Source organism: Phodopus roborovskii, unplaced genomic scaffold, assembly GCF_943737965.1.
Source record: "Phodopus roborovskii unplaced genomic scaffold, PHOROB, whole genome shotgun sequence".
Classification (NCBI taxonomy): Eukaryota; Metazoa; Chordata; class Mammalia; order Rodentia; family Cricetidae; genus Phodopus; species Phodopus roborovskii.
Window position 1 is genome coordinate 19147831 of NW_026125397.1, and position 72089 is coordinate 19219919.

At 43.6% G+C, this 72089-nt stretch overlaps 1 protein-coding gene across 2 annotated transcripts; it reads right to left on the bottom strand.

Annotated features, from left to right (window-relative positions):
• Positions 1-381: 381 nt before the first annotated feature.
• On the bottom strand, positions 382-45910 carry Dse (dermatan sulfate epimerase). Of its 2 annotated transcripts, XM_051175533.1 has the most exons (6): positions 45766-45910; positions 21889-22357; positions 11145-11398; positions 8921-9160; positions 4900-5107; positions 382-2970 (listed from the first exon to the last, which is right to left on the bottom strand). In XM_051175533.1, the coding sequence occupies exons 2-6, from the start codon at positions 22302-22304 to the stop codon at positions 1212-1214; spliced, it is 2877 nt and encodes a 958-aa protein (XP_051031490.1). In that variant the 5' UTR covers positions 22305-22357; positions 45766-45910; the 3' UTR covers positions 382-1211. The 2 variants fall into 2 exon arrangements, with proteins under 2 accessions (XP_051031490.1, XP_051031491.1); XM_051175534.1 differs by lacking the exon at positions 45766-45910 and having other exon boundaries at positions 21893-22040.
• Between the last annotated feature and the right edge of the window lie 26179 nt (positions 45911-72089).

Consider the following 72089-nt stretch of genomic DNA (forward strand, 5'->3'; position numbering starts at 1 on the left):
GGGAGAAATATAGCAGAACTCAGATATACTATATGTAAGATGATTTATACTTTTTGTTCAAGTGTAATGTTTTCTTCTGCTCAAGCAGAAGTCGTGGACTACCTACCCAGCATCCTATGATGTTATGAGCTCCTGGGGATTTGCCTGCACATAATTACAGAAACCTTGTTTACTCAGATTCGGTGTTAAATGCTCAAAATATGCTTAAACTGGAATAATGTAAACAGTGAAATTACGTTTTTCGAAAATCAAGTAAATTTAATGAGTGCATACCCAAACGAAGGACCTTTCTCGAGTGATTTTGGGAAACGTAAATGCACTTTGACGTAAATGCACTTTGAATTTAATGGAAAATCGGAAGAAGCACACCAGAGGGGGGGATCATAATTATGATTGGTTTATTTAGCAAAATAAATTCAAAAAAAAGCTTTCTAATAAAAACATAAGGATCACACCAAAACTTTAGCCCCATGTTCTTTGGTATTGAGATTCAAGATATAAAATAGTTTATTTTGAAAACTTTACTATTGGGTCTACAAACATTTTATATAGAAGGGAAAGATAATTAACTGTAATTATGTTATTTATCAAAAATCCAATGAGTATATAAAGCCACAAATCCCATACCTGAATTGACCAACATCATCAAAGAAACGTTCATTTGTAGATGTTTCCCATGGGAAAAAAAGAAAACCTTTCAGTTCCTTTATGTTATACCATTATTTTATCATGTTATTTGAACAGCTTCCAGGTCCTACAATAACAGTTCCCATCATTCATATTTTAAAAGCCAGTATTGCACGGAATTATGTGTTTCAGTATGTTTCATAATACAGTACCTGGAAGCTTCTAATGACATTAAGTTAATGGCAATAAAACCCAATTCTGTATAAATCAGTTTTGCTTATATTAAGAGAAATAAGACACAAAGAACAGGCGTTTTGTCTCTGACAATAGGAACTGGTCATTCGGCAAAGCCAAACATTCACGGAAATCCTAGGGGACAGCCAAGGCTATCTTTACACCTTACACACGTCCTTTGTGGGTCCAATGCGGAGTTCTCCACACCCCCGTTTTTCCATGTGAAAATGTCGACCCTTAAATTTGTCAAAATAAATCTGGGAGAGAAATTATAACAAATTGGGGAAAATTTTTTTTTTTTTTTTTTTTTTTTTGCATGCGCTCTCATAAAACGGCTCACAGCTTTAGTGTTAGCATTGTGATTGAGAACAGGAGGAATACAACCACAATAAGGCACAGCTATCTATTAGGAGGACTGCATAAAGACACCTTTGGCCGTGGAGGCTCTGAGCCCTCTGGAAATAAGTCAGTTGCATCGCCAGCATGACAAAGAAGATGGCAATGTTCAGAATCAAGAAGAGCCTGGTGTACGAGGCTGACAGCGATGGGACTCCGTTGCGCCTTGTCACCATACGTACCTGCCCAAAGCCACCGTTCACGGAACCCCCATTTTTATGTTTTTCATATGTGACATCAGCAAAATCCAAAAGGTCATTCATTTCTTCATCTTCGTCTACGGGCAGTTCTTTCTGTGCCAAAATCTGAGCTTTCTGTCGAACCTTCTTCTCATTGACTTCAATCTGTGCAAAAATATCCGGGACAGCATCCACAAACTTGTAACGCTTGCCTGCCCTCCTGCTTTTCTTCGACTTGCCTGGTTGCTGCCGCTGTTGTTGGGATATGGCAAAAATCCTGTCGATGGCTTCCTCTGTCTGTCTCTTGTCAGAGAACCTCAGCAGGCGCTCGGCAGTCTTCCTAAAGCCAGCTGTGTTCTGGACTCGAGACAGGATCTGCTTCTCGAGCAGCTGGAACACTGGCTTAAAATGCTGTAGATTGCGTTCCACGATAGCAGCATAATCTTTCACTTCGGGGACAGTAGTGCTCTTGATGGCTGAACTCTGGTCAAACAGAATTTTCTGATGATCTGCAATGACCTGTGCAAAGGCAGACTGCCCTGTGCTCTCACCTGTCCACAGGTAAGTGGCATAGGCATGTTCGTTGGTAGCTACGAAAACATCTAGCCGCTGAGGGTCTCCATGGATGCTAAAGCTCTGGACATCCACAGATGGCCCGATGAAGAGGTAAGCTGCCCTGGTGATGGGACTTCGCAGGTGCATGGTGACATTCACATAATTTGTCCCATTGTAGGGATAGCCCCGAGGATATGTCACTGAGGCAAAGGTTGCTTTTTCACTATAACCGGTATCATCCATCCAGTACATTTTATAGAGACCATCTCGCTGCCGGATGAAAGCTCCATGGACCCCATCTACCACTGTCTCCTCAAAAGGAATATCCACATTGTGGAAGAAACTTGCTGCTGTCTCTAGGGGGCTCTCCTCTCCCAGATGTATCTGGTCAACAAGGAGGAGAAGCTGTGGGTGTAGGAGGATCAGATTCCGCTGAATGTTCTTCAGGTTGAGCAGGGGGTTGTAAGCTCCTATGCCTTCTCCCCGGATGAAAACAACCCCATCTTTCTCCTCTGCTGCGACTACTCTCCCCTGACAGCTGGCTGCCAGGTCATGCTTGTATTTTGACCATTTTGATGAACAATCTTCTGTGACCTGACCCTCCCAGGGAGAGAAGCAACTCTTAGACACAGCTGGAGAAAACATGAGGACATTGTTGAAGAAGGTGTACTTTGGCCCGTAGAGGGCCTCGGTAATGAAAGGCACGCCATTGGGCGCGAAAGTGAAAGAGTTTTGGTCAGGATGTTCATGTCCTGCATTAAAATTCCTCCACCCCTTGATCCAATCTTTATATTTGTTCCTGTGGACTATGTCATATATTGCACGCCCCCCAAGTTTTCCCGACTTGAAGGAGAGGAACGATCTATTAATTTCTGCAGGCAGGGCACTTCCATAAGTCACAACACCCCAGTCTTCAAAATAATGCAGAGTTGGGGTGCCAAAATCCGGTGGTGGGACTGACTTCAAGCTGGCATCATACCTGAAAGGGTTAGAGTAAATGGTTTTCTGATGTCAGTAAATAGAACTCACTACAATCACCATGCCACTTGGTAATGTGGCTGCAAAAGGTAATCTACAGGTGTCACCCAGAGCAGAGCAGCATGTCAGGGGCACATCACAAACACGCACAGATCAGCATGGGCAAGGCTGTGTCCTGGGGGCTTCAAGGGGCAAGTGATCCCGGGCTGGTGTCACAAACAATTTCTGCCACTAACCTCTACTTGGATCTTCTTCACTTGGCAATTTCAGCGTTGCCACCCAGATTGCTGGGGCTCACAGATTTAAAATTTGCATCGAACTTCTGGTCAGTAGGCTCCTACTCCAGAGAACTCCCTCCATATTGGGCTGTGGATCCTAACATCTAGCCGGACCTGCACTGAAGAGCTACGCTACAGGAACTGATGTTCAATCTGCAGTCTGTGTCCCTGGCAGACTATTTTCCTCTAAAACTGTAAAGCAGGGTAGAACTTCACAGTGGAGACACAACCTACTGTGAATAGCATACACAGTATGCTATTGGTCAAATTTTAAGAGACCAATACTGGGAACCTTTAAAACTGTGGCTGCAGCTGAGCCCAGAACCAAATGTGTTGCTTTGTTTAACCTGAAGATGGGTCATACTTCTGAGATAAGAAATGCCTTATTTTTATTTATGTTTAATGTTCATTATTGGAATATGATGCCTAACACAAAATGTCATGGTGGTTAAGCACACAGATGATTATTTTCAATGAGCTAGGACAACGGCCTTGCTAAGATCACGTTATCTGATGCTCAAGGAAGAGGAGATGAACTCATTTCTAGCTCATTCATGCTTTTGTTCAGTGAACAGTCATCTGTGGTTGAGTTGGTCTTCATTTCTGGAGTCTCAGTGTCAGAAATCCTCTCTGTACTGAGGTCTAGTGCAATATTTGCATAGTGAAGATAACAAATATACATGAAGCTGAATGACCCTTTTCCCGGCTCTTGGTAGGTTTGATATTTTACAAAGGCAGATTTAAACTTTAGATGTAGCATTAATCTAACCCCTAAAGCTAGTGTTCTAGAACTCTCTTGGGTGCCTTTTTATGGGTAAGTGAAAATTCAGTCATGTAATTACTGCACACCCCTGAGAGGAGCAAAGGAATACTTTGCAATCATATCTTTAATTCACCTGTGAAAGGAGCTTCACATTGCCTATTAAATGACAGGTAGTTACTGCTTTAATATGTTATTTTTCTCCTCATTTAAATGTCAGAATAAAGTCAAGAAAATTCTACAAAAAGCTGATTTGGGGGCTAAATGCAAATTTCAATAGCTTTGAAAACCTCAACCATTAGCTGTCATCTTGATTTTAACTTATTTGAGGCCAAAATACTTGGCAACACTTAAAAAACAAATGAGGCCCAAGTTTCTTCAGGCTTAAAAGATTACAACAAAGAGAATTACATGGTCTTTTCATTATCAAAGCGAAACTGTCAAATACAGTGAACACTTTTGAACAGTTCTGAAGCCTAGGAATGGGCACGCCGTTATTAGAGAATTATAATACTAGATTTACCAAGACAAAATAAACTACTCTACTACTTGGCGGGGGGGGGGGGGTGATCATCAGATTAATCTGGTCAAAATTGTGAGTTTTCTCCTTCTACAATTAAAAAATGAACGACATGGGATCTAAGCAAAGCGGGTTCATCTATGAAACAGCCCAAGTTAAGACATCTCTAATGTAAGAAAACCAAGAATGCAAATGGTAGTTAGATCATCAACGTTAAGAACTGTTTCTAACAGAGGTTTAGACATTGATAAGGGTTGAATTAAAGGTATATCTACTTAGGTGAAGGGGTTTTTGTTGGTTTTATAGAAAAACATAGTGCGTAGCATGAACCCAGGCACCATTTCATTGGAAAGCCAGCTCAACATGTCTTACCAGAGAAATTCTGTGTGTAGAGTGCACCAGCGCTGCCCTTTGGACGGTGTGCCTGGACCTTCAACCACACGGTTCTTTCTGATTTGGTCAGCCAGCCAGTTTCCACTGCCATTACGCATGACAAATTTATCCAGGAACACTAACTGGCTTTCTGGACCATAGAACCAGTTGTAATTTGAATCTGCAATGGCCACAGTTCTTTGAAACCCTGTGGAAAGAAATTTGACAAGACTGAGTTTCAAACTGTATATTCCTATAAAGGTCCAACCAATGATCGTCAAGCTTGTTTTAAAATTACAGCCAATAATACACAAAAACGGTGATGTCTGTATCCTACGCTACACCAATTTACCATAATCACCCTGAAAGTCGTCTACTGTGTGCATGCTTGGATCTGTTTTGTAACAACCTGTTGTTGGTAACAGATGTGGTTCGCCTTTTACTATGTACACATTACCCTCTACCTCACTCTCCAATGTCCATGCTATGAATGATGAGGCTTGCATCGAGGTCCTCAAGCTGGGACTAGGCTTTTCTGCAGCTCAACTTGCATTCTAGGCCAAGGTCAGAAGGTAGGTGCTTCCATTTAATAGGCTTCCAATAAGGTAAAACTTACTTTGCCTATAAGGGTGAAGACAAAAACTGAATTCTCAGTAAAGCTTCTGTTGATACAAACTGCTGGAATTTAAAGGAGAAAACCAAAACAAAACAAAAAACAAAAAAAACAAAAAAACAAAAAAACAAAAAAAAAAAAAAAAAGCAAGGATCATGAAGACAGGCATCATTAATGGAATTACAGAAGAAAATCAAAAGCAAATCCAGACATCATCAGAGCAGAAAGGAAGAAAACCCTGTGCCAGACAAGAATAATCATTACTATATTATCAACCATAACAGAGGGAACGGAGTTGAAAATAGATTGAAGAATAAAATAAAAACAGAATCTCTTTTAAAATGCTACCATGAATGTATTTATAGCTAATAGTTTGAATTCCAATAGCCTTATAGGCAATCTTCTAACATAATTATATTACAAAATACGATATGTCAAAACTCATACTTCAAGTTCCTTAAAATCAGAGGACATCTTCCTCTTTAAATCTTACATTGCCCATTACAGTGCCTGGCTTGAAGGTAAGCTTGATGCACTGATAAACACAAATAGCTAAATCCTTTCTTTGTTTCTCTTTCTTCTTTTTGTTTTTTTCAAGACAGGGTTTCTCTGTGCAGCTTTGGAGTCTGTTCTGGAACTCGCTCTGTAGATCAGGCTGGCCTCAAACTCAACTCACAGAGGTCCACCTGCCTCTGCCTCATGAGTGCTGGGATTAAAGGCATGTGCCACCACCACCTGGCATAAGTCCCCTCTTAAATACATTCTTACTGCCTTGTCCAGCTTAGGAAATGACCACACATATGCTTACTACAGCCCCAAGCCCTGACGGGACTTGCTGTTAGATCTCAGCTCTAATTACAAACACCGGGGCCTCCTCTAGGTCCCCTACTCTAGTAGACAATTCTCAATTATCAAAAAAGAACCACAAAATAGACTTCTAAGTCTAAGAATACGCCATAGAGTTCTCAGGGTGCATCTAAACCAAACACTTATGATTATTAGCTGTGTGTATTAATCTTTGTGTGTGTGTGCACATGCAGTGTGAATGCCAATATGCACGTGACATGGTGTTTTCATGGATGTCAGAGGACAATCTCAGGTGCCAGGTTCTCACCATGTACCCTGTTTAAGGAGGGCCTCTTGCTGTTCACCACTGTGTATGCCAGGCTAGTTGGCCCACAACTTTCCAAAGCATTATCCTGCCTCTACCTCCTGTTTCCTCACGTCAACACTGACATCACAGTTTTGTACTACTGGCTCTGACTTCACATGGGTTCCAGGAATGCGATTCAAACTCAGGTCCTCACACATGCACAACAAGCATTTTACCCCGAGCCACCTCTTGGTGCATTAAAGGATGATCATTCTAATAAAGGGGAGCCTTCCATATGCACACACACAGAGCAAAAGAATTTAAAGATTGGGGTTTTATTTGTGAGGCTAGCCTTTAACAGCGGAACCATCTCTCTGGCCCTGGGTTCTTGGTCGCATTATAGGGTCACTGTGTTAGTTTTCTTTCCTGCTGTTGCGGTAAAGTTGCCTGACAAAAGGAACTTAATGGAGAAAGAGCTTATTTAGATCACACTTCCTGGTTTACCAACCCTATTGCTTGAAAAAGGTAGCAGGAGCTCAAAGTAGCTCGTCACATTGCATTCACAGTCCGGAGCAGAGCAGTGAGTACACGCATGCATACTAGCACTCAGGTAGCTTTCTCAATTCGTGTGGCTCAGAGTCCCCTTCCGAGGGGATGGTGTCACCCACAGGGAACAAGTAATGTAATCAAGACAAACTCCCATAGACATGGCCACACGCCGTCAACTTAGACAAGATCCCCACCATTGTATCAAGCTACAAACACAACTGTTAGGTTTCCATATGAAATGTCTACTGTAGGTTCACGTGTTTGAGCCCTCGGTCCCCAGCTGGCGTCAGTGTTGGGAACAGTTATGGAACCTTTAGGAGGCGGGGTCTTGCAGGAAGAGGTACAACCCTGGGGACAGACAGGTTTTGAGGCTTTATAGCCTGGCCCAGTTTCCCTCACTCTTTCTGGTTCCTGTAAGCAGACGCAATTCCATGAGCCAGCCCCCACCCCACCCCCACCCCGCTCATCCCCACCCCACCCCCTCACCCCGCTCATCCCCCACCCCACCCCCACCCCGCTCACCCCCACCCCTCCACCCCTCACCCCGCTCATCCCCCACCCCACCCCCACCCCGCTCATCCCCCACCCCACCCCCTCACCCCGCTCATCCCCCACCCCACCTCCCACCCCGCTCATCCCCCACCCCGCTCATCCCCCACCCCGCTCATCCCCCACCCCGCTCATCCCCCACCCCCTCCACCCCCTCACCCCGCTCACCCCCCACCCCTCCACCCCTCACCCCGCTCACCCCCCACCCCACCCCCTCACCCCGCTCACCCCTCACCCCGCCACCCCTCACCCCGCTCATCCCCCACCCCACCCCCTCACCCCGCTCACCCCCCACCCCTCCACCCCCTCACCCCGCCTCATCCCCCACCCCACCCCCACCCCGCTCACCCCCCACCCCTCCACCCCCTCACCCCCCTCTCATCCTTTCCCTTCCTGCTGTCCCTCTGGGATGACCGTAAGCCACAAATCATTATTATTTATAATTTTTAATTATAAGCCAAACTCATCTTCTTTGTGTCAGGATTTTGGTTTTTGTTTGTTTGGTTGAGTTTTTTTGTTTCTTTTTGTTTCTGTCATGTAACAGAAAAGAAACTAGAAAGTTTTTGTTTTCTTTATTCTATGCCATTTACTTCAATAGAATATCTAATCAGATATGTACATCATGGTATTTTACTATAGTTTAACCTTTTTTTTTTTTTTTCTTTAGAGGATTAGGAATCAATTATAACCAGGGTCTTCTGTGTTTAGCAAGCATTCTACTACTGCACTATACTTTGGCTTAACAAAACACTCAAAGAAAATACTAAGCTTCAAATACAAAATGTGTATGTAATCTACTATTCATTTCAATTCTGTAGAGTTGGAATGAAAAAACTTAAGAGCCCAATCTATAATAGGCTTAAGCATGGATGTCAGAAAAAGACTTGAAGTACAATCTTTAATGTTTGTATCTCATTTAGGTTCATGAAAATGAGTTTATGGCTATTAAGTTTAAATATATAATGAAAGCACTGTGGATCAAATTATATTTGACCCATTATGTTCCAACCTTTATAATACTGAAACTGTCAATCTTCATGCTAGTTCCCAAATGTCTGACTTGCATGTAGTCATTAAATTTTTTCTTGGATGGGAAAAGAAACTTTCATCTCAGTAGACAAGCCCACCCTCCCTGCCCCACCCCGAGCTCCTTTCTTTGCCTATTTTAGCTCATAGTCACATTAAAAAATGGTGTAATGTTTCCCTGTTCTCCATACCTGGCAAGATGGTCCTATACATAAAGGCAAAGTGTTGCTTAAGCCAAGGATGGCCAAAGTGGTTGATGTCAAAATGCCTCTGAACGAGAAACATGTACTGGAACAGCGATCTAGTGGTGTAGCTGCCATATGCCACGCCTTCGTAGAGGGACCCATCCGTCACCTCTCGCAGCAAGACCAGAGACTTCTCCATGATGGTCAGAACTTGCTTGGTCCACAAGTAGGCCTCCTGAAGGTACCCTGAAGGATGGAAATAATAACTAGGGGATGGAACAGAACACGGATAAAAACATGGCCAAACAAAACTCATCCAAGCAGTTTCTACTATTACAAATCTCAATTTGTCAACATGATAAACTACATCTTGTTCTAGTTTGTAGTGAGTCCATGATATAGGCTAAGATGTTTTTTAATACAGGTCACTTACTGATTAAATAAGCATAAACTCTTAAGTAAGGAGCAAGTAATTTTTCAATTTTTATTAAACTAAAGTAACATAAACATCTGCACAACAACTTGCATTTAACTTTAGTATAAGCTTTCCTAAAAACCTCTTCAAAATAATCTTTTGGAAGTTCATCACTTTGCAAAACTTCCAATGTTCATAATAACCTGGAAAAAAAAATGCTATAAATGCTAAAGATATTTCTCTCAACTTGTCCATCACAGAATATGACTATTATCCTCCTGAGCTTTTAGATTCCACCGGAGTTGGCTTATTTGAGACTTTGGTACATGGCTCAGAATGACCAGAACTCTGGTCTGAACCTGAGGCTTGAAGCTTTCCTTGTTTTTGTGGCTCATTTTAAAAAACTCACAATGCCAGGATAAAGGTGAGTTATTCCACGAGCAAGTGTGTCATGTCTACATTAGCACACCACCACAGGCTTCTAGGCAATGGGCTACCTGGTAGGGTCAGCAGTGACCCAGGTCCCAGCATTCCTGACCCTGACTCAGGTCCCAGGCTAAGTAAGCCATGGGCTCAGGCCCTGAGGACCATCCTGCTCCCACTTTGTTATAGAAGTGACAACTGTAGTCTGGCTCTTGCTATCTATCACCCAGCTCCCTCCTCCGATCCTTTCTCACCATCAGGGTTTAAAACCTCAGTCCCTTTCCCTTCCCTCTGTGCTTGTCCTCATTTCCAGGCAGATAGCAACAATGTGACAATCAACTAAAGCCTGGCCACCCTTTTACAGACATCACACTATGTGGCTTTCCCTATTGTTCTTACAATAGCTGTCTCTTCAGATCGATACCCTGCAGACTGGAAAACAAGTCATTCAGTACAAGATTCTAGTTGTCAGGGGGAAGCTTTTTCCGAGACTAAAGTACAGTGATGGTTGACAAAACAGAGAAAGCTGGGTATGGCAAGTTCTTGTTGGATACCTTAAGTGATGTTAATTAATCAATTCTTTTTCTCTCGTTCTTTTTCCTCCTTTCTCTCCTTCTTTTCTTTTCAGAACTGACCCTACAGGCTTGCCTATACTAGGAAGACTCTACCACTAAGCTATATTCCTAGCCATATAAAATGATCCCAATTAGGCAATATAAATAGGCCTTAAACTGTTCCAAGCTCCAATCATATTTTTAATATTCCACTAATTCACTGTGGTGTTAGAGATGCTTTCCTTAAAGTCTTAGTCACAGATTTCCACTGGGGTCGTCACGAGAGTCACAAGAACAAGGTGGCAAACAAATGATGTACTAACGAAAAGTAACTACACAGACCACGAAAACTGCTTCCAACTCTGACCCGAATTATCTAGACTGGGTGTTCCAACAGGTCCTTTATGGGTGTGTTGGGGATGTGTGGGGGGCAGTTTTATCTGTTCATGCTTGTGCATATACATTTCAAATTTAAAACCTGCTAGTCCTTAAAAACTTCCATTTATTCTAGGTTGAAAACATTCTACTGTCAGAATTCCCTAGAAGAATGAATGTTCATCGCTAATCCTGTGTCAAAGGGGTGTGGTCTGGGACAGTTATGGACCAGCATTAGAAAACCTGCTGGCTAATATCACTAGCTAAAGTTTAAGAAGTTATGTGTCCTCAGTTACCCCAGAGATGCCATGGATACTCCTTCATCTGTGGGTTTAATTGGATCCAAGTATAAACATACACATGATAGTCAGAAAAATGCTTGTGCTTCCACAGTGGTGGCTCGCTCGGACTGACACTGGCTCAGGCAACGCCCTGGCTGTGTTAGGATCTCACACACACACACCTTGGTTCATCAGAACGAGGCTCCCAGTCAGCAAGGCCATGCAGTTGGTGGGCTGATGGTTGTGCAGGTACTGGAAGCCCCACCCTCTCCTGTATGAAGTTTCATACATGTAGCTGGAGGCGTTGGCAATCACTTCGAGAAAAGTCTCCTGTTGTGTCTTGCTCAGGTAGTTGTATAGGAAGTCATACGCAGTGGCAAACCCCACCAGGGAGTGAGCAAGTGGAACCTCATCCCAAGGAGCATCTTTTACCAACCTGTAAAGAGAGATAATCGGGCCCTGAGTGAGGGTCTCACCACCCCTGTCATATTCTTCATAAAGAATACAACGGAAAAGATGAGCCAAGAGGTCTAAGGACGCAGAAGGGACCTCAGACTCCAGCACAAGGCTGGGCTCATGTGCAGATGACAGAGTTAAAACACATCTCCCTCCTCCCCAGGATTCTGGTCACGCCAAGACTTTTAAGATTTTTTTTTTTTTTTTTTTTGGTGTGGTTGTTTAGATTTTCCATTCTTGAGAGGTGGGAGACACTTAGGCATATAAAGGACAGAACATGCAATGACATGGCAGCTCGGTGCTCAACCCTCCTTCCTAGGAGCGGTTTTAAGAGTGCCTTGTGTACTGATACCATTTCCCTCAGTGGCTGGTGAGCACGAAGTGTGGTGACGTAAACATCACAGTCTGGGCAGAACTACAAGGTCAGAGAAGGGAAGAGTGGCTAAAACCCTGATGAGGCTGACTTGGAGATGAGAAGTGACCTTGGCGATGAGGCCTTACCTGTTCACCCTGTCAGAATTTCAGCGCTCCTCCGAAATGAAGTTACACACACGTGTGTGCACGTGTGTGTGTGTGTGTGTGTGTGTGTGTCCCATACTAGAATTTGGGGCTTAAAAGGGGTCTTTTCTGTTCCATTCACAATGGTTCTCCAAGCACAGGACTGTGTGTGTGTGGCACACAGATGACTCTCAATAAATAGTTTTGGAAAGGAAGGGAAAACGAAGGATACGAAACCAGGCCACACTGCTTACGACAATTATGTGGTCTTCATGAAACCGGGCATTTGGCAGGGTCTCTCAACATTCCCATTGGCTGTCCTGGTACCACAGCCTGAAAAGATGAGTTTCTTATTCATTTGCTCACATTAAAAAAACGATGCCCTTCTGTGGCGCTGCGATGCCTGCAAACAGATCCCTGCTTCTCGAAACAAAAGTAAGACGATGCTGCTGTCAGGGAGTTGGGAACAAGTGACTGGAGACACCGGCAGGCCACGTTATTTGTGCCCAGCTCTGTGACATCAGTGCTACTGTCAGTAGTTTGCTATCAGCAGTCAAGCCCTTACACACCTGTGTAAACCAATTTTATTGTCACAAACAGAATGTGGGATATAATTCCCAACCTTTGTAAAAATGTTGCAGATCTAATTTCTTTCACATTTTCTATGTCCTGGATGTTCAGTTTGCTCTTTTCAAGCAGTTTTCAACTCCACACAGCATGTCAGTAGATAAAGAGTTTACGCCACCTGCCGGTTCCTCCCAGCATCATTTTCAAAGCTGGTCTGTAATAGCTGAGTGTCTAGACGTTTATCTAAATCCTTCCCCTAACAGCCTTATCCAGTCTTAGCACAGGGAAGACTGATAAAACTGTACTTTTATGGTCTTGGCAGTTAAAAGAAATTTGCTCTCAGCCCATGGATGAAGCAAGAAAAAAAACCTCTTATTCAGTGTGATCTGAGAAGCTGCTAATCAATTTACTGAAAAATCTAATTAAGTGGGGGAGTCATTAAGAAAATAAGCAAACATTTGTTAATTTTCTTTCACCTTACAGGAGTGGTCCTCAACTTTCCTAATCCTGTGACCCTTTAACACAGTCCCTCATGTTGTGGTTGGTGACCCCCCCACAACCAGAAAATTATGTTTGTTTTACTTTATAACTGTAATTATGCTACTTTTTTTTCTTGTGCAGGAGAGAGCGTGAAAATTGTAAATATCTGATATACCAGATATCTGATGTACATCCCGCTCTACCCCCGGGGAAAGGGGTCATGACCCATAGGTGTATGTATACACATTCACCTATCTTCTGAGGAAAGTTCAAGCCTATTACTTGAATATGGATGTCTGGATAGTCCTCCCTGTAAAGCACTCATAGGCCATGTCGTTGCTAGAGCCTGAGCCCAGAGCCTTGGTTAGTTCAGATCTAATCTACAACAGTCATGAGCCCTTGTATCCATGAGCAGAGGCAGCCGCAAACAGTCATCAGCCTACATGATGGGAGATGCAAGTGAGACAGACCACATGGACAGGAGACACAGACGATGTCCCAAAAGTGTTATGTAAGAAAGTGAAATACCGTCTCTCTCCCACCAGCTGACTGGCCTGCCTCTATTCCCTATCTCACCTAGGTACAGTCTGTCACCAGGTACCCATGCCCATCCTTCACAGGCGTCTCTTTCTTTACCATGTAAGTTTCTGTGGACCTCAGAGTCGCGTGGCCGACTTGTTGGATGCACAGGTTCTGGGGGCTAGTACACAAATCAGTGGGGAAGAGGGCTGATGCCTGACTTCTGAAGGATCGCCCAGATGCTAAAAGAATCGCTCTGTTTCATCCTTCCCCTCCTTGACTAATGTTACAGCCACTAACAAGCTTCTCTTTTCCCAGTTCACCCACACCAGGCCATCACACACAAACAAACACGTTTTCTAACTCACGGGCATATTCAGGTCGTCATGCTATTCGAAGACAGCATGTGGGAAGAAAGAGCCTGAAAAGTTAAAGATCATTTTGAAGATACCTAAGAGAAAATGAACTAGCTGGCTTTCCAAGAGACCCATTATCAAGAGTCAGCGGACACACCTGTATTATTAGCAACAGAGCCAATGAGCACGCCTGTACCATTATCAAGAGAGCCAATGAGCACACCTGTGCCATCACCAGCCTCAGAAGTTCTTACAACTATCCATTTAGCATTACTAAGACTGCACTGACAGCAAGACCAGAATGTCAAAACAGAGTCCTTATTTCACCCAGTAGGCAAACCTGGTGTTTACTTTGCAATGACATCTGTAATCATGCTTTAAAGATCTCTGTGAAGTGTCATTACAGATATACTCAATACCCACCAATTAACATTTCCACCCCAAGACAGGAAATAAGGAGCACATAAAATGCAAACATCAGGCTTGCCAAGTTTTTGTTAGAAAACATTTAAAGGTATACTTTAAATGTTTATATGTAAAGATGGTGCAGAATCGTATGCACACATATGACCTGTGAGACTCCACTACAAAAGGAAGATAGCTTCTTCCGGCACAACTCCCTGTGGTAATGCACAAAGCACACATTGTATTTGAACCGGCAACAAAGGACGCGGAGAGTAGAAGGTAGGAAAGAACTTAACATTCAACAAGAAACAGATCCTACAAAGAAAATCAACTTCGCATTTCTTTCCAAGTGAGTGTGACTGCAGCCGTCACCAAATATCTTAAACTTGTGCAGAAAGAGGCATTAATGAGACAGCTTCATCCCCACCTGCATTTGAAATACATGAGAACAGTTTAGGGTTCAAGGTAGCTGAGTAGCAAGAACTTGGGGGAACTGAGCATCCTACGGAGAGGATGACTTCACACAGGTTCAGCTATACTCCAAGGATGCTCAGCTCTCCTTCACCTGCCAACATGACTGGGTCCCCTCGCGCCCACAAATTCATGCTGGTCTGGTTGGCAGCAACCTGCTTGGTGACTGGCAGTCAAGAAGGGACTTCCCAATGGTCAGGGTCCTACTGCTTGAGATCCTGTAAATTTTAAAGAAACTAACCAATGGCGGGGGGGGGGGGGAGCACGGACACACTCAGAGCCATCTGTTATTTTCCCCTATTTCCAAAGATCTAAGCCTACACAAAATGAGAAAATGGTCACAGAATTAAGAAACAGGGAAGAAAGAGTGAGGGGAGAGGGAAAGAAAAGAGAAAACCGTGAATGAGGAAAAGCCAGACCGGAGGCCGGGTTTCTGACAGCCCGCATTTGTTTCCACCAGCCCACTTTAATGGATTCCAGGTGTCTGTTAGGCAAACCTCCCTGCCGTTCTCACTGGAAGGTCATGAAAGGAAAAACCTCATCTGTTCACTCACAGGGCTATGGCTCCATGTGTTGGGGCCCAGCCACTTCCTCCCCCTTTTGACTGTCAGCCTTAGTCTGCAGTTTCGAAAAGCAAAAGGCCTGAGAAGCAGCTTCAAGGAATTGCATTTGGAGCCTCGCAGGCCAGGGCTGAGACAGGCAGGCCCCATGGTTCATCTCAGTACACAGAGCAACGAAACCGACTGGTTCATTTCAGTGCGCCAACAGCGAGTTCCTTCTTATTTCCCCGTCTCTTTATTCCGCGGCTTTATATTATTTTACAAATACACCCTGAGATGTCAGAAGTTTGGCATCCGTAAGCAAGGATTTAATAACCTGTTGTAGGAAAACAAAAACAAAAACAAAAACAAAAAGTACAATTGCTTCTCTGTCCAAAAGTTCAACTTCTGTTCTTCCCCTCACTAATTCCCCCGATCCCCTGTAGCCAACTGGCTCCAGCACAAGGGTGAAGTCATTTCTTTCCTCTGTGATTTATTTTCTGCCTCATGATAAGGAAGAAAAATACTATAAGGCAAGGGAGAGGGTTTCACAACAAAGACTTCTCAAAAACAATTTCAGGGCGCCAGAGTAGTTAAAATGGAGTGCTGGGTCCCCAGGACCAGCCTCACATCTTCACATCTCTCTCTGTACCTCAAAACAATAAACTTTTAGTAAAACTGTGTGCACAGTCTTAAGAGTACATGATCTTAAGGCCTTCCTGTGCATTGCCTAGCTCCCTCTTTAGAACCAGCGTGGATGCAAAGAATCATCCACACTTTACAGATGGAAAAACAAAAAAACAAAAACAAAAAAAAAAAAAAACCAAACATGTTGAGAGCAGCTATGAAATCGGCCAGAGGGCACGTGGCTAATTACAAATGGCACAGCCCCGGGACACACAACACAATCTCCCCCACTCCCAGGAATGTGTCAGGCCTGTTTCCTCTCGCTTCACAATTTAAGAGGAAAGTCCCCAAAACCTACAGGGAAATGCACACAGGATGCTTCCCAGCTATTGATTTCAGCTTGGGTAAGCACCCTCTGTTACAATCTTATATCTCATTTCAATGCATTCATCTGCATGTATGATTAAGTGGCATGTGGTAAACTTACCCTCCCTGAGATGACTAGACAATGGTGGGCTCCTATAACTGACTGAGCCTTTTGTCTGGTTTGCATTGAGTTCTGGATCACCAAGTACATATAACTGAGTAGATCAAGCTCAGAGCCATCCATCTCCCAAAGACTTGATGAGACATGATTGAAGGGATGCCGCCTGACAGGCAAGCACGCTGTCATTTCATTTTCTAACATAAACAAAAGTTTAGTAAAGAATTCAACTAGCCCAGGGGGAAACGTGGCTGGCTAAGTCACGCATTGACTCCATGCCTACTCCTTCCTCCCTGCAGGGTTTAGTGAAATTTGCTCAAGGTAGCTTCCGTTATGGGAACCTACATATGCACCAAACAACATAGTTCCTGTTCTTGGCCCAGTGCTGTGTGAAAAGCAAGAAAACAGTTCATCACACACAACCGAAGGACGTATACAAGAGTATTGAGTTTTTATGAAAATCTAGAAGGTTCTTTGTGATCTTTGGGTCAACAGCAACTGTTCCCTTACAGAGCAACTGAACTGGTTTTTTTTTGTTTGTTTGTTTGTTTGTTTGTTTTGTTTTTCTCATGGACACTGTAAACTTCAAAAGTAAGGACACCTATCATCCTGTTGCTAAATAAAGGAAAGACATCAATCTCAGGGTCCCCTTATGAGGACTTAAGGTAATGGTGTGATGCCTTTTAGTGACTCTTTCCTGACTCATCACTTGCCTCTTCCTCAGCTTCTTTCAACTGGAATGCTGTATTCCTTTTCTTTAATTCAGGTGAAGGGTTGTAGAGGTGAAGGTACAACACAGGCACGCACAAGTAAGCACATAAAATGCATTCACATTAGGAAATTTTTAAGAAAACTAGAATAATATGTGCCGACCCCAGAGTATCTTTGAACTGATCTTCATGGAAATCCATTTCAACTCTCTATGAAACACTTTTTAAACTAGTATTTTCCTGGATTGAATTTTAAAATCTTGATGAAAACAATATTTTGTTTATGTACAGTACTTCTGTGATTTTTTAAAGCTATATTTCATTTGAGTGTGCGCATGTATGCTCATGCTGTGGCATGCATGTGGAGGTCAAAGGACAATTTGTAAGAGTCAGTTCTCTCCTTCCACCACGTGGTTTCGGAGCTCAGGTCCTCAGGCTTAGTGGAGGTGCATCTACCTCTGAGCCATTTCAAAGGCTTGACATAAGGCATCTGAATCAATTAAGTTTAGGAAGTAAGCTACACACCACCTTGGCATTAACAAAAACAAGAAGTCAGGAAAGACTTCATAGAAAGGATGTGGTAGCCTCCCCACAGGCAGAAAGAGCACACAAGCAAGTGCATCTTGCCATGGTGCCTGATTGTTAACAGACCCAGAGGATTATAAACATTTCTCAACCACCCTACCATCGACAATCTCTCAGATTCCCTTTCTACTACATAGTATATTTGGTAAAAAAACAAAAACAGCACAGTTACACAACATTTTCAATTTAACTTTTCTTTCACGGTGGCTAAAATTCTTTTTTGTTGCTGTTGCTTTGTTTTTTGAAGCAGGGTTTCTCTGTGTAGCCCTGGAACTTGCTCTGTTAGACTCAGCTGGCCTCGAACTCAGAGATCTACCTGACTCTGCCTCCCGAGTGGTAAGAGGTGTGTGCCACCATGGCTGAAATTCTGAGTTACTCTATGGATATGAACCTTTATATCTCTTTATTTACTAACATTCAATAAATGTGACGGTTCATTTTGTCAATTTAACGGGATCAAGGAGATGAGCCTCTGGACCTGTTATGAGGGATCCCCTTGATGAGGTCAGCTGACATGGGAAGACCTACCCTTAAATGTAGTGGCCCCATTCTGGATGTAGGTCCCAGACTGCACACGAGGGAGCAAGCTGGCTGACCGTTGGGTCGGCACCTGTCACTTTTGGGTGCACAGTGACCAGGCATTGTTTTCCTGTATTCCTCATCATGATGAACTGCACCCTCAAACTATGAGTCAAAGTCAACCCTTCCTTCAAGCTGCTGCTTGCCAGGCATTTCATCAGGCAATAAGAAGCATACTACAGCTTTAACAAAAGATGCATCATGGCCTTGCCACTAGATTCTTGCACACAGAAAGGGTCCTGGAGGACAAATGCTGCACGTTCTAAAGGAGTACCGTCAAGGGTAAATTCTACGAGTGTTATGTGATGGTCTGGCTCTGAGAACAATTTGAATAAAGGTGATAAAAATCTCTGAACAACAACAACAACAAAATAATCCTTCCTAAAAAAACCTATAAATAACTCATTTAACCAGTCAGGGCCTCTGGCCTAGGTAAAAGTAGCAGAGACAATCATTAACACCAACGGCCATTATTCTTTATTGAAGCCCTATGACATGACAAGAACTAATGGTCCTGTGAGGCAGACAGGCCACTGCTGTGATGTTACACACTGGGATGCTAAGACTCAAACTGAGAAAGGTATCTGTGGGGTTACAGAGTTCAGGATGCAGGCAAAATGACTCCAGAGTCATTTGGCCCCTTTGCCCTGCTGTTAAGTAAGTAGTCATGAGTGACACATTTCCTGAACTATCCTCATGCTCAGTTCTGAGCAGAGAAACCTCCTGTACAACTCCTGATCCCAGGTACAGATTATAAAACTGTTGGACCATTCCTTCATCCACATCATTGGCAGAGTGGATGCTCAAATATTAGAATAAAACTGAGCAATTTAATCAAAGGTAACTGGAAAATAAAACTATTTAGTAATGTTTTAGTTGCATAAAATGATTATGTTCAACTACACACCTAAATGAATGTTTTGGAATCTAGGTTTGAATGTGGCTATTTATAAGTCGTTAACATCACTTGTGCCAAAATCACAACAGAAAATGTTGTTGTCTAAAACTAAAAGCCAGACATCAATTTCTAAAGCAGCCCTACTAAATGACAGACTGGCTTTCGGCCACCAGGTAACAGCACAATTAGTTAGGAAACCTCTTCCCACCTCTACCAATTGTAGAGACTATGTGAATGTTAAAGTTTGTTGTTGAAATTATTTCCTTTCCTCCTTTTATCAGAGAAGGTATTAATCTTAGTGACAGTGTTCACTCATTAAATACACACACCCAGATGTGCATACTAATGAAACTGTACTGGTCTTGAACAATTTTACTAATATTGCTATATGAAAAATTCTAACACAAAGGCATTTTTTCAGTCTCTCAGTCTTTTGTGTAACAAAACAGGCTTTTTGCAGGTGACTGTTTCTCTGGGCCACTTCACGGGCACCGCCATCTACCAAAAACTACATACCTGTGAAGAACAAAACACCTATAAACGAGCAAACACAGAGAAAAAAGGGATTGCTTTTTCTACCTAGTTGCTGAACATTTGATAATGTCATTTTGCTGCTCAGCTATCAGACATGTTTTCACACATTTCATTTTCTTCCTTGGTGTCAGAGCTAGAGTGTAATTTGATGAATGTGGATCTAGGTCAGAAAACACAACACACAGCTCAGCTTTATGGTGGGGACATGCCACATCCAAAAAGACCCTTCTCAGCCCAAGCTATCATGAGCTTCAGAGTAACTACATGCATGTAACTATAATTTTACACATTCAGCCCTGATAATGTTTTAATGCCAGTTCTTCCATAATTTTGCCCCTTCAGAGATATCAGACAAGACTTTGAAGACCCCCCCCCATGGAAGGCCTCACCCTGGGCAGAAAGGGAATGGGCTGGGGTTTGGTGGAGGTGATAGGGGAGGATGGGAGGGTGAGGGGACTGGGATTGACATGGAAAACAACCTTGTTTCAAATTTAAATTTAAAAAGGGAAGAAAAGAGAGAGAAAGAGAGAGAGAGAGAGAGAGAGAGAGATGTCGGAGAGTTATCATGGGGTTACAAATTGCTATTTTTCACCTTTGACACACTAAGATGTGTGACATGTAAGACACATTCACCCATGCAACAGCTACAGATGCCCCTAAGCATTTAAAACCAGTCCTCTCCAGCCCTATGACAAGTGGCAACTTACATAGTTTTAGGACCATGTTTCATACAATTTGTAAGCACTTTTAGCAACCAATCTGTGGATGTGTATTAAGCTAGAGTTTAGGAAAAAATACTTACAGAATCTCAAATTCAGTCAGTTCGAACCTTATCTTTCAAAAAGCAGACACAGATAGAAACGTGAATTATAAACAAAGCTAACCAAAAGGAGACAGGAAGCTTGTTCTCTAATCTTAAACTCCTGAAAAGTAAACTATGAGATAATCAGAATTCTTCACACACATGAACTCCAGCAATGGTTTTCCCACAGGGCTAGGTCCTCTGCTGCCTATTAAGTAGTATCTTGTTGATAGATTGCCAGTCAATCTCATCACAATGACTTTTATCTCCTTATTATCACAACGTGCACATAAATGCTAATTGGCTGAAATGCCTTCTAGGCAAGAACATTTCAATCAGTTTGGCAAAAGGGTGTTTTGTCAATCAAACCCTAACACCAAATAATAGGAAACAGTCACGAATCACGTAATGGTGTTCTGGTCTGAGAAGGAGCATATGCAGGGTTCCAACCAAATTGAAAAGTCCTAGTGCCCAGGAACACAGTAGTCAACCTAACATCAACACCATGTGCTCTTTGCTCACACACTGTGTTGAAGCCTCCTGCATTGACGAGCATATAAAGGTTAGCATACAAAACTGTCTGCAGGGCATAACATCTGATAAGTGCCTATGTTGTTGATGTGTGGGCTTATGCAATATACTTCATTGCTATTTTAGATGGTTTCTCCCATTTACACAAAATTGACCATGGATACACACGCATTCTGTGTTATGCAGGCAGCAGACTCCTAGATGCCCTGTTTAACACATGTCATGTGCTTGATTTCATTTTACAGTTTGTTCATCCTGGCCCTAGGAGCAATGGGCCACATCCTACGTAAATGACACATAGGTTTGTATACATCCATTCCATGATAATCACACAAGGCCAAAAATCACTTACTGATGCATTCGTCAAAATGTGAGTCCATCCACAATTGTAAATGTGTATTAAATAATGCAGAAAGAATTCTCACCTAATAACAATTCTGTAATTTCCCCCCTTTGCTTAAGCTGCCTCTCAACACGCTCATTCTAAGGGGAAACATGATAGGTCTTTTGAAACTGTTAGATACTCTCTCTTCCCTTCCTTCCTTCCTTCCTTCATTCCTTCCTTCCTTCCTTCCTCCCCACCTCCCCTCCTCCCCTCTCTCTTTTAAATCCAAACAGGAGCTCAAGTATCAAAAGGCTAGCCTCACACTCGTTATGTTGCTGAAGATGACCTTGAACTTCCTCCCCATCTATCTCCATCTCTTGTGTTGGATTAAGAGCATGTAACACCACCCCTGGCTTATTTGGTGGTAGGACCCAACCCCAGGGCTTTGTGCACATGCATGCTAGGCAATCATTCTACCAACTGAGCCAGATCTCTAGCACTCAGATCATTCCTTTAAGCGACAAGGTTATTGCAGTAAGAAGGAAAGAACAAAAATCTACCAACTAGGCTGCGCTGCCATCCTTTCCATGTAGTCTTTGGCCATGTCTCGGGCTTCGATGTTCTCAGGATACAGCACGCAGAACATTGCCAAGGCACCCAGGTTGTTTCCATAGATCTCATTCCAGCGGGCACTGTAGTCCTTGTGGTCCCAGGGAGGGAGGTACTCCAAGGGGTTAGACAGCATGGCGTGCACAGCCTCTGTGAGCCGAGCGGCGATGTGCTCATGGGAGCTGGCCGCCCTTAGCTGGAGCTCTGCCACCTCTGTCCTCGAGAAGTACAGCATCGGGTGGCTGTCATAGTTGGCGTTAGTGAAGGGAATCATGACTTCTGGGTTCTCGTCCGTAATGTAGGCTGACACAAAGCTAAGCAAATATATGAAAAACACACTAGGAGCACCCCGTGTGTGAGTCTTCATTGTGGCATCAGATCTCCAGATCTCCAAGGCAGCCAAACCATCTTCGAACGATCCTACAGGGGACACAGACGAGAATGTGTGTCACTCGATGCCTGATGGAAGCCAACTTCCTATAAGGACTAAACCCCGAAAAAGCACGTTTGCGAATTTCTTTTGCTTTTGTTTTTTTTCAAGACAGGGTCTCTCTGTAGCTTTGGAGTCTGTCCTGGAACTCATTCTACAGACCAGGCCAGCCTCAAACTCTCAGAGATTCGCCTGCCTCTGCCTACCGAGTGGTGGGACTAAAGGCCTATGCCAATACTGCCCAGCCTCTTGTGAATTTCTTAACATGCAGCAAAAAGTTGAATTAGGGCAATACCTGCTGGAACCCAGCAAGGTATGATTTTATAGACCTAAACAAGATCTAGTAAATAGGATTCATCACAAAAACACAACTTTGGACTTATGGAGAAGGGAAAAACCATGTTTTTCTCAGAAATCATCATACAGAAAAGTTGAGATTTTTATGATATTTTAGACATTAATACATAAACCACAATAACCAAAAGCCTGTGGTAAGCTGACTGTCTTCTGGAAATCTGAGAAGGTGTTCTGAGAAATGGAGAAAATCCTGCATTTCTTAATCCATCCTTCTTCACCACAATGATGACCCTCTTCCTTCCATTTTATTCTCTGAACCAGGCACTGAGATCAGCATTATCTGTGGGGGTCTACGCAGAAGAAACAGTGTGAGTGAGGTTAACTGTCTCTTTCTGGGAGCAGAAGGTGGGCTGGAGAAGACAGAGGAATCTGCCAACAACTCCCTAGGCTGACGTCAACTCTCCAAGAAGCCCAGGCTCGGGGCTGGGACGTTGGCATGCCTTCATTCAGAAAAGGAAATCCCAGTATGGAAAGACTGGATCACTGGTAGATGTACTTCACCCTTATTGCTTGCAAGCTCTGTATGCTTTTTCATTTTGCATATAGGATTTTAGTGTCATTCACTAAGTTAGACATTTAAAACAGGCTCACATATGATCTCATCCAGTTGTTTTTATTTATAGCTCATTTTTACCCCCAGCAGCATATTTGTGCACTAGCTCAAAGAACAACCTTCAAACAGAAACACACACACACACACAAAGGAAGACACACATACACACATACAGCATTGTCTATGTCCCACATCTGGGATAAAGCAGGCATAAAATCCTGTAGAGAAAAGTCAGAGAATTCCTAAAATTCTTATGAGGGGAAAGGTTATAGAAAGCAAGCCAGAAGAAAAGTTTTATGTAAATAACGGACAGTGGTTTTCAATTATTAGAGGAAAAAGCTGATGGCGAACCCAAGTGATTTTTTCCGAGGAAAAAATGGCCTCATCCCAGACAGATGAGAGAAAAATAAAAAATTGGTGCCAAATTCAATCCACATTCTCAACTTGGTCCATCTCCCATGGAGCAGAGCATGGCATCTCTTGTGGCTGCTACTCTCCTGGTAGTTTTTGTTCTTCAGTGTGCTCAGACCGTAAATACATACATGACAAAATGTTATGGAAGTGGTTTGTTGGCACATTCTAAGTTCAAGAACAGAGTTTCTGATGAATGAAAAATGTGAACACAGTCACACTAAATCAGATATACAAAAGAGATATAGCTCCTGGACTCTGCCAGTGTTATGTCTAGCACCCAAACGCTTCAAGGTGGCTGGCTAGATAGATCCTTCAAGGTCAGAGACCCAGCCAAAAGAAATCGTCTTCTGTGGTTTCACAGGGGAGGGTGTGGTCGCTGGCAAGGCAGAAGTGGCTGGCGTGAAGGAACATTCAGTCCCCCCCAGGGGATTGCCTTTTGCTTCTCTCAAGAGAACATTTCGAGCATTTCTTTTAAAAGCATGTGTGCAGGAACCTTCAAAATCTAAAAGCGGATGCTGTCATCAGTGCAATTACCACGGTGGGGAAATCAGGCACTCTGGTGAGGACAGGTCCTTTTTTAATTGGCCCCACATGTACGGGTTACGGGTCTGTCAAGGGCTGGGTTTTTCGGGGGTGGTGGTACAGAGGAAAGGGGTGACTCGGGCTACTGGGAAGAGGTTAAGAAAATTATGTGGAGACCAGGATTTTCCTATCTCCAGCTTCTGTACAAACATGCCCCAAAATGACAAAGCCTGGTAGGTTTTCTTGCTTTTTCTTCTTCCCTACCCGGTCAGTTCACAGCAGAGGCTAGTCTAGAGTCCTGAAAGGCTGTGGGTGGACGTGCCCTACTTGACCAAACTCACCCTATGATCCCAGCCACAATGCCTCCAGTTACTCAGGACTTGCCTAAACAATAAAGAACTTTCCAGAAACATAGGACCCAATCAAGACTTTGGATACCATCTCCTTCTGCCAACAATTTTGGAAAGTTCCTCAGTCACTGCTTCACATTCATGAGAAGAATCCCAGCTGAAAGGCTGGGATTTGCTACACTAAAACCTGCTGGAAAAATCACTCAGGCCAGTGCAGAACCCACAGACATTCTGCAGAAAACACATCAGCAGAGACGGGCTAAGCAACAAGGGCCTGGCATTTACTGGCCACAAATTATATGTTGCCTTCCTAATGTCTCACTCAATGTGCTGGGTTCCCACCAGACTCCTGGCTAGCAGGGCGTTCCTTCACCTACCCACAGTTACTCCTGGGCAGACACAAATGAACATGCTAGCCAGGTTCCACTATCTGCACATCAAGTCTCCCAGGAGCCAGGAATATCCTTGCACATGAGGAGCTCAGCACTGAGTCTGGCACCTGAACTTTTACAGATGCCACCTCAAACTACATTCCAGCTTGGGAGTTGGTAAAGTCCCGCCACTAAAATGAGCAAAAAGAAATACTGTTCTTCCTTATATGAAACAGAGGCAAGTTTAAAACTTTCCAGAAAAAAAAGTCTCTGCCAGGAAAGTAGTAGGAAAAAACACCCCGAAGATCTAGAAACTTCAGTAATTTAAATGTGATGCTTTAAAATAAAATGAATGGGAAGTCTGCCTCAAACTTGCTTTAACCTACAGAGATGCCTGGTTCCTGTTCATCAATTATAAATGTCTAGCAAATCCTATCAGACAAAATCCCATTTCTAGTCTTGGGTTTTTCCATCTGCGGGTCCACCCTAGCCACCCTGTAGGTACTTTAAAACTAAAAGAAAGGTGAATTTTTTTCAAGATAATTTAAAGTGTGCCCAAAGCAGGTATGTTGTAGAAAAAGTTCATGTATTATTTTAACTGTAACTACATAACATATCTGGGATATATATTCAAGCCTCTAAGTTAAAAAAAAAAAAAAGCAAAACAGCAAAACAAACAACAAAAACCAGAAGTAGATGAACACAGAGAAGATGCTGATTTGTGGCATCTGTCATTTTGGTACCTTAATGAACAGATTGGAGACACAGAGAATGCTCAGCTAGACAATGCCCTGTGAAAGGCTAATGTGTTTACCTCCCACCCCATCCTCCAATGCACAGAGTCCTGAGGAAGCAAGTCTGGACTTGCAGACATCTAAAGACCATCCCTCAAGAGACCCCACCCCTAGCTCACTGTTTCAGAGACACGGGGCTTCCAGTTCATTGGACTCTCTGGCAGCTCAAGAACATGGTATTTTAATTTGGCAAAATGACTAGACACACTGTGAATACATGGCTTATCCAGAATTCAACCCCCAGGGTGTTTCTGAAGGATCCTACGAACCTCATTCCTCCTCATTTTCTGTCCTCTCTCTATGTAGCACACCACTGGCTTGCAGAATTCAGCTTTCCTTCTCATTCTTTAGTTCCCACACAGGACACACATCTCTAAAAGGTCCCTATGTTTTTGTTCAATCAGTAGATATAGTGTAGAAGTTTAAGAACCACAGTTGCTACAAGATACTTCAGATAGCACTGGGATGCCAGCCACCAGCTGCAGCCCAGTTCAGTCTCATACTCAAGCCAAGCCAGTTATAATTATCTTAAGTAGATCTTCACAATGCCACACCGCCCCAAATTATTCTGCTTAATTCTGGTTCCAATAATCCACCACAGCTGTTATGAGTGCTAATGCTGTAACTGTGCTTCTGGGATAGAAATGCCTTCCCAGAATCGGGTCTTTAACATACCACAGTGACAATGTAGCAAAGAAGCATTGTTTGCTTCCAAACTGGGTGCATCCCAGAAGCACAATTTGCATCCTAAAGCAAGGATTTTTTTTTCTTTAACCAAACAGATTTTTTTAAAGTATTTTAAATAGAAGTTTCACTTTTGCTAACTTTACATAAAGCACGGATGGAATGTCTTGAAGAGCTGAGAAGGAGGCAGTGCTCCAACCCGGACTTTGTACAAAATAGCGCTAAGCGCGGCACCGATCGCAAAAGCCCTTTCAACTCCTCGTGCTTTGGAAAACGCAGAGTACTGCAGATGGAACAGAAAAATGGCCCCTAAGAAAGCAAAACAAGGCCCAGATGAAGACGGATTAAACGCCTCTTAGGTACCAGATCCCTGGAGCACGACACAGTGCTCCTAAGTGACCAACTATGCCGTGTGGACTGGCCCAGGTACCAGTGCAAATGCTACTGTGCCATCTGCTGGTTCTGTGCCCCTGACTCTCAGTCCCACAGCCTCCACTCCGTCCTCTAAAGAGGATGGTACCTACTTCATGGGGCGACTAAATGCAAGTGATGTACTTAGCCTAGAACCCGACCCGGAAGCAGAGAGCAGGAAGTACTCATTTTTAGTGAAAGTTAAAAGGTTTCATTCACTCATTTAAGATTACATCAACTTATCAACGAAATATAGGGCAGAAACTACATCTTCATATTTCACAGGCAAAAATCAAGAACCAGAGTTGTCAACTGGTCGGGGTAAGATCCTCAGGCTCGTCAGCCACTTAGCTAAGGCAGCTCAAGGCTCCTGCATCTATCTTCAGCCCATCACTCACTGGGAAGGAAAGCACTTTTTCCTCCAGAAAGAGAACAACAGGTTCATAGACCACAACCGGAGTTTGCTTATTTTCCAAGGCAAGTGAATCTTGGTGTGGGTATGGCAAATGTATTTTACTGTATTCGAGAAAGGCTCAGTGATGCAAAAGTAGCTGAGAAATACAGCACAGCTGGGAAGCTACTTTCCAGTAACACATTTATACTATGGAGGGGTAAATGAATGCAACATTTGTTGCCACTGTCACAGCCAGTGACAATCCTCAGTGGATATTACATGCATCTCAGCTGGTAATTCTGGGAAATGAGACATCACCTAAACGTCTTATCAACGCCCACATATGTATCTAAGTAAATGAATGTGCTGACCTTCTAGACTTTATCTAGAAGATTAAGAAATGCTCTGGCTTCACAGAAAATGGACAGGACAAAAACAACAGGAAGGAACTAGGGTCTGGACCTCCTTGACCAGTCAAGATGTCTGTCTTTACTGCACTTGGAAGGAGGCTACACTGCCAGCATCTGTCACAGATGCCTTCCGGGTCATCAAGAACAATTTTTAAAACTGAAATGAGCCCCACGTCATGTCCATTCCCTCATAGCCCCTGCTACCCATACATATGAACCACTCTGCCCACGGCAGCTGCTCTGGTTTGCCCCCAACAAATGGGTGGGCCCAGGAACTAGATCATGATTGGAACACGTCACTGCAACCCACGCTAGTCTGCCATTTCTATAGGAGGCAAACATTAGCCAGACCATCAGCAGAAGGTCTTCACTGTTAATATCCTCTTCCCTGGAAACTGTGAGCACTGAGGAATGAGTTCATTGCCACTGCCGAGCCCCTGCCTCGATCACATTTCCATCTACTCCAAGTTCCCTCCCCTGATACATCTCCAGTGAGCTTCTAGGCTAACCATGATGGATCAGACAGAGAGCCCTAGCTAACACACGCCAAGCAGAGATGCATATTCTTCAGCCTTCCATTTTGGGTGTGGCCCTCAGAGAAACCTCCTTCCACATGCCTGGGGGACATCTTGCTGTCATCTCTTATGTGCTTCTTTACACTTATTTTAATTAAGTACATACTTAATGTACTTACTTTTAAAGTTCTTATTACTTTTTTTTAATTGCAGCTTTAGTAAATGGATAATTAAAATAATTTCCGAAAAACAAATCCTCAACATCAAATAAAACCTTAACTGTCTCATAAATTTCTGTAGAGAAATAAATCTACCCTTCTACCTAACTATGTCAAATCCTAAGAAAACATGGTTTGGGTACTATTAAATCATCCCTGCAATTATACTCCCCAGTGTGTGAAGCCCCCGGAGTCAAACAGAGGAAGGAAAACCATGAGCTCGTCTTAGTCAAGCTGGAAGCTCCTTTCACTGAGCAGACTTAGTGTCTCCTGACTTAAGGGCAAAGTGAAATATCCTGCCCCTCAAAGCCATTTTCACACAAAACTCTACAATATGAAATAACAGCAAATGGAAGCCTCTAGATTGTGCACATGTTCTTAGAGGAGTAGTTAAAACCCTGAGTGCACACAGCAAAACCACACTGGAGGTGATGAGCATACAGCAGAGATGCTTCAGTTTGGGTTTTGAGTGTTTGCCAGCAGAAAACATTGGTATCCCTGCCACCCCGTAGGTTCTCGGGCAGGTACCACGGGCTTTCATAATATAGCTTGAAGTCCACTTTCCTCTATCAACTCTCCTATGTGAGACCAGTAATTCTCCTAAATCATCTAAAGATAATTTCCTACCATAAATCTCGATCACCCATTCATTTACCAGAGACCAATGGAGTAGATGATGCAGTAGTTAGCAACCTGTATGTAAGATTTAGTTGTAGCAGTCTGATACACATGACTATAAAGCTGAGGACCCTTAAGATCCAGATCTGGGAGCTGGGAAGATGGTTCAGTTGGTAAAAGTGTTTGCTCTGCACACGTAAAGTAAGCGTGAAGCCCTGGTACCCGCTGTGGCATGCGCCTGTGACCCCAGCACTAACACAATGTAAATGGTGGGGGTTGGGGGATTCCAGGGCTCACTGGCTGGATGCTGTAACTAAAATGGGGCACTCCAGGTTCTGTGAGAGAGTCCATGTCAACAATAAACAAGTCAACAAATGACTAAATAAAACAGAGAGAGAGAAAGACCCCCCAAAGGAAAATGTAGCTCTTACCTGTTGCACGCAGAGATGAGCACATTCATATTTGTGCCCTCCCACCTGCACATTCACACCCATTAATTAACCAGTATTGCTAATTAAATAATGCTGCACAAATTCCAATCGGTATTAATAACAATAATAATAAATGGAGTCAGATATTAGGGGTGGACAGCTAGAAGATCAGCGAAGCAGAGCGGCCAGCCACTAGAGAGTTCTTACTTCTACCAATGCTCAGACCAATGGGACCATCCTGTCCTCAGACTGCATCCTCCGACTGCATCCTCCGACTGACTGCCTAGACTGCAACGTTCCTGTCTCCGCCTTATATTCCACTCTCCGCCCAGCCATATCCCTCGCTGTGTCTCTACTTCCCCAGTGCTGGGATTAAGGCATGTGACTCCAAGTGCTGGGATCGCCTTTGTGTGAGCTCTGTTTCTCTTTTTGGCTGGTTCCATGTCGTGTAGCCCAGGGTGGCCTTGAACTTACAAAGAAACTTCTGCCTCTGTTTCCCACTGCCTGCCCTCAACGGCTAACTAGTGTGGCTAGCTTTTTACTCTGACTTCCAGGCAAGCTTTACGTGTTAGATCATAAACAAAATATCACCACAAAATAAAATTAAAGACAGTCTTTGAAAGAGTGGCTACCACTTAAAATGTGAAAAGCAAATAAAATCTTTATCATTTCTGTGGTGGCAAAAACGTCTAGGCTGAGGTAGGAGAACTGAAATTTACTGGGGCATTGAATTTTACTTACAAAATGGGTGAAAGTGAAATTATAGGGATTGTACTTCCCAAGGGACACTAGAAGTAAATTGTAGTTTATTTAGCAGTCTAACATGTTCTGCTGGCATTCACTGACTTCCTTAGTGATGGTCTTGCACCAGAAGACCTAAAGGTATTTTACAATTTTACTTATGATACTACATACAGAGTAAATTAAATTATGTATAATTAAGAATATGCTCATATCCTGAATTTTTCAAATGCCACAATTGATGGATATTATGCGTTTCAATGAACTGTTAGCCCGAACTGAGAGATCAACTCCCTTTCGATGATGGGAATAAGGATGCAATTTTAGTCAGTTCGTTCTGCTGTGTACCCAAGCAGCTACCAAACTCAGAACTACACACTAGGCATTGAGCACACAAGTGAACAAGAAAACTACACCTATTGTGATAGCTAATCTCACTTGCCTAGATTTTGAGTAAACATAGAAAAACCTCCTGGAAGTATCTATAAGGTATTTCAAAAAGGTTTAAGTGAGGAGGTAAGAACCCAGTTTGAGTGAACTCAGCACCTTCCATGGGTCCTAGACTGGATAAAAAGGACAAAGAAAAGAGAGAGCTGAACACCCCCAGTCTCTCTCTCTCTCTCTCTCTCTCTCTCTCTCCCTCCCTCCCTCTCTCTCTCTCTCTCTCTCTCTCTCTCTCTCTCTCTCTCTCTGCTTCCCGAATGTGCACACAATGTGATGAGCTCGCTCACACTCCCGCCACTGCAGCCAGAGCTGTTCTCTGGCCACCATGTGTCGTGTCATCCCCCCCCCCCACACACACACCATCACCACCACTGACAGACTTCACCTTCAGACCTTGAGCCCTTCCTCCGTTAAGCAGTCTTTGTCAGGTACCTAAGTCTAATTAATACACACTATCCCAAACAACTACAGGCATCTCCGGGGGTTGAGAAGCCACAGTACGTGCAATACTGCCTGGCAGTCAGGATGAACACTCATTCTCCCTTACTCCAAAGCAACTTGCTTATCCTATCGTTCCTAGCCACAGAAGAAAGCTCTGTTTTCTCGAAGTTCGGTAAATGACAACCAAAGATCTTGGAGGAGAGTTCAGAGGGCCAGTCTCAGCAATGGCTGCATCCATGCACGGTCTTTCTGGACTGAAAGCAACGATCAGAAAAGACAGCAAGAGTGAAGCCAAGGGCTGAACTTAATCTTTCAGTTTCAAATACCAGTTTAATTAAGCCAGGGAATGCTCAAGAAAATGACAGGAAAAACTTCCTCCCTCCCACAGGTTTATGAAGGCAGGGAAGAGGCTAAGAGAGCCCTCGTCGGGGGTCAACATGGCTTGTTCCAGACAAACTATCTAGGTGCACTCCATTTAAAATGTGCAAAAAAATGCTATCTTGACTCACCAACTTTTTGGTGTGAAATTAAATGGACTAATATCTATAAAACGTTTGTTCTATGGTGTTTTATCACAAGCAAGTCCTAAGCCAGAGTGGCTGAGGGTCCATGTTCGAGCAGATGTCTGGGTTTGGATCCTAACATCACCATACCCTTAGCTGTGCTCCTGTTTAAAATAACAGCATCTTGCCAACAGGGTTTCTGTGACGCTTTAATTGGCTGATATATCTGCAGCACTAAAAGGACCTGCAGGGTCCAGAAAGTGTTGTGAAGGCTAGCAGCCACCGTTATCTTCTCGAGGAGAAAGTCAAAGTCAGCCCAACTGGAGGAAGTGCACCATGACCCCATGAGGAAATGAGCATTCACAAAACCCAGAGAACTTTACTCCCAAAATAGGCACGGTGCATTGTTTATTAAAAATCTTCAGTTTCTTCAAGGCCCTGCCAACCAAACATTTTGACAAATATAAAGCATCTGATTCTGAGACAATGCTTCCTGTTCAACTGCAGGTTGACAACTGTGGCACTACGTATCCTAATGACTAAATATATCTAAGGGAAACAGAAGTTTTCAAATCTAATGCTATTCCTCAATCATAGCTCATAGACAAAGATTGCTGAGATTATGTGCCAACACAGAACAGGACCCTAAATGAGAAAACAGCGGTCCCAGACGGCTGATGAGGCAGGAGGACCTCTGTCAGTTCGAGGCCTGCTGGGCTGTAGAGCGAGAGAGACTCTGTCTCAAAGAGAGGGTGTGTGATGAGGTGTGTGTGTGGGGGTGTGTGTGTGTGAGGGGGAAGGAGTGTGTGTGTGTGTGGTTTGTGGTGGGGGGAGTGTGTGTGTGTGTGTGTGTAATATATGTGTGTGAAATTTTAGTTTTTTAGATGTGACATTTAATGAAATGACACTTTCAACTGTCTGTCAATGAAAATATACATTAACTGAAACTAAGTCCATCTTCCATTCAGAACAAACTCATTTGCCACATGTTCTCTCTCTGGTTATTGGAGACCACTCTTAATTCATTCGTCTCTTGGGGTCTTCTACACCCAGTCTCACGTTCAACATTGTTCTACTTTGGAGACTCTGTTCTAGGACTAACCACCAACTTCCAGACTACATTTCCACCTCTGGCCTTGTCGCTGAGTCCCCTCAGTGCCAAACATTTGCAGGTCAGTGTTCTCTTCTTCTACACTAGAATTTGCAAAGTTGTATGAATGGGTCATAGTGTACTACAGATTGTCGGGGGAAATGCTGTGAAACAATCTAACCTCTCTTGTGTAATCTTCGGTTCATTCACGAATTTTGCTATGTATGTCTTGAAATGATGTAAAACTGGGAGATGTATGTCTGTATCTCTTCTAGGATCAGATCCTAGCAGACTGTTCAGGAAAGGGTCACCTCCATAAGCGCACTGCGCACACCTCACACAATCAGGAGGGAAACCAGACTTCAGGCCCGACCTTGGAGCAGCCAATGGGAGACAGCTCTGTGACCCCGGAGTATTCTCCCGGGTAAGGTTTGCTTTTGTAGAGGTGGGCGGAGTCTGAGCAGTTGGCATCAGCATACGGTGTTGCCTGCACAGATGACTTGACTCCAGTGAGAGCCCAGCAATGAGGCTCAGGTGCCAGCAACGCTGCCCATTGTCCCACGGTGGAGGGAGCACCTGGGGGCCGTCCCGGGCTTCTCCAGGAATTTGCATTGTGTGCCTTTCCCTCTGCCCCATTACCTCCACCTATGGGTTAGGAGCTGAATGGTGTTATAGGGACTTCCAAAATTACACCCTGTTCTTCCTTACGCCTTTGGTGGAATCCTTTACATTCACACTAGAGTTATAAGCATCTTACCCCAGTACTTTGTCATTAGAAAATTTAAAGTTTATTTATTGGTATTTATTTACTGGGAGAGCATGCACATACCACAATATGAGTGTGGAGGTCCCAGGATACTCTGGGGGCGGGGGTATGTGGGCGGGGTACGTGGGCGGGGACAGGTGGGGGGTGTAGGTGGGTGGGGGTTGGGGGGTCAGTTCTCTCCATCCTCATGTGGGCCCCAGATTGTCAGGCGCGGAGGCAAGCACCTTATCCTCTCAGGCACCTCAAGCAACCCTCCTTTTCCCCAGTCCTCAGTTATCAATCATAAATTTGCCTCTTCTCCTGCCCTTTATAGTCTTAAACATCTTTACATGAACTTGTTTTTTATTCTTCAGGGTTCCCCCTCCCTCCCAGATTATAGTTCTTTGACCTCAAAAATCCCTGGGCACTTTGCCAACATCTTCCTGTGAATCATACTCAAACGCCAAACACCACAGACTCAGTTTGTAAAACAATGGCGCATCCCTGTAATTAACCCAAAGACACAGAACTGCCGGCTCACACACCCTACCCACCTCACCCATGCCCATCTCCTATTCCAACCAATCCTGCTGGGAATTCAGGCCCAAACTCCCTTTCTTTCGGCTCACAACTTCTTCTTTGTAACTAAACTGTCAGCAAATGGTGGCTCTGTATTCAAGTCTACCCACTTTGAACACTGCTCTAATAGCCCAGCCCATACCTGTAACAGCTTCAAAAACAGCCACCCAGGCTTTAAGTCTACCCTCCTATGGCCATTCTCAACACAGATGCTGGAGCAATCTTGCCAATCACAATCCAGATCCAGCCCTGCATTACTGGAACCCCTCCCCTGGCATCTTGACATGATAATAGAGCATCATGGGGGTACAGAGACAGCCAGAAGGCCAGCATGGCTGGAATTGGAGGACACACTCAGCAAGGATTTACTGAATGGATGTATTTAATTGATGTGTCAAGATGTAAGCCTTTAAATACTCGGAGATAACTATTTATATAACTCTACAGCTACCTAAATAGAACTCTAGAGGAAGAAGCAATAAAAACCTTCCTTTGATGACCAAAACAAATCATTTGGGGGTAGAACGTTAGCACAGTGCTGGAGTCCCCCGGGCTACACAGCAGCAGCATCACCAGATTTCACTAGAGAAGCACTCAACAGTAGCTTCCCAATGGTCCTGCTAAGCCACATCCCAGGCCACCTTGAGACGAACTTTACCCATAAGTCTGTCTACACCACCGCCGACAAGCCTGGTGTGCTCATGATCACAGAACACTTCCAGAATGTGCTTGTTTCCCCACATCCTACAGGGGGTTTCATGAGTCTTCTTGGGTCTTTTAAAATACACGAAAACCCCTGTCCCAATCCCTCTCACTGGACTCCCTGCTGGATGATTTTGGCATAATTACTTTGATTTACATCATTCTATTTTGAAATTTAAAGTCAGTCCCTTTAACCCTATTTCCAGTGATTATTACCACTTTATTATTATTACTATTATTATTATTATTATTATTTGGTATAGAGACTTTATTAATATTACTATAGTTAAGGTTTAAATTAAGGAAGGGCTGGCTTTTTCATCTAGAGAGTTCATGCTCTACCATTTCTTCTGCCTTGCCATTAGATTGTGCTAAGAAAGCTACTGTTATGTTTGTAGCTAAGTTACCATCGAGAGAACACATTTTGAGGCAACAAAGGAATGTAAAAGAAGGGATGAATGAATGACCTAGCTATATAGGATAAAAACGTGCTCCTGCAGACATTCCAACCCAATTCCCTGTCTGCAAGGCAGGAATGAACATGCACGTGCCACAGGGCTGTAAGAAAACTGTGTGAAAATATGAGCAAGGCTCCCAGAGCTACGACTGCAGATAGCAGGCAGTTACCAAAAAGCTCTGACTAGGAGAAGGGAGGAGAGGGAGCCCCAAGGGGAGAGGAAGAGGAGGAGGGGGGATGAGAAAAGAGGGAGAGGAAAAGTCCAGCTCCGAGCTGGGACCAGCCAGACGCTGGGTATTTACGCCTGTGGCTGTGCCCTCACTGTGATGAGTCAACTGTCCTTTGCGGTGTCTCTAGCATCCTATGCCGACAATGTTAGCAGCATTATTTGTCCCTCCTAACCCTAATCTCTTCTGTGAACTTTTCTACCCAAACTTCCATGCTCTCCCTACCATTTAGATCCCGTCCCTACTCACAGCTAGCTTCCGCCCAGCTACTTCTTTTGATCAAACCTGACGGAATCCTCTTTGCCTGTGTTGGAGAAGACTCCCTTCTCAAATGTTAATGCCTTGTCTCAAGTGGATATATACAGAGGCTAGGTTACATGAAGACAAGGAAGTGGACAAATTATGGTTAGCTGAAGTTTCTGACTCATTCAGGGACACCTATTCCCTGTCCTGCTCTTGCAAGATAAACAAATGTCCCATTCCCCCACTCTGCAAGCTGGAACCAGCCCCTTTGATCCGCGAGGACACTTGCTAAGTACTTTCTTCATTTGAAAATGCCATGTGTCTACACTATATGTTCTCATTAATCTTCACTAGTGACTGGGATTGTCTGAGGGAGATTTCCGGCTTCCTCAATGGCTTATGGAGCCATGGTCCTCAACCATAGGTGGGGAGGCAGCAATTTCTCTTACTACACAGCTGCAGACCTACCTACTTTCGTCTCCTACTGGCTGTTAGTAAATCCTTACCACCAACACTTCACATTGTACCCCTTTCCAAAAGCATTCAGCTCTCCCTTTGACACCCTTTGAGAGTGATGCATCAGAGAATCCAGTGCAGGTGTAATAGCAAAAAAATCTCACTATCTGTGCTGACTAGTTCTATGTCAACTTGACACAAACTAGAGTTGTATTTTTAGAAAAGGAGCCTCAATTAAGAAAATATTCCACCAGGTTGACCTGTGGGCAAGCCTGTAACCCATTTTCTTGATTGATGATTGATGGGGGAGAGGGGGGCCGATTCAGTTCATTGTGGGCAACGCCACCCTTGGGCTGGTAGTCCTGGGTTCTATAAGAAAGCAGGCTGAGCAAGTCATAAGGAACAAGCCAGGAAGCAGCACTCTTCCATAGCCTCTCCATCAGCTCCGGCCTCCAGGTTCCTGCCCTGACTTCCGAGAATGATAGACTACAAGCTTCAAGAGAAAATAAACCCTTTCCTCCCCAAGTTGCTTTTTGGTCATGGTGTTTTTTCAGAGCAGTAGAAATCCTAACCGAGACTCTATGGTTATCTCCAACTTCAAACAGAAAGAATTCAAAACAGAAGGGCATGAGATCCTTTTGGGACAACGGGAGCACCCCTATATCCTAAGGCTGTCTGTGGCATGGCTGTCTATGGCTGTGTGGAGAATGGTGCCAGTCCAGGCAAGCAGCAGACAGACACTGGGAATCTGTGAGGGTGAGGAAAGACAGACACACCAAGGAAGTGGTATCTGACTGGGCCGGAAAAGAGGGTAGGTAAGAATGCCCACAGATTTAACTGTGTCTACTATACATTCATGACTAATTATAATGCATATTGAGGATGTTAACATCTGTAATTATCTCTCCTCCTCACGTTGTACCTTGATCCTCTGTGGATCCCGAAGGAATGTGTGGCAGATCTCACCTACTCAGGGACAAGCTACTGGGACTCAGAGGCTTAGTCATCTGTCACTCCTACAGAGTCAAACATGGGCCTTTCAAAAGCATGTGTGGCAGGACTAGGAAAAACGGCCTGGCTACACCAGTTTGGGGTCCTGAGTCTGTACCTAAGCCAAGCTTGTAGCATCATCTACATATGCACATCCCCAGTGCTCCTATGACAAGACCGGGGAGCCGGGAGGGGGAGAGGCAGGAGAATTCTAGACATGTGCAACAGCCAACAGCAAAGCAGAGACGTGGTCTCAAACAAAGTGTAGGGGAAAGACTACACCTGGACCACACCTCCAGATGCACACCACATGTACACACACACACACAGAGAGAGAGAGAGAGACAGAGAGACAGACAGAGAGAGAGAGAGAGAGCACAGGCACATGGAAACATTACAAAGCCTCTGAAGGAAAACAAAAAGGCAGAATGGCATACAGGGAGACTGTAAGTTGCAACTCAGCCATTCCATTTCCGCTTCCTCCTTTTCCTGGACTGTAGCTCTTTAGCCTATCTACTTGCAGTGGTGTCCTACCCTCTCCCTTTATTGCACAAGACCCTTCCAGGCCCAAGTCCTTATCCCACACAGCTGTATCCCTCTGCCTCATCATCTTCTCCGGCCTCTTCCATTCTGTGGTCCTGGGGTTCAGCTCAGTGTTTATTTCATCTCATTAAGCATCAGAGTCACTCTCTGCCCAGCTGATTTTACATTCCTCTAGACCAAAAGCTGCATCATATCTGTTCTGCGGGCCCCTCACCCGTTCCTGCCACCTAGACATGCCCTCAAACACAAAAGGACCCGGTGAAGACTTGTTTAAGGACTAAGCCTGTCCAGTGTCCTTACCTTGCAGGGTTTTCATTGAGTCTCCAGTTCAAAAGTGCACAGAACAAAGTTAGACATCAAAGTGTTCTTTCCCAAGCAACACACATCCATTTCTTCTAAAATTTGCAGTCACCAAACCAACAGTGAGTGGCTTTGGCAATTACAGAAAAGAAAAAAAGGTTGGCACACAAAGAAGGACCTGCTCTGTAACCCCTTCCCAGTGGCACTGCAGACGAGGGGCTTGTCACTCCAGGGCAATTCAGTAAAGTAAATACTCACTGCATACTAACTTTCCCCAACAAAGAGATATGGGAAGAGGTCAGTGACCTCACACTTCAAAAATGAAATTTCACATGTTGAAATGAAACTGTACTTTTAAACTTCTGGAATGGACACTCAGCTACTTTTCACTAACAGCTATAGAATAATTCTATGCAAATTGCATTAAATCCACAAATTGCTATATGACAGAATCTAAACATAACAAATGCGTCAGAATGTGGCCCCAATAATACTAATTTCTTTGGGTGGGGGAGGCAGATCTTGACGTTTCAAACTAGCATACAAGAAAGAATAACTGGACAGTTGACTAAAATGAGCAGGTTAGCCCTTGGTTGGTCTGGATCCTCCTGGGAACACACTTTAAGTTCTGGAAGACATCGGATAAACAGAGAAGGACAAAAAGAAATAAAACTAGAGAAACCAAAAGAAGACACTCTGAAAGCAAGATAACTGAAGAACTTCAGCGAGTCTACGAATCAGTTTCCCTTGGGAAGGGAAACTGGTGAACACAGGCTCTACCACGGTCTAAGATGAGGATGCCCATGGCTGGCATCACCAAAGCGGGTTCATCTCAGCTGACTGTCTATTTCCCACTCTTTGTAGGAAAACACACAACATAAAAATCACATCTTAACTGATGTGCTACCTGAAAACCATGGAATCACTATTTTTGAAATTATCTTCATAAACAAAATGAAAAGGTTCACATTGTTTCTAAAACTATTATTATTGGGTTTTTGCTTGTTTGTTAACCACAAACACTGCTGTAAGAACCTGTCTATAGCAGTTGGAAAGATGACTCAGGGTTAAGAGCACTGGCTGCTTTTCCCAGAACCTGGGTTCAATTCCCAAAAGCACATGACAGCTCACAACCATCTGCACCTGTAACTCTAGTCTTGGAGGATCTGACCCCTTCTTCCAGCTGTAAAAGGATGTTCTTACGTGAAATTTCTAGAGCTCTTTCTGGCCCTGGAAGCCTCCCTATTGTGACCACAAAAATGGTGATGGCCACATGTTCATGTGACCCTGAGATTCCTTCCTTCCTTCTGTCTACATGAGTTCATCATAGCAAAGGCAAGGATAAACCTGGCATGGTGGCATGTGCCTATATAACTCTAGCACTTAGGAGCTGGAGCAAGAGGTTCAGAAGTTCAAGGTCACTCTCTGCTACACAGCAAGTTCCAGGCCAGCCTGGGCTACATGAGATCCCACCAATTAAAACACAGCAACCATCAAAGACAAAAGAAAATGAAAGCCCTCACTTAGAAACAGAGTAAAGTATAAGACCTAGACAAAAGTCCAGTGTAACAGTGGAGTCTGATCCTAAGTTTTTTTGTTGCTGTTGTTTTTCAAGACAGGGTTTCTCCGTGTAGCTTTGTAGACCAGGCTGACGTCAAAGTCACAGAGATCCACCTGCCTCTGCCTCCTGAGTGCTGGGATTAAAGGCATGGGCCACCACTGCCTGGTGCTAAGGCTTCTTCTTCTTCTTCTTCTTCTTCTTCTTCTTCTTCTTCTTCTTCTTCTTTTTTTTTTTTTTTTAATAACAAACAAACAAAAGAACTAAGAAAGTAAGAGAGCTGAGGAATAATAATAATATGATGATGGGTAAGTTAGACAATTTGACTATGGCAGTAATTACGCAATGTGTCTACCAAGTTAATGTTTGTTGATAAAATGTTACTCTAACTTCTTTGGCGTGTGAAGATAATAAAGAATGGAGCTCTGTAATATCTGCCTGAATGAAGGTTTGAGGAACCCAACACAATGAGAATTAATTTAACCAGCCAGTTAATACCAGGCTCTAGTAAAAATGCTAAGAAAAGCTGTAGTGGCAACTGTCATTTAAAATAGTAAAACTGACCATTTCTTTTACATTCCTATAAATAAAACATTGTTATTTTCTTTGATGTTCAAGTTCAGATGAGCGCGGAGTCACAGAGCACCACAGTACACATTTCTGCAGGTGGTTAACTTTTCCAGAGACCATACTAAGGGACGAAACATCAGAAAAGCCTGGCTGTGGTCAGCAGAAACCCCCCTTGCTGGGCTCAGTCTGTTCCCCCTTCTCCTTCCTAGGGGAAGATGAAAACCAGCTGTGCAGTTTTCCCTTTCAGACTCCTTTTTCCTTCCCGCCTGGCCCATGCCCTCCCTTAAGAGAAGTCGAAACACAGCAGGTGATTCCAAAGGCCAGCTGGCCCCTGGATTGTCCCTGGGGCCGGAAAAAGAAACCCTTTTACACCTCTGCAATGAAGTCACTAACCTGGTAAAAGAAAGGTTCTCCCAAAAAAGTGTGGAATTCTAGAAATGCACTGATAGATACATTCATGCAAAAAAAAAAAAAAAAAAAAAAAAAAACCCAGCGGTGCTTCCAGAGCAGCTTACAGCCAGCACTGTGGGAGCTCCCCTGGCATGGCATGTGTGTTGGGCTGCAGTGAAGCTTGGCACAGACTATTTTTGACTTGTGCCCTTGGGTTTCTTGTCACTGGCAGCCTCTGCATATAGGTAGCTTTAGAAATGTAGCATTCCCTTCTATCCTCCAATCTGCCACGTCAGTCCCTCAGTTATTCCGAAAGGGACCTGTACTAGATCACAGAGCATCCTCCTGTGTGCTCCTGTGCTACACGCCTGTTACTGAGTATCTTCTGCATTAAACACCTGTTGTGCTTGAACATGAAAACAATGTAAACACCTGATTTGATCAACAAATACAACTTAGCAACCCTATGGCATTGTGTGTGTGTATGACCTGCCTATCTCAAGCGGAGAGACTGAGTGATCGCTATTTAAACTGACTGGGGCCTATTCAATTTTTCTAAAGTTTACTGCCTATTTGTGTTTAGTTTTGACCTTTGAGATGGGTCTTACTATATAACACCATAGTTCACTATATGCTCAGGCCTGGGACTCAAGGCAATCCTTCTGCCTCAGTATCACTACCATGCCGGAAGTCTTCAGTCTTTCCTAAAAGAGTGTGGAGGCTAGTTAATTAAAATGCTGGGGATTTTAATATGACTAGCTAGTATATTCCACAATAATTGAGGACGATCGTAACTATGAATAAATAACCCCCCCCAATTTATTTTGGCATGAAGATATATACATTCAGTGATGAACTCCTTCTGACCCTGTCTAGGACAAAGCTGATGCAAACCGCCCATAGCAGGCATGTCCTATGTGTTAGGGGAGCTAGAGAGAGAGAAAACTCAGTACAATGTGCACGCAAGCAAAGGACCTGAGTTCAGACTTCCCAGCACCCAGCTAGGAAGATCTTTATTTGTTACATTTTTACAACAAGATTTTCACTAGCCCAATAATGACTCACCTAACAAGTATTCAAGCACAAAACACCAAAGCATATCTTGTTCATTAGCAGAGCCTGTACATATTACTGAACGTAGACATTCTTCTCCTTTGAGAGCAGATTCACATTTCTACCGAGATCATGTTTCCAAATGATTCCAAGAGAACCGAAACCCAGTGGGCAACCCAGGGAGAATCTTAACCCACGTTAAAATTCAGTGTTATTCTTGAGTTAAGAACTGAACAAATGACTCCATTCAGGAAGTAAACAGATGGCCTCAGCATCTTTTCTTCTCTTTCCAAACTAAAATCGCCCTCTTTCTTCTCTGACCCTAAGGAACAGACTCTGAGAATCTGTCTCCTCTGGCAGGTTTATACTTCTGTGGGCATCTGCAAAAGAATCCAGAGTTCAACCCTCCAACAGGCTGCGGCCTGTCGCCATATGGCAATTAGCAGCGCTGCAGATAGCACATCAAGACCAGTTAGAGACCAAAGCTAGTTCACAAGAGCTCAGAGTGCAGCCTGGGGGTCTTCAGGCATGAGAAGAGGCCTAGCAGTGAGGTCCTTACCAAGCTGAGATGGGGATGGAGAGGAGGGCTTGAGGACAAAAGGGGAGCTATCTGTAAACAGTTGCAGAAGCCTGAGAATACAGGAGCATCGGGGAGCTGGCAGTTCATGGGCAGTGCCTAGAAGATATAATAAAGTGGAAAGTGGGCCTATAGACATCTGAAATGTGAGCCTTCAGCCATGTGAACTTGGAGTTACAGACAAAGAAGCATTATGTGTGCAGTTTGTTTGTCTCTTTCGGTTAAAGGCACGTCACAGACGACCTGTAAAATGATCCATTGGGTCTCCTACCTTCAGCATTTCCACTGGCTCCATCTCCACTAGGCTAAGTGTGAACTAGCACACCTTGTGTGGAATGCAAGACTATTAGGCCACTTGAAAACGGTAAGCATGCAGATGGCTGCCTGATCAAGATCACGGCCTGTCCTCCAGCCGAGGAGCCGCTTATGAAGCTGTAGATGAGTTAGTAAAAGTGATGGCCCAGTGTTATACTTTCTGGTTTTCTTCCATTTCTGAACGATGTCGCCATCGGCTAAGCAAATCACCCTCCTACATAACACTGAGCTCTGAAACACCAAAGAACCGCTTGCATGCTACATTTATTTATCGTATACACAGAGAAGTATTTTCTTTGAAAAACATGTCTAATTTTTAAAGGAGATTTCCCATTTAGAACGGAACAGTAGAGAAGGCCTGTGGAAACATCATTTCCAGTTCTTGCTACCAGCAAACAGCTGCATACAAAGTCTCGGGAGTCTGGGATTCTGACCTCTACATCCCACTCAGACACTAATTCATCATATGGATTTTATGGGAAGATAATTTCCCTGGAGACTACCCTGGGTTTAGACACCAGCTTCATTCCCATGTCCACCCTTGACTGTAGGGACACAGATCTGGGTTGTGCAGTCCAAACATCTGCTAGTAATTCAGTGACTTCCAGAGGGTCTTAGTCTACAAATCACAATGGGAAGAGATAATGTAATTCCAATATGAGAAAGTCTCAAAGGCACTAACTACATTAATAGGAACAGTCCTGCCCTCTGCCAGACATTCTTCCAGTGGGGTCGTTGGTCATAGCAACTCTTCAGGTGCCTTTCCCTCATTCAGAATGGCAAACACTCAGCCCCTCTCAGGAATGGACTGAAGCTTCCACTGATACAGTCCCCTCGTTAACAGCCCTGGCTGTCGCCCAAATGCCCGCCCAAAACACAAGCAAGGACAATGAAAGGGTAAGGCCGGTTAAAATATTTACTATATTTAGGACTGAGACATCCTAATGGCTGAAAAGATATTTGAATTAGGCTGTAATCAGTCTCTCTCTGGTTTCCTTGACTGATTTGGAAACAAAGATTACCACTGCATTAACCCAAATTATTCCCCTCCTTTTCCTCTACTTGTTAAAATCCCAACATTAAGAATTATGTGATTTCTCTCATGTGACACTGACGAACCAAGACAAGAAATAAACGGAAAAGTATTCTATCACAAATAATATACAGAAATGAGGGTGGGGAAAAGCTTTGTTTCATCCAGGAGTGTATTTTCACAGATCCCAAGGCTGTCTCAGAGAGTGAAATAATTTTCTATAATTTTCTATAAAGCTAAGGACTTTGTGAACTCGCTAAGCACGAAGGTAGACGCAGACAAGCATTGCCCTAAGATGATAGTGACTTCACCAGGCAAACCCAGCTGACCTCTTACGGTGCTTTCTCTCTCTCTCCATCAGGCCCCAAGCGCAAGGAAGAAATGTGGGAACAATCTCCACCCAGCGGGACCAGGAACAGAACCAAAAAACCCTACCCCGCAAAGGCATAGACTGTATTCTTCTGTCCATTTCCCTCCTTGTCAAGGTACTTTGTTTTGAAAAGGAAAAATTGTCTTTTACTGAGTGATTTCACTATCTCTTTTCGGTCTGGATATTAAAATGTACTCTGTAGGCCAGTGTGTTCACTTAATTACTGACACTGATAACATATCCCAGTGAGTAAGATGATCTTCCAACACTCAAGTTCTCTAGGTTGTTCATCACTCAAGTTCTCTAGGTTGTTCAGTCGTATTTCCCGCTTTCTATAGCCAAAGAAACTCCAAGAGCCTATCCCCGCTACTAACTTGGTGTTTTGGCTAAGCCCATTCTGAGGCATCACTAAAATCATATATTAAATCCAACTTTTTCTCCCTTTTCACTAAAATAGATTTTACCTCACTAAAAACAAACAAACAAACAGTGGGATGGGGAACCGCGTCTGTACGTTGACTTGAAAGGAAAACAGTAATGCATGAGCAAACACTCCGGTGCGTCCTATAGTGCTGTTTTGTTTTTTCCACACATGTCGTATATTATGAAATCTTCTACAAAACACCAATATTTTCATCTCATAAGGGGTGGTACTGTGGTGCAGTGGAACAAAATCTGGTACTACTCGTGTGTACGACCAGAGTTCAGTTCCCAGCTCCCATTCCAAATTAGAAAGCCCATAACAGCCCTTAAAGCCAGTTCCAGGAGACCCGACGTCCTGCTCTGACCTCTGCCGGCACCCATACTCACATGCACTCCCAGACAGACACATCATTTTAAACTGATAATAATAAATATTTTTTAAAATTTTCACCTCATGAATGCTATCGTTTATTAAGAAAATGTAAAAACTTAAGGAAACAGAATTACTAAAAGTGAAAAGTCTGTAACATGAAAGATAATGAAACTATTTCTAGGGAGAGGTTCTTCCTTCCTTAATACATCGTTGACTAAGCAGCAATAAACACCAAATGTATTCAAGAATGTACTAGAAAGTCCCTAGAAACCAACGTGTCAATTCCTGACCTAAAGCATTCCAGGTAAATGAGGCTGGCTTCTCATATTGGAAGCAAGGGATTGGGTTTCAATATGAACGCTTGCTGGCCTAAACTGGCATTGCTGCCTCAAAGGAGAGATGAGAAACTTCTCCAGTCTCAACTTAGCTCAGATCCAGCCGGGACAGATTCTGAGCCCATGTGGCATCGCTCATAGTGCACCCTACACCAAGTCAAGCACACACACGCACACACACACACACACACACACACACACACACACACCACACCCACCCACGCACACACACACCACACACACACTACACCACACATGCACACACGCGCGCGCACACCACACACACACACACACACACACACACCACACACACACTACACCACACATGCACACACGCGCGCGCACACCACACACACACACACACACACACACACACACACACACACACACTCATCCGGGCGGGCCCAGGCGGCCTCCGGCTGAGGTTACCCAACCACCCCGGGGTGTTGATGGAGTGCGGGGGCTCTGGAATCCTGCGGCTGTGGCTGGGGGTGGCTCAGTACCGGCTTCCCGGGCTTCTGCAGTCGGGAGTAGCACAGGCAGAGCCATCAAGGGCGCACACGACCACCACCACCCTTAGACGATTGGTGTAGAGAAGGAAGGAGACACGAGGCGGTGCCACCCAATCCCGCCGGAGCACCGGAGTCCGGGCCCGTCCAGTCCCCGTTATTCACTACTGATCTCGGTGCAGCGGTGGAGCCGGGCTCAGTGCTGGGCACTCGGGTGGGAGACCCGTGGAGCCAGGCGAGCCGGCCGGGATGCAAAGCTCAAGGGGATCGGCGCGCAGCGGGAGACGTGGCTCCGGTTGCCTGGCAGAGGGACCGGTCCCTCGCAGGCGGAAAGTTTCCCCGCGCGTGGCCCACCCCCGCGCCCCGATCCTCCCTCCACCCCCGCTCACCGCTCCGTCCTCCCGGGCGTCTTCTCGCCGCGTCCCCGAGGGGCGCTCAGACTCCGGACCCCTGGAGTCCGGCCCTCAGCGCGCACGCCGAGCCATCCGAGCCCAGGGCGCCGCGCCCGGGATGCGCCGCGGCAGCCTCCAGCGACCGTGCCGGTCGGACGGACGGGGCGGGGACGGTCGGCGGAGGGCGGGCCGCAGCAAGGCTCGGCCTGGGGCGGAGGAAGCCGCAACGTCAGCAGAGCCGGGGAGGCGACGATGGGGAGGGGGAGAGCCGGACCCCCGGGCGGCCCAGTCTCGACGTTGGCCCGCGCTCTCCTCCGCGGTCCCTGCCTTCCCGCCCCGCGACCGAGATCCCACGCACCCTGCCCTGCCCGGCCGCTTTGGCTCCTGTTGCTCTGGTTTCTCGTGACCTGCGAGCTTCAGGTTCCACTCTAGAATCGCACCCAAAGAAAAGATAACTTCTGGAGGCCCTGGGGGAGGGGCCGCTGCGTCGGCAAAGCGCTGGAAGAGGAAAGCTGAGAATTTAAAGAATCCCACTCCCGACGCTAGTACCCAATCCCCTCTCCAGGCTCCAAAATAGTTACACTCCAGTTGCCTCCCTCCTTCACCCTCCCCCTTTCCTGCATTCAGTCTTACTCTCAAAGAGAACGGGGAGTGGGGGGATCACCAAATCCGAAGCAGTTGTCGCCTACAGTGAAGCAACAAAATCCGGGGAATCCTACTGCACCGAATCCAGCAAGCTGAACTGATTTGAATCAGCAAAAATAAAGGGTTGGGGGCGACAACTTGGAATTCACAGCTCACGAGCGAAACTATCTTATCTCGTGTGTGTGTGTGTGTGTGTGTGTGAGAGAGAGAGAGAGAGAGAGAGAGAGAGAGAGAGATGACTGATGCACCCAAATTCTGTTTATTCTTTCAATGAAAAGTAGCCATCAAACTCGGCTATCGGCTATCTAACCAGGCCAGGGCTGGACCTCCCCCCTCAGAGTTAAGGTAGTTAACCTAGCAGAGCTAGATTCCGTGAAATGGCGCGGCAGGTGTGAGTCACTTACCCTTTCATTAGAATGGGTGTTTCACTCAGCCCCTAGGCTCTCTCCATCTTAGCTATGAGTCCTGAGAGACAACCACACTGTGAGGAAAGGTTAAGGGTTTTGCAATCAAGAACTTCCTCACCACAGATTTAAAAAGAAAAGCAACATTACTGTTAGGCTTTGAAATGCTAGCTCAGAAAAATCACGGATTTGCATAAACTTCCTGCTCTTTTAGCCATGGCCTGAGGGAAGGAGTCAGAGCCTAGTTCAGTATTAGCTGAGAATTAATATTCAAAACCTTATTTTGTGCTTTAGTGGGGACCTCAGAAAGCTAAGCTACCTTCAGAGCCTGCATCTCATCTGTAGAACAGTTCCTATACTAACCCTTCTACATACAATAAAATGACTTTATTGAAAGTTTGCTGTATGTCAGGCACTGTGCTAAGGTATTTATTTTAGTAGGACAAATTGTGTCAGCGCCTAACTGCAGTGTGTATATACACATACATACATACATACATACATACATACATATATATAATTCTGAGAGAACTTCCACTTGTCTTCTCAAATTGGAAAAAGACTTTAAAGAAACCATCTCATCTAACTTGTAGTCACTAATTCTCCCAGTTAATATCTTAGTATCATTAAAGAACTGTAATTAAAAAAACATTTCTTCATACCTGTCATTGATGATTCAATCTTGTAGAAACAAGACTGAAAATCCTTCAGAGGAAGTACAGCACCCACCGCCTTGTGCTTGCCAACCCCCACTCACCTATGACTGATGTGATGACTTTGGAAATCTAGCTATGAATGACACTGACTTTTGAAGAACCCCATGAAGCTCTCAATGCATTTCCTCTTCTGCTTTCTGGAGTCCATAGGCCATGTTTTTGGTTTTTTTTTTTTTTTTTTTTTTTTTTTTTGTTGTTGTTGCTGTTTTCCCCTTTAGATTTATTTGTATTTTTAAGTACATGTACATGTTTGTCTCTCTGTGGGTATATGTCTCCCTGCATGTGACTGCAGGTGATCATGGAGGCCAGAAGAGGACACTAAACCACCTGGAGCTGGATGTAGAATAGTTGTGAGCTGCCCCACATGGATGCTAGGAGCTGAACTTGGGTCTTCTGAAAGAGCAGTGAGCACGCTCGGCCACACCTTGTCTATCCTTGACTCTACAGGAGAATGCTTCAGTTTATCTGAGTAGGTACCCATCTCTGTTACCTTTCCCTTGTCCAGTGTCCTCATTAAAACCTGATCCCTAGAACTGTGTCCAAACTTCCATTTCAAAGTCAGAGTAGGAAACTGTATAGTGGCTCTGTTCTGACATATATCCTTGGAGCACTGACTTCTGTATTACCATTCACTGAAGTTTAAGTTTGTTTTTTTGTTTTGTTTTTTTTTTTTCATAGCTGATGCTACCACAGGCTTTCTCCAACCTACACTCACTGCAGTTTGTGTCCAACACTCCTATATTGTTCTACTGAGTTCTACTGTGTTAAATTCGGCCTATTTTTTAAGCTTGTTGCATGCTCAGCACTACTAACATAATGGTTCATTCTACCGCCCAATTGCAATGAAGGTCTGTATTCTGTATCACCTTGTAAGTTTTCAGTCATCTTCAGTTTCCAACTGACACCAAAGTTGAATGCCCTTGCTGAGTATTTCCATCAGGGAAAGCCCACATTACCTGTCTTTTCATCTCTTGTGTAAAAGTGACCCTGTGCTTTCAGATGCAGCTGCAAATGGCAGCATGTGGCATCTCCATCAAAGAGAAGACTGCTCTACTGTCAAAAAGAAAATGGCCACTTCGGCGAATTCTTGTTAATTCTACTAATTGCCTCTGTATCAGGCTTTTTCTTTGGGGCCACCAACCAACCCCGAGTCATGACACTGAGACTTAATATTAGTTATGAATGCTGGGCCTTGGCTTAGGCTGTTTCTATCCCTTTTCGTCTATGTTTTGCCTCTGGGATTTTCACCTTTCACCTGTCTTTCTCTTCTTCCATCTCTCCTCTCTCTCTCTCTCTCTCTCTCTCTCTCTCTCTCTCTCTCTCTCTCTCCTGCTGTCTCTATGATGAGCTGCCTGGCTTCTGGCCCCAGGTACATCCTTCTCTTTCTCCCTTGTTCTCTCCTTTTCCTTCTGTTCTTTCCCCTTCTATGTGTTCTCTCTGCCCAGCAGCTCTACCTATCTCTCTCCTACCTAGCTATTGGCTATTCAGCTTTTAATAAACCAATCAGGTGCCTTAGGCAGGCAAGGTGGAAAAAAAAATGCAGCACATCTTTACATAATTAAAATAATATTCCACAACATACCTCTTCCTATTTTAAGCACCCAGATGTGACTTTATTAAGAGGTGCTTTAATTTTTCTCTGCTTCTATTAGGTTTCTTGTCTTTGGTTTAGAAATAAGCTTTTAAGCTAGTAGTGGTGGCCCATGCCTTTAATCCTAGCACTTAGGAAGCAGAGGCAGGCAGATCTCTGAGTTTGATGCCTGTCTGGTCTATAGGGTGAGTTCCAGGACAGCCAGTGCTACACAGGGAACCTGTACCTTGAAGGAAAAAAAAATATATAAAAAGAAACAGGCTTTTATTTATTTTTAATTTTCCCTCCACTTGTCCATCTTTAGCCTTTTCCTGTTCACTGCCTTTCTGCTGATTCAAATCAAAACCCTCTACTTAGAAAAATCTGTTATTCTCTTACAAGTTGTTCATCACGCTCATTTCTCACCTAACTCCATTCATTGTGACTGGGTTTGCTATCCATTCCCTGTAGACAAGAAAAAAGAATTGCTCTTTTCTTGACACACATTTGTGTCAAGTAAAGGCATTCCTTCCTCGTTAGCATTTGAACAAAGTATTCTTTCATTGTCCTTATTTGATCCTTGGCACTGAACTAATAAATGCCAATATTACACAGACTTGAAGTCCACGGTTTCTATTCTTACCTTGAGTTTAATTCACTTAATGAAATTTAAATCTAGTCTGAAGGTTTCAATGACCAATCTTGGCCTAAGCCACTGCTTTAACCCTTATAACTGGTTTCGCTCTCCGGTCAAAATCCCTCTATTTCTAGAACTTTCTTATCCCCTACCTGTGTGTTACCTCATCTCTTGGGCATTGGCATGGCAGGCTTGATTTTGGCTATTAAAGCCATGTTTTCCTGGAGTTATATATGCCTGGTGATTGAAGGCATGGGGGTAATGATTTCACTAGACCCAAGATAAATGATGAATGGTTGTTCTATTGGGGAACAACTTTCACAGAACAATAAAGAACCACCACTGCATCCTTGCTCTGCCCTTCTGATCAGATCCGGGACCCAAGAGAGAGACCACGCCTCAAGCTTTCCTCTTTCCACTTCTGTCTGTTTGAACCTGAAGCCAAGCCCAAATGGGTGTGGCCACTGTTACAGGTTCAGAGGCACGATGCTGCTTCTAAAATTCCCCTTTTAATCTACAGAGCAAGGTTTTAAGGCTGATGCAAGAACTATATGCAGTGATAACAAATGTCAAGTATATTCCAGGAAAAGGGAAGGTAAAGCATACACAAATTAAAACCTACCAGCAGCAAGGGCAACATTGAGCAATAGACACATACCACAGGTGATAATGTTGGTGAGCTTACTCCCTCCGGTTTCTAAGCTTCTGGTCTTGGCCAGACACCACCGTGGCTTTTCCAGCCCTTCTCACCTGGGCCTGACTTTGCCATTCCTGACTTGTTACTCTTCTCTCGACCTGTTCTGACGCTGCTAATTCAGCCCACTCAAGTTTGCTAAGTTTTGTGTTCACCACAACAAAACTGAGACAACCATGTACACTCACAATCATATCAGTTCCAGTCCGTGTGGAGCCAATGTAAGACATTTTACATACAGTTCTTCTCCGGGTGCACACTTCCTCAAGACTTCTGACAAATGCTTAAGTGTGCCAGGCAAGTCCGTGAGTGTCATACTTTTCCCTCACAAGCGTTATCCCATCTAATGGTGGATTATAGCAGTAAGAAAATAGTACTGGAGCTGGAGAGAAGGCTCAGCAGTTAAGAGCAGAAGAGGACTGGGGCTCAATTCCCAGCACCCACATGGCAGCTCACGACAGTCTAACTCCAGTTCCAGGGGATCTGACAGCTTCATACCAATGAACATAAAATAAAGTCGAATAAAGTATTGAGGAAAACAAGAAAAAAATAGTAATCGTATTATCTGTGATAGCTCTGCATCGCTGGGGTTTGTATATACAGTAGGAAAATAGTAACCATGTTATCTGTAATAGCCCTGCATTGCTGGGGCTTGTGTATACAGTAGAAAAATAGTTCCCATGTATCTGTAATAGCTCTGCACCACTGGGGTTTGTATATACAGTAGGAAAATAGCAACCGTGTTATCTGTAATAGCCCTGCATTGCTGGGGTTTGTGTACACAGTAGAAAAATAGTTCCCATGTATCTGTAATAGCTCTGCATCGCTGGGGTTTGTATATACAGTAGGAAAATAGCAACCATGTTATCTGTAATAGCCCTGCAGTACTGTGATCTGTTGGGCCAGAAACAAGAACAAAGAAAACAGAATGAAGAAGCAGAGATTCAGAAAATGGAAGTGAGCCTTCTGAAAACATAAATAGCTTAAAACACCAGTGATTCGGTTTTGTGACTTCCAATTCAGCTTTAAATCCATCGACTTCTCATACAGGTAAAACCCTGTGTGTGGCTTTGTGTTGGATTCAGTGGAGGGAAATTCTCTATCCATTTGCCAATAGCTTTTCTAATGGTCAGTTTTCTACCACCTGTGGTTTATTTCTTCTATGCCACTGAACACATTCTGATGAAGATCATTATTGATATTTGCTGAACAAATGTGTAAAACTAGTTGGATCATTTCCTTTGTATTTACAAGGACCAAAGGAACTATTTCATTATTTTTCTTGAGCGTGGTTTCTGGAAACTATAAAGAATCTCAGACATCAGTAAGGGATGTAGAGAACAAATGCTGATTGAAGCCAAGGTTTCTGTTAGTAATTATTTCCAGAGCCACTTGGAGTATGGAGTCCCCATTTTAATATTGACAAACTTCCTCAATGCTGTGTACTCAAGGGAGGCTTATATGCAGAAAGTTCTCAGGACAGGTCCATGCTCAGGCTGCTGGTTGCCCCAAAGTCCAGATGCTGTGATAGACTCTTCACAAAGCAATCAAATTCTTCTGATTCTACCACCTACTAAATTTATTCCCAGGCTTGCTTTGAGTATCCTTTTTGTTATCATTGAGTCATCAGGGAATGGAATTTACCACAGTTTTCTACATGAGTACTAGAATACTGGATATGTAAGGCCAGACGACACTTATTTATTAAGAATTTAAGTACATGTGCCTCCAAGAACCTGCCTTTCGGGCAGTGCAACTGTAGTATCCGAGATGAGCCATGCTTTGTATTTTCTTGTTTTATGAACTTGTTTGCTGTATTAAATTATGACCCATTTGTTACTCCCATCACCCATTTATGCTGGAGACTGTCTTCCTCATTCTGTGTCCTCCCACATTTCTTAGCATGATGCCTGTTTATTAAATCTACCACATCAGAATTCAACCAGGTAGGTAGTGACAATGTCCCACACTAGATGCAGTGATGAAAATTTAATGCTTGTGTCAGTTGAGATTTTATTCATTGAGGTTAAACACAGCTGGGTTCAAACCCAGACTATATGGTTTCATGAAAGCAAGCCATTTAATGTCTTCATATCCCATTTTCTTCATTGGTGGAATTCTGATATTAATTCTTATCCCATTTCTTGAAGGAATAAGCGGCATATGAAGTTCCAGGCAAGGAGTCATAATTCAGAAATAGGTCTTTATTATCACAGCATAAGATGGGCCTAAGGCTGTTCAACAGCCTTTGAAGTCATCTTTTGTACACTAGAACATTCCTGGGGCTTGGGATGCTGCATCTGATCCAAAGAAAGGTGAGTTATAGTACACCTCTCACAGCATTGCTAAAAGCAGTTGAGATCAGGCCAGTTTTGAACTAATGGTAGGATTACAATCCAAACTCTGGGATTTTGTGCTGAAATAGATGTTAGTAAGGATTTGCCTTGGCAATATAGATTTATAATAAATATACTTAATATGTGATCTTTAATAGATTTATAATGGAACTGTCACTTCTGGCTACGTAGTGGATTCACTTGAGGGTGACAAAATCATGCCAGTGCTGTCTTACCCTTTGAAATCCTGGGTTAAGTCTTTTGAGGATGAAACTCAGTAATCAACTGGTTCTTTCTAATGCATGGCCAAAGTTAGAGCCCATGTTACATAACAGTAACCCTCCAACTTTGCCAAACTTGGACCATGTTGGGAGCTCATTTCAAGCTTCTGATGCTCAGACTGGAGCTGGTGCCAATCAAATTATACTGTCTGAGGTACCCAAGGCCTCACGTGGTTCCCAAGGTCAGACAGTGCGGGCCGCACCTTCTGTAGGACAGTTATGAACAGACTCTTGAACTAAACAAATGCACAAATAACTAGAACATGCTTATTTGCCACTTAGGTTGTGAATTAATAATTATATATTGCAAAGGGTTTTCATTTTCTGATACATGTTTTTCTAAGTATTTTTATTGGATGTGAAATTTGTGGGGGAAACACCACTTGATTTCAGTATAGGCTAAAGTAGTAAATTCAAATTCACATTGCAATTAGTGTTTCATTTTTGTGTTTTGCTGCCCAAATGTGATAAGTAATAAACTCTCCCAAAATATTTAACATCCAGGCAATTTGGAGCTTTTTTTTTTTCCCTGTTGAACATTAATCAAGCCTAGGAACATCTTGACTATCCTGTATTGACAGCATCTCTTAAAAGTGGCTTACTTGGTAGTTGTGATGTTTGGGTACATGACCCAGTGATATGTCCAATACCCCTTTCTCACCCAATTCCAAAGAGTACACAGTGATTTTTTTCTTTTTGTTGCCTTTTATTTTTATGATGTTTTAAAAAGATAGTGCCATTTTTGATTTTTGGGTTTTTTTGTTTTGTTTTATTTTGGTGTGTTCACAGTTACTCAACCTGGCCATATGAAAATGAGAAATACCGACATTTCTTTAAAATATACTAAAACACACTTTGAAAGCTCACTCACAATCTTCTAGGAAAATAGCATTCTTGGGAGCACTTCACAACTCAGCAAGACTCATAAGGGAAACTTGAATGAGTTTTAGTCAGTAATTTTGTTTTATAAAGAAGTTAGGTTAACCTCTGTGGGCAAAGGAGAGTTAGTCCTGGCTTCCGGTCACTGTAGAAGTAGGGAAAGAAATCAAGCCACATGTCACTTAGCAAAGCTTTCTTTGCCCCTCTTCCCATGCTCTGTCACTGGCCAAGACAGTGCAAATAATGTCTCCTTTTAAAGTTCTCTGATTTCCTTGGCAATTAAAAAAAAAGGGGGGGGGGTGGTGGAACGCATTCTGCTTTGACCGGAGTGGCTGTAACAATTTAATGGTGGGTGGTACCTTGACAGGTTGGAGCCAAAGAACCCCACAAACTCACACCATGTGGCAAATCCCATGTGAGAGGGTCACTGGGTGGGGGTAGAGGGCGGCCTCTGAGAAAAGAGCTTGGAGAGAAGGCACTTTCTTTCTATAAGGGAATAGAACGTGTGAGCATAGGAGAGTACAAGTTGTGACTGCAGTAGCAACAGTGTGGCATTTGGCAGCTGATGATGACATGTCTTGTCGTTGCTGGGTCCCTGAGGCCAGGCTGGTAGAAATGTCTGAATACTAACAGTGGCCATGTGTAACGAGAAGCAACTTTGATTCTGAAAGAAACTCAAGTGCTTACCCATGATATATGGTATAGCACCTTTTAGCATTGCTGAACTTAATGTCTCATTTCTCCACTGAGATTCGGGCACTAGTGACCACACACTCAAGACCACAGCCTTCCATAAACTCTGGCCCATGTCATCCATCCACTCTCCATACCTGACATGTAAGGACTTTATCAAATGTTCATTGTTTTATCAATGCTCAACATTTCTTACCATTAGACAAGAAGACTAATGTTAGATAGCAGACTTCCTTGTATATTGAGAAGATTAATATCATGGTGTGATTAGTCAATGATTCATCATGTGTGACATATGTAGATTATGAAAACTGTAAACCGTTTTCTGTTTAGCCATTACGTGTGTAAGGACTGTTATAAAGTAGAAATAGAATGTAGTCTACAACAATCTTAGCATCTTTAATTTCTCAATCCACACCTCCCCTCTCATGTATGAACTGGAAATTGGCTGGATAAGACCGAAGGCCTCCAAAAGATGCATTCCTACAGTCAGGGTGTCTTAACCTCCTTTGTGCTGACAGAACAGAATATCTGAGCCCGGGCACCACAGCATAAACAAAGGAAGGTTCTCTGGAATACCACTCTATACATTCACAAGTGCTGTGTCGGCATCTGCCGAGCTTTGGGAAGGCCACCGGGAACTTCTGCAGAAGAGGAAGGACTCAGTCAAGACAGGAAGAGACTCAGGAGGACCTAGGCTCATACTATGTACACGAACCCATTCCCTTGGAAACTAACTTTTGCAAGACTCAATCTACAAGGCAGTGTCCTCCTCAGACATCGAAGTATGTTCCACTAGGCACCCTTTCTTTAGACCAAGCTGGCCTCAAACTCAGAGATCTACCTGCCTCTGCCTCTCAGATGCTAGGATTAAAGGACTGTGCCACCACCGCCAGGCTTAGTCCCCATTTCTTAAAGAATACACTACCTTAGCATGGCTGTACTAGGGACCAAGTATCCTGCAGGTGAACCTTTGGAACAGTGTCAAAGTATAACCCACCTGTAACAACAGGAATCCGGCTGTTACTGGGAATGACAAGATTTAACCTAACATGCCAATTGATGTCACTCTGTAGGTAAAATGAAGAACACCAACACTTAGAAGCATGGATTGTTGAGAGCAACATGTGTTTACAAAGGAAGGAAGATGTCACAGGGCTCTGGTCAGCATCAGTATCGAAGAGCTCTCGCCTGCTTCCCCTGTGCCACCTGCTTTTGTGCTGTGTTGAAACCAAAGATCTGTACTATAGTTCCTCCTTTGTGTGCCAAAGAACAGGACTAACTATTGAGTGACTCTGGTCTGTCACCTGCTGCTCTCAAAAATGAAAACCTAGGCAAAGAGCTTCTGGACGGCACTAATAGTAAACGTGCTGATTGTATACAGGAAATGGAAGCTCATCGCTACAACTGTCAAGATAAAGTTAAAAGTAAGAGGAAGGCCATGCTTACTTCATGTGTTTGTATTCTTGTGTGTGTGTGTGTGTGTGTGTGTGTAGATCCACAGTTAATGTCAGGTGTCTTGATCATTGGCCACCTTACTTTTTAAGAAGGCTCTCTTAATGAACATTCAACAGGGGGGTTGGCTAGACTGGCTGGTCATCAAACCCCAGGGTCCTTCCTGTCCCTGCCTTCCCAGAGTTGGGATTAAAGGCATATGCCCCATACCCAGCTTTCTTACATGGGCCCCGGGATATGAACTCAGGTCCTTGTCCTTATGTGGCCAACTCTCTTCTCACTGATCCATCTCCCCAGACCCAATATTTAGATTTAATTATGATGACTGGCAACACTTAGTAAAATCTGTCTTATTTCGTATCACTACCCTTTTTATAGTCAGAACACAGTTTGAACAAAAGGTAGGTCACACAATCTCAGAAAGAAGTGAACTACATGTTCTCTCTTATGTAGGGATCCTGTCCTATTACATATATATTATTATATATATATTACATATGTAAACAAATGCACATGTGGAGACAGTATAACACACAGAAAGGAGAATAAAAATGAGTAAATATAAGTAATGAGGAAGGATTAATGCAAATCATGGATGCTTCAGTTATGAAAGAAAAGTACAAAGCAAATTATTTTTTGAGTCTTAATTGTGTAATGGATTTGGAGAATTGTTATTTTGGGCTTGGGAGATTTTTTGGTGGCGGATAAGTGCATAAAAATATTTGATGGTGAGAGTGTAAAATCTAATGTAAAGCTTCACAGCTCTTGAATGGCAATTCTAATAGCACAAAGGTTCATTTAGATATATAGACTTTGAGTCTAGCTAACCATTGTATAATATGTTTATCTGCAAGTTATTTAGAAAAAAGTTCCATTAAACATATTAAAAATTAAAGTTAAAATAAGCAGCTGGGTGGTGGTAGTGTACACCTTTGATCCCAGCACTTGGGAGGTAGAGGCAGGTCGATCTCTGTGAATGCAAGGCCAGCCTGGTCTACAGAGCAAGTTCAGGACAGCCAGGGCTACATAGAGAGACCTTTTCTCAAAATCAAAACAAAACCAAAAGAATAAAAAACTAAAACAAACAAACCACCAAACTAGTATGTAAGCTGTGGGAAGGGGAAGGTCTATATAAATGCTTGTATATAAACTGTTGTCCAGTCTATCACAAAACCAAAGAACTATTATGCTATCTACTAACCTAGTTCATTTCTGACATTCCTTTATGGCAGATGCCCTTCAAGCCTCTATTAAGCTATAAATAAATATGGTTGGGTAGATCATACATACATAACACACAAACACCCCTTAACAAAGTTCCAAACCAAAGTTTATGTCCATATTTTCTACTGTAGTCTATTTCATTAAAAAAAAAATTAGCTGGGCAGTGGCGATGCACACCTTTAGTCCTAGCACTCAGGAGGCAGAGGCAGGTGGATTTCTGTGAGTTCAAGGCACACGTTCAGGGACAGTCAGGGTAGTTATACAAAGAAACACTGTCTCAAAAACAAAAAAACAGAAACAAAAAACCAAAACAAACAAATAAGCAAATAAGTAAAAATAAAGATTACAATCAACTACATCAATTTCAAAACCCACCAATAAATTGCACCTTGACACTTAGTCAAGAATGTTGCTATTGTTATTATACATGTTATAATATATGTTGAGTGTCTTTGTGTTTACTTTGAAAGTTCAAATGTAGACTTCTGAGGAGTATGAAAGATGTCTTAATGCTTTTGCTAAACAAGAGACAACTCTGCTTTAAATCAAACTCTGCAACATTTAGAGGCATTTAAAGACTCGCAGAAAGATAGAGAATAGCTATAGTTGAAAATCTATGGGGCTGGAGAGATGGTCCAGGAGTTAAGGACACTGGCTGCTCTTCTAGAAAACCCAGGTTCAATTCCCAGCACCCACATGATATCTCACAGTCATCTGTAACTCCAGTTCTAGAGGATATGGTACCCTCTAGTATCGTAGTTTTCTGGTCTCCTAGAGCACTAGGCATACATGTGGTATATAGACATACATGCAGGCAAAACGTCCCTAAACATAAAATTTTTAAAAATGTAAGACCTAGATAAGATGTGTTGTACTTTCCCCAGGCCACACAGATATTCTATCACAAAGGTCATGTGTTCACAAGATAGACTAAACGTTTTACAGTTGTTGATACGGTAACGCACAGGCGTTCACCACAGCCCAGAAGCCGTTAGCTCATTAATAAGAAGGCCTATCTAAACCTGGTTGAGAGTGGGATGATACACCTTTAATCCCAGGACTTGGGAGGCAGAGGCACTCCAAAGCCAGCTTGGTCTACAGAGCGAGATCCAGGACAGCCAGAGCTGTTACACAGAGAAACCCTGTCTTTTAAAACAAAACAAAGAAGACCTATCTGATTGGTGGGAAGTCAGCATCTCTGAGTTTTAGTCATGTGCCGTGACACATTGCTTGGGTGCACACGTGTGTGTGTGTGTGTGTGTGTGTGTGTGTGTGTGTGTGTGTACATTCACGAATACATGAGTGGATGGAGGGATGAATGAATAATTGTAAAAGACATTATCTCCTGCTTCTGGGAAGGAAAACATGTCCCCCCCCAACTACATTTTCCAGGCCATGCCCACTGTATTTTATTATCAGCTCATCTTGCATTTTTAATGATGAAAGACAGAACTATTCTCTTCATTAAAAACAAACAAACAAACAAACAAACAAAAAACCAGCACTGTGATGTACATGGCAACTTGGGCTTGAGGCTGCTCTTTAGTTTTTATTTTTATTAATTTCTTTTGAAAGAATGAAGATCATCACCCTGGAGACCGATGGTCAAAAACAATCAACAGAAGCAAACAAAGCCCACAAGTGATGGGAAAGAAAGCCATGTGGGCAGCTTTCTGCTGGCCTTGACCCAGGGCATGGAGGTCAGGCAAGCATGCTGTTTCACAGAGAAGATTCAGCAAGACAGTAAAGGGTTCAAACCGACAACGTGAAATTTTGATAACAGATCTGTTCACTTATTTTATTTGTCTCAGAGCATTGTGATTTATCAGTAACTTGGATTAACTTAATTACTCTCTGTAAATTTTGACCACTCAGCCTTACCCTGGGGAATGCAGAAGAAAATGCATCAAACTTGGGAAAGCAATCAGTGATCCTTCATCAATTCTTCCCCTGCCTTCTTCTCTCCCTCCTCCCTTGGTGAGTTCTAGGGTTGTGAGTGAGCCCATTTCAAAAAAGAGATAGACTGGTCTACAGAGCAAGTTTCAGGACAACCTCCAAAGCAATGCAGAGAAGCCCTGTCTCAAAAAACCAGAGAGAGAGATTCAAACCTGTCCTCTGGCGCGCGCGCGCACACACACACACACACACACACACACACACAAGCAAACAAAAAATGCTCAATTGTTTTATTAAAGGATGATGGAGAAGTAAACTTTTTTTTGGCTAAAGGCTAAAAAAATGATCTGAAGTAAGCAAGACTGTGTTGATGTCATTTAAGAAGGAATAAATAAATAAAGCAAGATAATGACTTGTTTTTGTGGCTGCAGACGCCAGGGAGTGTGAGTGGTTCGATCCTTTTGATGAATGAAGGAGAAAGAGGAGCAGGGACATTGCTCTTTGGTGCCAGAGCAAACAGTGAGGCAGTAAACAGCAGGGCATTAGTGAGCTTCCCCAGGTCACACTGTTCAGTTAAGTAGAATTATTTTTAAATCTTGCTTTGGAAAGACATTTCTTGTGGAGTCAAACCTAGTAATAGGTTTGAGGTGGTAAAAAGGGGAGACATCTGCTGAAGTGCTAGAACATGGCTGTTTGGTGAAGAATTTGGAAGCCCTAGCTGTGCAATGTGAACCGGATGAGCAGGGACTTGCCTAGGGGCTGTCAGCAATGAGTCTTCCATGCCCAGGACTGTGGGAACCCTCCACACTCTGTGGCTGCTACAGCCAACCGTGGGCATCATGGAAGAGAGGGGCTAGCTCAAGATAAGAATCCAAGGCCATTCAGGAACATTCTTGCTCTACCATCAACCCAGATGATTGAATTATGTCATTTCTCCCACATGGAATTTTTTAGCTATTTTATCGCTCATGCTTATTACTAACTAGCTCTTACAACTTAAATTAACCCATTTCTATTAACCTATGTGCTGCTGCATGGTCCGTGGCTTTACCTGTCCTCCAGTGTGTGTTGTTCCTCTGTGTCTCCTGGTGACCCTTCTGACTCAACCCTTCTTCGTCCAAGTGTTCTTACTCTGTTCTTCCCACCTAACCTTATCCTGTCCATCTATTGGCCAGTCAGCTTCTTTATTAAACCAACCACAGTATGGGCAAAAATGCTATTTCAGCATGAAAATTTGAAATCTTGACTAGCTTTATATTCAAGCGCGGGGCAACCATTTATCAATTATGGATAGTGGCTGCCATATTGGATAGTGCAGATCTAAATAGGTTTACACATATCATGGGATTGGAACAGGAATGACATTTCTCTTTGATTCCAGAGAACAAGTGTTCCAAAGACTAGCTAGTCATAAAAAAATACTACAAGAACTTTAAAATGATATTATGATCCTCATTTGTTAAGTATTACTCATATTCTAGAAAAAAATCTTTCCATAGATTATTTGTGCCCTGGAGATGTTTGAAAACCTTTCCACTCAAGCACTTGGGAAGCAAGCAAATTTCTGTGAATACAAGGGCTACACAGCCTGGTCTACACAGTAAGTTCCAGGACAGCTAGCTAATTGGGAATGGCGTGGGCTTTTGAAACCCCCCTAGCAACATATCTCCTTCAATAAGGACATACCTCCTAATTATTCCCAAAGAGTTCCGTCATTCAAATATATAAGTCTGTGGAAGCCATTCTCATTCAAACCACCATAGGGTAAGTTAGATCTATGTTCAAATATTTGTGTAGCGTATTATAACTCCAGGGGAGGTACTTAGCTTCTCTCATTTCAGCTTTCTGGGGATATTAATACCCATCTCTTGGTATTGTGTGGATGGGAGATGAAGAACGTAGTGTGTCAGGCACAATGCCAGACAGACTAAATGCCCAATTGTAGATGTTACAGTTAAAATGAAGTTTATATAAATACCTTAACAAGAAACATTTATAAAATTTTCTGAAAGTCAAGTGTGTCGTCATGATGGTGTTTATTCCAAGGAACTCTCCATGACACAAACAGATTTATTTGGAAGACTACAAAGGAAAATATTCCTGAATTTTCCACCCGCTGTTACCTAACACTCCACCACCCTGAGCTGTCCTCTCATTTCTCCCGAGAAAAAGTAGAACATTAAGTTCCTCCTGGACCACAACTCTGAGGTCAACATCAGTTCATTTGGAGAAACATCTCCATCATTTGTTTATATACTAGAACTCACATGTAAATGTACATGACCACATACACATTTACACACAAAACACAAGGGCACACACATACACACATGTAGATGTGTATTTGAACTATACATTAGTAAAAACCTTAATGTTAGCACACAGATAACATAAGTGGATGATATAGTGGAGAAGCAATCATTTATGAGGAGACCTGTTCTTCCTGTTAATGTGTAACTTCAGCTCCTGATAGACTTTTCTGATATATATATTTCATACCCACACACACATACACACAGGGATGGAGGTGGAGGATTCAATGTGAGAGGCCATGAATGATGTGTGTGAAGGGGGCTGGCAAGCTGAGTCAGTTTGGTGAAGCCAATGTTCATCTGCCCAGCATTCACCAAAACTTCCCCTAAGGGTAGTGATTTCTCTGCCAGGCATGTTATTGGATCGAGCAGGGTTCCAGGCATGACTAATATTTTCTTCTTGGTCCTTTAACTTCTTTAGCACAAACATCTGAGGCTATGGTGGTTTTGAGAAAGTTCCTCACAGCGTCCTAAAAATCCTGGTTGTTCTGTTTGTTGATTTATTTAATTGTTTTTTTTTTTTTTTTATTGCACGCTCTCAGTGTTTACTACCAAGCTCAAGTGCTGCTGCCCTCTGTCCCATTTAGCACTAAAGTGGGTTTTAAGTCATTGGGCCTTTTAGAACTACTGTTCAAACATGATATCTCCATGCAAAGCAAAGAAATTAGGGTCAAGAGCCCATGCAAGTCAGAACCACACTGAGAGGGTCTTCTGAGGCAGGCTTGTCTGAGACAGATAGCCTTGGGTTTGGGAGACACCTGTGTTCAAGAGAGGACATGGTGTGCAGGAGACATTTAACATGAACTGGCTCTAAATAGCAGGACAAGTTAAAGTCTGAATGGTGTGCTTCATGTAGTAGATCATAGCTGAGCAGCAGGAAGTGTCATTTGGTAAGGCCAACCTTTACTGGTCCTACCTACATGGATGCATGAACAAGTTAAATCAGGAAATGTTGTATTTCCAGATACAGGTACACTATAATCTCAGCACTCAAAATACTAAGGCAGGGGAGTTACAGCTTCAAAGGAAGTCACACACACACACACACACACACACACACACACACACACACACGCACACGCACACGCACACTCCTCATCTCAGGAAGAAGGGAGGGAGGGGAAAAGAGAAAGAGGGGGCAGAGAGGGGAAGGGAGGGGAGGAGGAGATTATTGGGCATGGAGATTTATCTCTTCTGAAGTGATCTGCAGAGGCCGAGATGAACCTTGGAGGCTGATAAAAGCTCAGAGTAATGAGATTATACATATGGATGAACATCAGATGATGGAACTGAACGTTCCCATTACCACACAGTACCAGTGTGGAGCAGGAAACCTAGATAAGTGAGACACGAGGCAATGATAACACGCCAGGCTCAAGTGCGGTCAAGATAACTATTCCACCAGACCTCCCCATTCACAGCTGGTGGGAGAGCATTGGGGTTACAAAATGGAGCTCCTGAATTCACACAAAATTGTCTAAATAGCATGCGTAAGGACTTTGGGCATGCCAATAATCTAGGAAGGCTGAAGTGCCTTGCTTTCTTTCTTTTTAAATTTTAGCTTATTAAAAGTTTAACATCATTTTGCCATCACATGCATCTACAGTGTTCACGTTACTCCTCACTGTCTCCCCCTACCCGCCTCCCATCCCTGATGATTCCTGTTGGTCTCAGACAGTTCCCTTCCTACTTTCATGGCTGTTTTCTTGCTGCATCAGATTAGGGTTGCTTGTGTGAGTGTGGCTTGGGGTTGCTCTCCTAGAGCATGAGGCTACATCGCAAAGGAGAATAAAACCCCTTCCCCTGGCAGTCATTCATTTCCAGAAGCTCCTGGAGGAAGGTCGTGGCCTCATAAACCCTCAACCCATCCATGATGGAATGTTAAAGAGCCCAGGTTCAAGTAGGTTTTAGGTAGCTATCCGTAGCTACTAGAGTGTTCATAATTGCAGTGACTGTGTCGTACCCAGAAGCTAGTGACTCATGGCATCCCTCCCAATCCCCTGGCTCTTACCTTCTCTCCAGTGCCTCTTCTACAATGTTCCTGTGTCTTGGGGGGGGGTGTGTGTGTGATAAAGATGCCCCATTTAAGGCTGAGCACTCAACAGCCAGCATTTTGACCAGGTACAAGTCTCTGCATTAGCCACCGTGCACAGGAAAAAGAAGCTCTCTCTGAGAGCTGCAATTGTCTACTAACAGGAGTTAAGTAAAAAGCAGTTTGCCTGTACATCCACTTAGCTAAACAGTAGACCTCTTTCTTTTCTTTAATGTTTTTTTACCTCCTTTGTTGAACACTACTAAGCATTTCAGAATGCACCTTACTGTCCTATAACGAGGTAAAAATTAAGTTGTTGATACATTAGAAATTAACATAATACCGCACAATGTCATTGTGATAGGTTTAGTGGCTGAAATACATTATAATCTGCTACAAAAATAGTTCTTAAGAATGCAACGCAAGGTTACCAGATCATCATCACACCACATGAGTAAAGGCCAAGAGTCTGAGGGTGTGGAGGGTGTGAGGATGGCAGACTCCCTGTTTCTTTGCTCTCCGGGTACTACAAGGGTTAATCCACTGCCTCCCAGAGATCTGGGTGGGGGCCAGCCATACCAGGTCAGATGACTTCTGCTAAAGAGCTCTGGGCTTCAAAGGGAGGAAAGCTTGAAAGCTTTTTTTTTTTTTTTTTTTTTTTTTTTTCCACTTCTGTTATAGGACGTTTTGAACATTGCTGGCTCTGTGTGGGGAAAGAGAGACAAGAAACAAAGCCCTGGTAAACCACGGTGCTCTGCTAACCCCTCTGTAGATGGAGCACTGACATAAATCCATGCAGGTAGCTGTCGCAGAAGGACACCCTTTCCTGAGTCTACACATTCTACATAAGACAACACAGTTCAGAACAGACAGACTGGAAAGTTTCCTAAAGCAGGACTCCGCCCCCACCAAAACCACATGATATGCTGGGGACATTGTCCCATCTAAAATCATGAAAAAGACTTAAGAGCTATTATTTTTAATAGTGAGGTAGGCTTCATCCTGTGCCCCTGGTTGGCCAGGAACTCACTCTGTGAACCAGGGTGGCCCTAAACTGTGGTAATGCCCCTCCCTGACTGCTTCCTGAGTATGAGGACTGTAGGCACAGGCTGCCATAGTTTCCTTTTTGGTTTTTTCTCGAAGGAAAGTTGTACAGTGGTTTACATTAATGATCATATATATATATATATATATACATATATATATATATATGGCAAATCTTCTTTTGTGAATAAGCTATGAAGGCTTGAGATTTAGAGAGTCATATCGTCTGCTGTTTAAGGAACTATGTAGATGGAATTTTCTTTCCCAACCACCAGTCCCAAAAGAACAACACAGAACAGAAACTTAAGCCCACAGACCCATACTGGACATTGTATTCCCTCTGGGTTTGACTCTTGGGTTCTTGGTTCATTGAGCAAATAGATACTGTATCTCACAGTGAGTCTTTGCATTACTAATAGGTGAATTCTTCCTACTCATAACATTTGTGGAGAATATTTTGGCAGGACTTTATAATCCCTCAAATGCTAAATTTGATTTTCAGGTTGATTTATACAGCGTTTTCTCAAGTCAGCATTTGTGATATGAAAAGAATAACTTCTTGAATGTGGCTTACTTATAAGGAGTTTGCACCCAGAGAAGTGCACTGGTCCCAGAAAATAGACCATATTGCAACAGCTGTTGTAGTATTCTTCACCACATCTTATTTTTAAAAGGAATACACAGTGCCTCATCAGTTTGCAATTGTCTTCCTTTAGGAAAAACAGAAAATGTAAAAATGAGAATTAAATTTCCATCTGGGTTAATTGTTCTCTTTATAAAAATTGAAAGCAGATTTTTATTTTCTGATACGTATATTCTGACATTGGTTCCCTCCTCCTCCTTATTGGCTGGCTTTGTGTGTCAACTTGACACAAACTAGAACCATTAGAGGAAGGGGCCTCAGCTGAGGAAATGCCTCCATGAGATCCAGCTGTAACATATTTCTCATTTAGTGATCACTAGGGGAGGGCCCAGCCCATCAAGGGTAATGCCATCCCTGGGCTGCTGGTTCTGGCTTTTACAGGAAGTGGGTTGAGTAAGCCTTGGGAAGTAAGCAGCTCCCCTCTATGGCCTCTGCATCAGTCCCTGCCTCTGGGCCCCTGCCCTGTTTGAGTTCCTGTTCTGACTTCCTTCAGTGATGAACAGCAATACTGAAGTATAAGTTTAATAGACCCTTTTCTCCCCAGCTTACTTGTTGGTCATGGTGTTTTGTCGCAGCAATAGAAATCCTAGCTAAGAAAAATTGGTACAAGTGTGTTTGGTTGGAACATCCAACTTGCCCGTGCATGATCCAGAAACCCCCATCTGTCTCTCTCTATAACCCTCCCACTCAGAGAATCTCCAAACAAAGGAAAAGGGCCAAAAGCCCTGCTCCACATTCTTGGGGCTACTACAGCTTTCACCCCTGAATATGCCACCCAAGTCTCTGCCTAAACTGCTCTGCTTTTGACCATACTTGGGTACAAACCTAGCTTGTCTCATCATCACCCCTCACCTACAACCTATAAAATCTCCCTGCTTTTGTTTGTGGGCCTAACTTCTGTGGCCTCACTCTCTGGAACCAGAGAACCTGCCTGGGATTGCATTGCTCAATAAACCTGTAATTATACTTTTCAATTTGGCTTCATTTGGCAGAGAAACCTATTATTGCCGAGGGGGGGGGAGAGGATGTTAGAAAACCTATTGCAGAGTAGCAGGGTGTTGCTGGGACAGAGCTGACCAAGTTTTGGGGGGATTGTGGAAGGACTTTGGGCTAGAAAAACCACTGAGTCTCGAGACTTCAGCATCATGCTCTGTGGGAACTTGGAAGATAAAAGAGTATTGAGATAAGTGCAGAGGTTGGAGGCCTGGCTTGCAAAGATTCTGTTGGAAGATTAAAGACTTTATCAGGGTCACTTTTTATTTTGAACTAAGATCCCATGATTCTAGTTAGCTGGGGCTGAAGAATCAATTGTGAGTGATGTGATACAAGAACTACTAAAGCAAATTTTTGCTTTGCTGAGATACTTGATGCTGGTCGGCTGGAGCTAAGAAATTAATGGGATTAGGAAGAGGCCAGCACTGGGGCTGGAGAGATGGCTCAAAGGTTAAGAGTACTGGCTGCTCTTCCAGAGGTCCTGAGTTCAATTCCCAGCAACCACATGGTGGCTCACAAATGAGGAGGAGGAGGAGACCAGCATCACTGAGGTGAAGTCTTCTGGGAAGTGTTTCCTGAGAGCACGGAGAAGCTGTGTTCCAGAGGCGGCTAAGGCTGTACATCATGCTGGCAGCCAGACTTGGTAAGGTGTAAGAATTACCCAGGTGGTACTGGTTTTGAAGGCATGATGGGAGTTTTAGAGAGCAGCTGAGGCTTGGCACTGTGAGAGGCCAGGAGGTCATTGGTGAAGGTGCAGCTTCAAAGGCAGTTGAAGGCCCAGGAGTGAAGGGGTCATGAAGAGAAGCTGAGGCTTTGGGCCATGACGAGAGCCTATATGCAGCAAGGGACCCCAGCATTTTAAGACCCCAGGACCACGGGAAGACCAGCAAGAGCAGCAGCAGCAGTGGAGTGGAGCCAGCTGTGATCTAGAAGACAGATGTGAGTGCTGCAGGGGGCAGAGCTGGAGAACTGACCCAAGCCATTGGGAGGAGCCCAGGAGATCACAAGTGGAGCCCAGAAAAATGGACATTGAGTTGTTTGTGCTGTTGGAGTTTTGTTTTGCTTGGTTCAGATTGTGACTGTGCCTTGGTTCTTCCCAATTAAAGAAGGTATTTAGTTTTGATTTTTAAAGACGCCCACAGATGAAAGACTTGAACTTTTAAAAGAGATTGGTATTTTTAAAGAGACTGAAACTTTAATGTGTTGGTAAAGAATGTGGGACTTATAAAATTATCATTTTAATGTGAGATCTTGGGGATAAATAAGGAAGGGAGGAAGGAAGGCAGGTAGGCAGGCATGAGGCTTAATAGTGACGTTTGTGTATCAAATTGACAAGGAGTCTGTTGTACTGGTTGGTTTTATCTGTCAACTTGACACAAGCTAGAGTCATCAGAGAAGAAGGAGCCTCAGTTGAGGAAATGCCTCCGTGACATCCAGCTGGAAAACGTTTACTCATTTAGTTGGAGATCAGTGGAGGAGGGTCCAGCCCATGGTAGGTGGTACCATCCCTGGGCTGCTGGTCTTGGATTCTGTAATGCAGGGTCTTAGCCCAACCACTGAAGGCTGAGCTGGGTCCGAGAAAAGGTAATTATGGCCACTTGCCCATTCCCCAGCCTCCCAGGATCCCGAAGACAATCAGACACATGGGGGAGTCTAATCAAGCAGAAACTAATTTATTATCCCATAGCAAGCATCTTTTAAAGCAAAGAACCACAGGGCGGGGAAAACAGCCAGCCATTGGTTTTAGAGGTCAACCTACCATGCCCCTAGGCACTCTGTGCTTTACCTAGTGATAGCATGATCCCTTCATGCAGTGACCTCATCTGGTTCGATCTTGACAACCAATTGCCCTTTTTTGGAAACATCTCGGCACTCGCCCTCTTGACTTCCCCTCAGTGCCATTTTTGACAGACTCATGCGCCCCCTCACTGTAAGAAGGTGGGCTGAGCAAGCCAGTAAGCAGCCCCCCTCCCTGGCCTCCGCATCAGCCCCTGCCTCTGGGATCCTGCCTTGAGTTCCTATTCTGACTTCCTTCAGTGATGGACAGCAATAGTAAAGTGTGAGCCTGATAAACCCTTTCATCCCAACTTTGATTTTTGGTCATGGTGTTTCATTGCAGCAATAAAACCCTAACTAAGACACCCCAGACTCCTCCCAGATTCTCTCCACCTCTCCACCCACCTGAATCCATGTTCGTATTTTCTCTCATAAGAAAACAAACAAGTATCTAAAGATGGAGGGGGGAAGACAAAAAAAAAAAAAAGAAGAAGAAGGAAGAGGAGGTATCAATAAAAGAAGATAAAAACAAACAAACTTTAATAGGACAAAACAAACAAAAGAACAGAAAAAGCCAAACAAAAAGCAAAAGTAACATGTAGAGACAGCCATATATTGATAAACACAGAAATCCCCTAAAAGCATAAAAATAGGAAACCATAATAAATAACAAAAGCTCTATAGGGCAAGGAACAACAGCAACAACAAAAGCCCAGATAAAGTATTATGAGAAAAAAAAAACAGCATATTTTGTTCTTACCTTGCTCCTAACTGTGGTACTAGGACCTAACCCTGAGTTGCATGCATGCAAGGTCAGCCCGGCCAACAGAACTGCATCTTTAGCCCTATTTAGGTGACTCTTTACAAGTGCCATGCCTACCAGGGGTGGGGAGATGGCGAGGTAGGTAAAGTGCTTGCTGTAGAAGCGGGGACTGAGTTATGATCCCAAGAACCACATAAAAGCTGTGTGAGGTCTGCAATGCAGAGCTGGGGAGTGTGAGGCAGAGACAGCCTCATCCTAGGGGCTTGAAGGACAGTCGGTCTAGCTTATATGATGAGTACCAGGTTCAGTGACACCCTGTCCTCCAAAATAAAGTGGGAGGGCGATAGACACCTGGACTTGATGTCTGGCTCCCATTGCCCACACATGAGCAATTGTACCCTGTAACACACTTACACTGTACAATCAAAGAAAGCTTAAAAGAAAAAAAGCTTCAAAGGATACATAAAATCATGAGACACATTTCGTGTAAAATTCATTCTGTATAAAATGATAGGCAAGCATAGAGCTTTTGGTTATGGCTAAGTGAGGAAGATGAGAAATTGGTCTTTCAATAGCACATTTAAAGCTGATGAGAATGGACACAAATAATTTTAGCTCTCCGAAAAGAGATGACATACAGCAATCTGATTAGTATTTAGGCTAGAAAAGCTGCTGAACGAACTTATTAAAAGAAAGAATCTATGACATACTGGCCCAAAGCTACTCACTCACACATTCCTCCTGCTATCTCAGTAAGGACAGAGGTTTCTCAGAGGCAGAGCAAGCTGGGGCTGGCTGGCATCCTCTCTTCCCTAAGTGTGAGAGTCGTGACTTCCTTCCCTGCAGCATCATTGACTGAAAAGATAATCTCTGAGGTGGTGAGCAGAGAACACAGCCAGAAGATACTGGAGAAGACAAAAGTCAGTCATTCCCCGTCCAACCCTAGAGCTGTGTGCTGTGGGGCTAGCATACATTGGAGAAATGTGGACTTCCCGAGTGTGACCTCCCTGACTGACAGAGAGATCCGTAGCAGCAGATGGAAGTTTCACCGTGTCTAAGTTTTTGAGCACAACTTTGTGCAATTACTCTGTCGTGAGCTCATGGGTGGGTGGATCCATGGAAACGGTCTCTCTCTGAACCTGGAGCTGACTGACTGGACTGGCTGGACTGACCAGCCAGTGAGCACTGATTCACTGCTCAGGCACTGCAGATGTCCAACACCAGGCCCGGCTCCTTAAGTGCCAGGGATTTAGCTCAAGCCACCATGCTTGCACAGCAGACACTTTATGACTGAGTCTACTCCCCAACTTGGTTTATTATTTATCAAAATAACTGTGATATTTACAAAGAAATAAGACTATTCTGTCCATATTGGATGGGGAGGGGACTCAATAGTAACACTTTCTATTTGCCCTCCATTCTTAGATTTTGTAGATAAAAATATATAAAGCATATAATTTAAAAATCATTCAAAGGACCAAAGACAAACATGTTTATTTTACCAAACTGTGACTCTAAGAACCAACCCAACCGATAAAAACTGCAGTAAGGGGACAGATGCTGGAGTGGAATGGGAAGATCTGTGTGCACATTTTGAATTTCAAAACAAACAAACAAACAAAAAAAAAAAACTCACCAGAAGGGCTCTATCACAAATTCAAGAACAGAGAGACCTGTGGGGCGTTGTGTGTGCTAATATACATATCATGGGAGTTCAAGAGGAGTCAAGAGAGAGGATAGCCAAAAGTAGTGTAAGACATAGATGACTTTCATTAGAAACACTCATTTGCACATTCAAGAAGCTCAAAGAGCAAAGGGTAGCTAACTAAACCTCCAGGAAATCCCAGTGGCACTTTGTGAATGTCTCTCCCCTTGGTCCCCTCATCTCTTGGGCTAGTCTGTGATTTCATTCATCAAAGGGAGGAAAAAAAATTTCTTGGTGTGTTTTCAAATGCAGTGTAACTCAAATCTCCTTCCCTACGTGCTCAGTCTCAGGTAGAAATGAAATGCACTTTCAGACACCATCAGTAAAGGGATTCACAATTTACAGAGTGACTTCTGGGCCTCCATCCACCACCTGACTAATAACTAGTACCTCTGTGGATGTTTTCCTAGCATGCTCGGCAGAGATTAGCAACTCTTCCATTGTTTCATCTGTATTAGAACCAAGCAAGGATGAGCGATGGCAGGTCCAATCTCAGTGGCTAGACCTTTGCAGTCCCCAGGGTCTCCTCTGCACTGGAGTATTGCCCGCCAGCGTCTCCTTCCCGTTCAATTCTGGGCATTCTGGGCTTTCACGGCTTGCTTACCTGATGGATCTGAGAGCTCTTGATTTCCTCCTTTTAATCCACCCATAGCAGGTTTTATTATTTTTTTTTTCCAATCTTTTTACTAGTTAAATTTATTCTTTTACTTTACATCCTGACCAAAGGTTCCCCTCCCGGTCCCTGCCCCCATCCATCAGAAGAGTACAGGCCTCCATGAGTATCAATAAAGCATGCTATATCAAATTGCCTTAGAACTAAGCACTTACCCTTACACTAAGGCTGGGACCCAATGTGAGGGAGGAATAGGTTCCCAAGAGCCAGCCGGAGCACCATAACAGTTTTAACACCTCTAAGCACAGTGCTGATCATTTCACTGTTAAAACGATTAACAATGAAGAAAAAATTTCATAGTTTTGTATGGCTAGTAAAAATAAAACCTGAATTTCTTAGGAAAAAACTCCTCCTCCTGCTGTGTTTACCACTTAACATCACCCGCACAAATTTCAACTGTGAAAGAAATCTGGAGATTTTTTTTTTTTTTTCAATCCAACTGAAATAAACCACAAGGCATACACAAAAAAGGAAAAAAAAAAAAAAAATGGCCAAGAGGAGGCTTTTTCTCGTGGGTGGAAACATGTCCCCTAACAACTTGTAAATGTTCTAAGAATTAGCATTATGTAAGTTTTTGGAAGCCTAGAGTGGCCACATCAGCTTCAGAGGATGAAAAGTTCCAGACTCGTGGCCATGGAATATGCCGAGCAGATGAACGGGTCTGGAGTGGAGCGGCTGCCACCCGGGACTGTTTCAGCCGTGTAGGACTGGAAGATAATCCGACGTGTTCCGAACAGGAGCCCGTTGCCCATAAGCAGATACAGATGAACAGGGCTTGGTACACTCGGAGGAGCTAAGCAGAAACCGGGGGCAGGGCTACAGGCGTGTTCTGTTTAGTTGTTTGAAGCCACGGAAGAGCTTGTTGTTACTCTCCAGGGAAGGGTGTCTGTCTGGGCAAGCCCTCAGAGGCCCAGAGACCCCTGATGACAGGAATCCACAGAATCTTGACA

Excerpts from the sequence above, each read along its gene's own strand:
- Dse (XM_051175533.1), bottom strand. The coding sequence starts at position 22,304 with ATGAAGACTCACACACGGGGTGCTCCTAGTGTGTTTTTCATATATTTG. Across the intron at positions 11,399-21,888 it reads ATGGCAGCGCAGCCTAGTTG|GTTGGTAAAAGATGCTCCTT; the intron begins GTAGATTTTTGT and ends CTCTCTTTACAG. Across the intron at positions 9,161-11,144 it reads CCTCGTTCTGATGAACCAAG|GGTACCTTCAGGAGGCCTAC; the intron begins GTGTGTGTGTGT and ends TCCATCCTTCAG.